At 42.0% G+C, this 71,542-nt stretch overlaps 3 protein-coding genes and 1 long non-coding RNA gene across 4 annotated transcripts in view; 1 reads left to right on the plus strand and 3 right to left on the minus strand.

Annotated features, from left to right (window-relative positions):
- MRPL16 (mitochondrial ribosomal protein L16) overlaps positions 1–3,180 on the minus strand; it is a 4,613-nt gene extending 1,433 nt beyond the window's left edge. The window contains exons 1-3 of the mRNA XM_039245011.1: positions 3,047–3,180; positions 2,677–2,742; positions 330–478 (exon numbers count right to left, since the gene is read on the minus strand). Of these exons, the coding sequence (XP_039100942.1) occupies positions 330–478; positions 2,677–2,742; positions 3,047–3,101 (270 nt within the window). The 5' untranslated portion in view covers positions 3,102–3,180. The remainder of the gene's footprint in view (positions 1–329; positions 479–2,676; positions 2,743–3,046) is intronic.
- An 11,732-nt stretch (positions 3,181–14,912) lies between these two features.
- CBLIF (cobalamin binding intrinsic factor) lies at positions 14,913–31,561 on the minus strand. The gene is made up of 9 exons (XM_039245080.1): positions 31,483–31,561; positions 30,386–30,562; positions 29,075–29,188; positions 28,501–28,641; positions 26,504–26,685; positions 22,589–22,766; positions 21,019–21,220; positions 17,647–17,765; positions 14,913–14,974 (listed from the first exon to the last, which is right to left on the minus strand). The coding sequence occupies exons 1-9, from the start codon at positions 31,559–31,561 to the stop codon at positions 14,913–14,915; spliced, it is 1,254 nt and encodes a 417-aa protein (XP_039101011.1).
- Positions 31,562–37,218: 5,657 nt separating this feature from the next.
- On the minus strand, positions 37,219–48,541 carry TCN1 (transcobalamin 1). The gene is made up of 9 exons (XM_039245079.1): positions 48,463–48,541; positions 46,354–46,533; positions 45,338–45,478; positions 44,304–44,459; positions 42,850–43,037; positions 40,339–40,522; positions 39,141–39,327; positions 37,576–37,694; positions 37,219–37,433 (listed from the first exon to the last, which is right to left on the minus strand). Exons 1-9 carry the CDS (start codon positions 48,539–48,541, stop codon positions 37,372–37,374), a joined length of 1,296 nt encoding a protein of 431 aa, XP_039101010.1. The 3' UTR covers positions 37,219–37,371.
- A 7,109-nt stretch (positions 48,542–55,650) lies between these two features.
- Positions 55,651–58,561, plus strand: LOC120240307. Its single transcript, XR_005530625.1, has 3 exons — positions 55,651–55,794; positions 57,510–57,649; positions 58,484–58,561. It is a non-coding gene; the product is annotated as an uncharacterized LOC120240307 (long non-coding RNA).
- The last annotated feature ends 12,981 nt before the right edge of the window (positions 58,562–71,542 follow it).

A 71,542-nucleotide genomic window follows, 5' to 3' on the forward strand; every position in this document is an offset into this window, starting at 1 on the left:
TGGGGGCTCAGTCAGTTACGTGTCCGTTCAACTTTGGCTCAGGTCATGATCTGATCTCACAGTTCGTGAGTTCAAGCCCCATGTCAGGCTATGTACTGACAGTTCAGAGCCTGGAGCCTGCAGATTCTGTCTCCCTCTCTCTGCCCCTCCCCTGCTTGTGCTCTGTCTCCCTCGCCCTCTCTCTCAAAAATAAACAAACATAAAACAAATAAAGAGCAAATGGTGACAGTTCTAATAAAACCTGTGGAGGAAGAGAATGAACTCCAAGAGCATTCCCTGGCTAATCCCTGGCTTCCATTCTGGAGCCACTTGACACTGAACTCACTTACCAAGATTGCAAAACTGCCTTCCGTGAACTCCGTGGCTTCGGTAGAAGGTCCCCGTATGTCACTCAAGTTCTTAGGTTCCCTTCTCACTTTTGGCACAAGTGGTACCCTTTCAACAAATCTAAGCTTGGGCCTTTCGGGAATGGAAACATCTAAAAGGAGAACAACAAGAATAATTAAAAACCACACATTTCCAAGGATCCATTTTCTTCCTAGAAAGATATCAATCAAGTGAAAGTCTTGAAGTTACCACTAAAAAGTAATTCCAAAACTGTATTAGGTTTTTCCTGTGATGCTTTTTTTTTCTCCAGTGTCAGCTGGAATCTTTTGGTTATGACAAGATGAATGGAGAGGTTTGCGAACTTTTGAAGGTAGTCAAGTTTTAACCTTCAAACGAAATGCACTCTGCTGAAACTAGAAAAGAGACCACTGGGTAGGTACAGAGATAAAGCTTCATGGAGTTAAGACTGACTACCCTTTACAAGTGCTAGACATGGACTGGCTTTATGTGCACTATCTCATTTAATCTTTAAAGCAATTTTATAGCTTAGGAATTTCTTTTATTTCTGAGAGAGGGAGAGAGAAAGAGCGTGAACAGGAGAGGGTCAGAGAGAGAGAGGGAGGCACACAATCTGAAACAGGTTCCAGGCTCTGAGTTAGCTGTCAGCACAGAGCCCGATGTCGGGCTCGAACCCACGAGCTGTGTGATCGTGACCTGAGCCGAAGTCGGATGCTTAACCGACTGAGCCACCCAGGCACCCCATAGTTCTATAGGAATTTCTTAGGACTTCCCTTTTTTAAAATTTTGAAAAGTTTAAAGTTTAGCACACATAATCAAAGGGCCAAATAAAAAATGTACAGTTCAGAGAATTATAAATGACTGCATAAACACACGCACATAAACACACCCATATCAAGGAACAGAACATTAGACGGGTACGATTTTAAATATCAATTTTATAAAAGGGGGACCAGAGGCCTAGACATATTTTATAATCTGGTCTAGGCCACCCAGTGAAAACAAGCAAAGTCAGACCATATGACTTTTTTTAAAAATATACTACATGGCCTCTCTGGATGTTAATGGGGGTGGTGGAAGGAACACTTACTATATCGTACATGAAAATATCTAAGTTCTCCTGCTCTGCCACATTCTTCTTCTTCTTTTTTTTAAAGTTTATTTATTTTGAGAGAGAGAGAGACAATGTGAGTGGGGATGGGGTAGAGTGAGAGAATCCCAAGCAGGCTCCATGCTGTCAGCATAGAGCCCAATGTGGGGCTTGAACTCACGAAATCATATCAAGACCTGAAAGGAAACCAAGAATCTGACACTTAACCGACTGAGCCACCCAGGCGCCCCTCTGACACGTTCTTGTTAAGAAACCTGCAACCCAGGAATCCTTGATCTGTGCTCTATTTCTACAGGGCTTTTTCTGCTGACACCTGTACGTTGCATACAATGGGCAACAGCTTGCGGCACTGAGGGCGGGTGGACGGCAACGCAGGCCAGACAGGCTACATCTTTCTTTCCTATCAAACATTCTGACAAGTTGGAAGGGAAAAAATTATAACTTTTAGGTCATTTAAAACAGGTCTGTAGTAAAGCAAGCATGGCTTTACCATGGAGTCAAATATAAAACAAATATAAATATACATGTAAAGCCTTTAAGGAAACACCAAATTATGAATGGGCTATTCAGACACTGCTCCTGCACTCCTTCAGTTTCTACAAGCAGCTACAGAGAAATTTAGTGGTGCTTTCTCTCAACTACAAGTCTGTACGTACTTCCAAAGCACAGAGTAGTTTAACAATTATGTGCGGGAGTTAAAGCCCTCAGAGGTCAAGGACGTTTTCACTTTTTTTTTTAGACTTCTAATATATTAACGACATGGTAAATTAGGGCCGCCTGGGTGGCTTGGTTGGTTAAGTGTTGACTGATTTCGGCTCAGGTCATGATATCTCGGTTGGTGAGCTGGAGCCCCTCATCGGACTCTGCGCCAACAGCGCCGAGACTGCTTGAGAACCTCTCTCTGGCCCTCCCTGGCGCGCGCGTTCTCCCTCAAAATAAACAAACTTTAAAAGAAAAAAAAATAATAAAAGATATGGTCAACTGCCATAGGGGAGACATCCCATTACATATTTGCTCCATAAAAGCAGGGACCTCGGTGGATCTCTCTTATTTTCTGATCTATCCCTAGTGTTCAGAACCCTTGGCGTGTAATAAGCCCTCGATACACGTTTACTGAGCGAGTGAATGGACACAGGAAACACAAGTACCTACTTCGTCACCTACCCTCTTCTGGGGTCCATCAGAGAAAAAACAAACACGAAAATGACACAAGCTCTCACCCTCAAAAGCTGGCACCGGGAGCAGCGTCTTCAGGCCAGCACTGGAGGGCGGGGCTACCCAGGAATCTATAAAGAAAAATCAAATGAAAAGACGAAAGCGACAAGACGCGGGCCCGGCACAACCTGGACGGGTCATTCCTAACGGAGCGCTCTGATGGAGGCCCGCGGGTTCCACTACATGGGCTCACAGGCCCCCCAAAGAAGCCCGCTAGCAGGGATCTCGGGGCACCGATGCCCCCCGCGCGGAGGAGCGCGCGCCCCTACGCAGCGCTTCGGCAAACCCGGCAGAACCTTCCGGGAGCTGGCGAGGTGCCGCACCGGCGCTGGGGAGGAAGGGGACGTCTTCTGAGTGACCGAGGGGCCTCCTGACCTGACAGCTGCGTTCGCAGAAGCGGCGCCCCCGCGCGAGCCAGCACCCGCCACATGGCCGTGCGCGCCCGGCCGCGCCGCGATCCCCACGGCAACCTCTGCGATTCCCAGGACACAACCGGCCCGGAAGTTGCGTTCGCATCGGTCCTCTCCGCAGAGAGTCCCGGCGGAAGCGGAAGAAACCGGGCCGCGGCGCTTGGGTTCCGCGCGGGCGTCCGCTAGCCACGCCCCGCGCCCCTGGCGCCTTCTGGGAATCTCCCTACAATTCCCGGGATGCGGGCGGCTGGGTCCGGCTTCCTGAGCCGGGTGTCGGGCGCAGAAAGCTAGGCTTCGCCCAGTGGGTGACGCCTCTCAGCTCAATGCATTGGGCCGCTCAAAGGCATTAGGAGAACACCACTGGGTATTCACCGTGGCCTGAGCTTTTAGGGGGCGCTTGCAGTGTGTCAGGCGTTCAGTACCCCATCACTGCGTGGAGTCCTCCAAACGAGTCCATGAGATGAGGAAGTCATGACACCCTTCTCTGGTCCCTCTGGAGCCCCAGACTCCATCCCGAGGGTCACGGGAATTAATTTACCCCGGTCACACAGCAGGAAAACTACAGTCAGAATTCGAGTCTGTGTGACTCAAGGGACCGCAGTGATGGGACAATATCAAAACTTGATTATCGAGTTAAAATCACGCGTAAGTATTCTGGGAGGATGTTGGGCAAACTCATTTTTATGGGTTTGAAGCTTTTTAATATTCAGAACGAGAGACGATCTTTCCCCCAGTTTAGGGCACAAATAGGATTAACAAATCGAGACTGATGTCAGTTGTATTTAAGTCATGCTAAATCTGCGTATGGTCTTTCCCCAAGGATAATTTCACAAATGGCAACAACTAAAACGTGTGATGTTTCCAAAGCTACTGTGAGAACTTCCTGCGTCCACAATTTTAGGCACTTCTTGATGATCTGCACGCTGAAACTGGCTCAGAAGAGTGAATAGAGTTTATTACAGACAACCATTTCTGTCCTTTCAGAAGGGGCTCTACAAGCGTTTGACTGACCCCCACTCGTCCAAGCCAGTGTCAGATTCTAGGCAGCTCTTCCCTCCTCCCCTCCACTCAAAGTGGGAGATCTGAATGTGCTCAGGCATTTAGAAATCTCCAGCTGAATATTGTGTAATTTTGTTTTGGATGGAAAACAAAGTGTCAGTACAATTCTTCTTTGGCTTTAAGTCTTTCGGTGGTCCCCGAACTTCCACCTCTTTATTGATTTTAAAAGAACTAAAAAGTAAACTCAAAGTTTTACCTTTAAATAGTAACTGTTATAAGTGATGTCTATTTTTCTATGCAAGTGTTGTGCCAGGTAGAATGGAGGATACAAAGATGAAAAACCAGGGATCCTATTCTTTAGGAATTTATATTTATGCAGGGATAATATGATGAGCATACAATAATGTTGACATATCACAAAAGAAGTATGAATAAAGCGTGGAAATGGAAGGAGGGATGTGAGGTCTTCCCTGGTCCCTAAAAATAATGCTACCTCCTTCCATTTCTCACAGCTCTTTATTTACACTCTTCTTCTGAGAGTTGTATGGTATCTATTTGTAGGAAACCGATGTTGTGGGATGAAATGATTTGCCACAGAGCTAGGATGATGCAAAGTAGAGGTAAAGCCATTAGTGTTCTTTCACTGGAATGGGGTTGCTAAAATCTCCCAAAACTTAGTCTTCCGATCGCCTGCATCAGATGTTCCTGAGACCTTTGTATACATGTAAATATCTGGTCCCTACTTAGTAAATCAGAAACTCTGAAGGTGGGGTTCAGGAATTCCTATTGTGAACTAAGCCCCACGGATGATTCTAATGCCTAAGCAAATTGAGAGTCAGTGCTCTGTGAGCACTTGGAAAATTTAAAAAGCAGAGAATAGCTATAAGGCACTGTTTTTGGATCACCCAGGTTTATATCCACTGGAATTTGTATTTTCTCCATCTGTATAAAAATTACCTAATGTCTAAGTTTTTAATCTTTCTAATTTTATTTTATTTATTTTACTTTTTTAAGATTCTATTTTTAAGTAATCTCTATACCTAACGGGGGCCTTGAACTTAAAACCCCAAGGTCAAAAGTCACATGTTCTATACACTGAGGCAGCCAGGCTCCCCTAATCTTTCTTATTTTAAAAATCAAGAGATAACAGAAGCCTGTAGCCTAGTCCCAGGTCTGGTTCTTAACGTAAATGGCACCCACATGCATATAATCTGTGTCTTTGCCTGTGTGTGTGCACTACCTCATTTTAATAAAAAGGTTAGGTTTTTGCTTATCAGATTGATTAATATCATAATGTAATAAATCACCATGGAACTTCTTCACCCCAGGAAGCCCACCGAACCTTCTCAAGGGGCTAATTAGTATTCACTTCTTCATCAGTTTAGCTTCCATATGGTGTAGAGCGTTTCTGAAAAAGCAATGGTATTGATGTTGTGTTCTGGGATCTGGGAGCGAATGGTCAAGAAAGAATTCCTGAGACATTTTTGGTGCAAAAAAAGGTGGTTTTTATTAAAGCACAGGGACAAGACTTGTGGGCAGAAAGAACTGCACTGGGATTATGGGGTGATTGATTGATTGCTTGATTGATTATGTACTTTTAAGCTGGGAGAGTGTTAGGATAGTGTGAGTCTCTAAGGAATTTGGAAGTGAGGTTTTCAGGACCTTAAGGGGCTAGCTGCTGTTAAGAAAAAGTTATTTACTACTATCCAGGAAAACATTAGTCATGAGACCTTTCAGATGTCTATCAGTGTGCCATATATTTGGAGGATGATTGCTAACATATATCTTGGGGAAGGGGTTAGAGAATAAGGAAGTTACCAAAGGGATTTTTAGATGTTAAAGAAGACTTACAGGATCCTGGAGATTGGGCCAATGTCAAGCTCAGGTTGCTTTTTGCTTCTAGCAAGGTAGTAACCTTGAGGCAGTTGAGTTCTTGGAGAAACGTCACTCTGCCTCAAGGACATGTCAATGGGCTGTTAAGTTGTAAGGGGATTTAAGTTTATTCTATGCTTCTTTTGCCTTCATTCTCCACATCAGTAGTCTAGATTTTTCTACAACAAAAAATAATATACTCAAATACAATATTAATAATTAATAATATTATTATTTTTAACATTTATGCATTTTTGAGAGAGAGAGAGATACAGAGTGTGGGCCGGGAGAGGCAGAGAGAGAGGGAGACACAGAATCCAAAGCAGGCTCTAGGCTCTGAGCTGTCAGCACAGAGCCTGACGTGGGGCTCCAACTCACAAACTGTGTAATTATGACCTGAGCCAAAGTTGGATGCTTAACCGACTGAGCCACCCAGGCATCCCAGTAATTTATATTATTGACTTCCTGTTTATAAGAGGTTTTTATTTGCACATAGATTATCTTATTAGAATCCTGTTTCAAAGATGATAGTGGTGGAAATGATGCATAGGAAAACATTCACTCAACAATTCTCCATTGAGTGTTTGCCTTACTGCCATGAGAAAAATGAATGAGTCGACACATATTCCAGGGCTTTAAAGCTGAATTGGATTGAATCCCAGCTTGGAAAGGTACTGAAGAGTTATTTCCGGCTTTTTTCATTGAGTAAATCAATAGGCACAAAGACAGTACCAACTCTTCAATTGTTTGACCAAGTAGAGGGGACTGTGGCAACTGTCATTCTTGTTTTTGTCCTGGCATTCACACACTATGACCGTGGCATTCCTATGAATGGTTTCGCCATAACGACTGATGTACTGTTGTCGTCCAGTCAAGTTACTTACAAATCTTTTTTTTTTTTTAATTTTTTAATGTTTTATTTCTGAGAGAGAGAGAGAGAGAATGAAGAGAGGAGGGTCAGAGAGAGAGAGGAAGGTACAGAATCCGAAACGGGCTCCAGGTTCTGAGCTGTCAGCACAGAGCCCGACACGGGGCTCGAACCCACGAACCGCGAGATCACGACCTAAGCGAAAGTCGGACGCTTAACTGACTAAGCCACCCAGGCGCCGCACTGTTTTGGTATTTCTTTTGGGCAAATTCCATAAAGAGAAATGATAAGATCAAAGGGAATGTTTGTTTAAAATCGTTTTGCTTCCTACAGTTATGCAACATTGACCTTTACCAACAATGTGCCAAAGTGCCTGCTTATCCACACCCTTGCTGAGCTTTCTTGTACACCTTTCTTTTAGAGCTTTGCCAATATGAAAGGTGAGAGATGACGTCTGATGGTCTGTGTTTATGATGGGCTGTTAGAACAGGACTGTGTCTGACTCAGCCTTGCCTGAGGCCCCTGGGCTGTGTGGTAATCCCCGCATTCCAGAGTGAGCTGCTGGGCCTCTTGGGCATGATTTATGATGGACGTGGTAGGAATTGGCTTCATTATTCTTAGCTCTACACTTTCTTCCAGCCTGTAACATGCACTGAAAAAAAAAAATCAAGAAAAGAAGTGGAGCCTGGAGATTAAAGTAAAGATTTCTTTGGACAGTGTTGTTGGTAATTTTGAGTTCTACTCGTGCTCTCCAATGGCGAGGTGTTGGGGTGCTCCGTCAAGCTTAACGAGAGACATTTCAAGACCACTGAGCTTGATGTGGGCCCTATGCTGTTTGAGTGGGAGTGGTATTGGACCCAGGTTTGAGAAAAGTCTATGTTTGGAGGTTTGATGGAAAGTAGAGGGCTGCCGTTGGGAAGTAGGTACATTTCCACTGATGCTGGGGTAAAGGTGTGCGTACCTTGTTCACCAGATGTGAACCCCAGTGCAGTGTGCTGGTTCAGGGTTTTCTTATATCCTGTCCAACAGGACCCCACTGAGGAGCAGAGAGAGAGAAGCTGGAAGAAGTGTAATGACGGATGTCCAGGGCCCGAGGGAAGCACCAGATGCATCCAGCCAATCATTCCACAGAGAGGACTTTGCATCCGAATGTCCTCAGCAATTAGGGTAGGGTGTATGTGTCTGTGTTTCTCCGAAGAATCCGTACAGCACCCATGAGTTAAAGAGTATACTTTACACTATACCTGGAGCCGAGTCAACCACTGTTGGTGCTGGATGAGTTTGCTGTAACAAAGTACCCCAAACCGGCGGGGGGGGGGGGGGCGTCTGAACTCCAGTCACATGAAGTTTATTGCCTCACAGATCTGGAAGCCAGAAGTCTGAAATCCAGCTGTCAGCAGGGTTGGTTCCTTCTGAGCTCTGTGAGGAAGGGTCTGTCCCAGGCTTGTGGACGGCCACCTTCTCCCTGTCTCTCTGCCCATTGTCTTCTCTTTCTGTTTGTCTTTGTGTCCAAATTTTCCCTTTTTATAAGACAGCAGNGGATGAGTTTGCTGTAACAAAGTACCCCAAACCGGGGGGGGGGGGCGGGGGGGGGGGGGGCAGTGCTTAAAACAACGGAAGTTTATTGCCTCACAGATCTGGAAGCCAGAAGTCTGAAATCCAGCTGTCAGCAGGGTTGGTTCCTTCTGAGCTCTGTGAGGAAGGGTCTGTCCCAGGCTTGTGGACGGCCACCTTCTCCCTGTCTCTCTGCCCATTGTCTTCTCTTTCTGTTTGTCTTTGTGTCCAAATTTTCCCTTTTTATAAGACAGCAGTCATATTGGATTAGGACCCCCCTTATTGACCTCATTTTAACTTGATTACCTCTGTAAAGAAAGACACTTTCTCCTAATAAGGTCACATTCTGAGGTGTTGGGGGGGGGTGGCGGTTAGGGCTCCAACACATCTTTTTGGTTGGGGAGGGAGGAGGACACCCTTCAACCTATAACAGGCGCTATGCCAGTTAGCCATGCCAGAGGGGTCAGACACAGAGGTGAAAGATGAGGGGCAGGAAAGATCCTATGTGATTGGTAGAAGTGCAAAGTGAGGAAATTGAGACCACCCCCTTCCCCAAGCCGCCATGTTGTTTCTACTACAATCACTGGATCTGGGGCAAGAGTGACTTGGGGAGAGGAGCAGCTTTGGTTTTGGATGAATTCAGGGTTGTGACTGATGAGGGAGCATAAGGCAAGCTGACACCCCACACCCCTCACCCTCCCAGGTGGGACATATGGGACATTTCTCAGGCGCTCCTGGCTGCCCAAAAGCTAAGAGAAGGAGAAAACCAATGGTTAGCTGATATAGATCACAGCCATGCAGGACGTGAGTCTCCATTAGTTTACAAATGTCTCAGTAAATTACAAGAAAAAGGCAATCTTATCCATAGCCTAAATCCAGCGACCCATAGACTCAGTTTCCTGGAGCCCCAACATCATCCTCCCCTCCATAGTGATGTGGGGAACAAAGGCAAGAAGGAAATGGTAGGTAAAATTAAGTTTCTTTACGACCTGCAGCACATTGACAAATATTTGAGGCAAATACAAAGTCTAACATTCTTCCAGGAACTCCCTCCTGTCTTAATGTTAATGCCTTACTAGAGGGAAAAGAACCTTCACTTGATAGTAGGTAGGCCTCCAGTGTCTTCTGTCCTCGTTAGCATATGAAATCCTGGAGGCCTCCCCTTTGCCTTTACCTCCCCAGAGTCCATCAGTCTCTCTTCACAAGCCCAGTTCAGCTCTTTATGCTCAGGGGTCCTGTCCCTGTGCTTTAATAATATCACCCTTTTGCACCAAAGACATCTCAAGAATTCTTTCTGGCTGTCAGCTCTGGACCCCCCACCACTCTGAAACCCCATCAGTGACTATTACACAGTATTGGACATTTTAGTTACTGAAATCAGAATTTTTTCTGTGACTAGAAGTGATAGCATACTTTTTTTTTTTAATTTAAATTAGAGAGTAATGAGAAAATGCAGAAAACCCCCAGCCTTACAGAGTTGGTTGGTTTAGTTTTGGATAAGCAGGAGCAAGTTGATTCCTTCCTTCCTTCCTTCCTTCCTTCCTTCCTTCCTTCCTTCCTTCCTTCCTTCCTTCTTTCCTTCCTTCCTTCCTTCCTTCCTTAGTTTATTTATTATTTTTAGTAATCTCTCCACCCAATGTGGGGCTCCAACTCATGACCCCAAGATCGAGTCACACGCTCTTCTGACTTAGCAGCCAGACACCCCATCTGTTTTTTTTTAAGACTTTACTATTATTTTTTATTTTTATTTTTCTATTTTAGAGAGAGCAAGCTGGAGAGAGGGAGAGAGAGAGAGAGAGAGAGAGAAAATCCTAAGCAGGTTCTATGCTTATGGGCGGGATCCCACCACCCGGGGATCATGGCCTGAGCCCTAATCAACAGTCAGCCACTCAGCTGACTAAGTCACCTAGTTGCTCCTAAGATTTTATTTTTAAGTAATCTTTGCACCCAATGTGGGGGTTCAACTCATAACCCTGAGAGCAAGGGCCGCATGCTCTTCTGACTGAGATAACCAGGTGCCCCTAAGGTTGACTTCTGATAGCATTCTCTGAGTCCTACTTCACATAGCTTACACCCTGGTTATACATTAGTTTGCATTTTTTCAGTGACTAGTGATGTTGAACTTGTCTCCTATCTTTGGGTCTTGTATATTTTTGTCTGCCGTTTTTCTGTGTGTGTGATTTGCTTGCTTCTGTACTTTGTTTATATTTCAATTGTACTATTTATCTCTTTATCAATTCAAAAATGCTTACTATATATTAAGTATATTAATTCCTGTGTATATATGATTCAATTTTTAAAAAATTTTCAATATATCTTAAAATTTTTTTTGTGGTAGGACCATTTATAATTTTTATGGAGTAAAATCTGCCAGTTACTTTCTGAAGAGTTTCTGACTTTGATAATATGCTTATAAGGGCCAGAAAAAGGGATATAATGTAATTCTTTGCCCAAGCTGAAAATCATTTAATATGCGATTTTATAATACACTAAATTCCCGTATAATTTTTTAAAACATTTTATCCCATTGTCATATTCTCCCTGATCTGAAACCAGTGCTACACTGTTTTAATTATTGTTCCTTTATTACATATTTTATATGTTTGGTCAAATTCGCTTTCCTTTGCAAAAAAACGTCATGGCTGTTTGGCATGTTTCCTTTCCAAGATAAAATTTGGAACCATTTTGTTCTATTCTGTCTCAATCTATTTTTATTTTCTTATCCAGTGTTCTTTTTCCTTTCTCATTGTTGTTCTTCTTATAAATCTCAGAGCCATTTGTACTTCCAAACAAGATTTGTACTTTACCATTTCAAAGTATTATAGGATCTCAGTAGGAGGGGGCTAGAGGATTTTCTATTTAGTTCCACATCCTTATCAGAGTGTGATCTTCAGTCATGTACTTGCTATAGGTCATTTGCATATCTAGTTAAAGGAAAATACAACTGCATTTGGTAGCAATCTTCCCTCCTCTCCCTTGCATCTTCACAAAAACAATCATGGTGAAAATTGACCACTTCTCTGAAGAAATTTTAGGCTTTACCAGCCATGGCCAGTAGAGGTCACGAAACTGCTTATTATAGTCACTGAAGCCATAACCAAACCCAGGCTTCGGCATTGCGCATTATGCAGTAATGACCCACAGACTACATTTTATCACAGCACTTTCTCAAAATGGAATTGCAGCTTGTCATAGCAGATCCACTGTCATCCTGCTAGCCTGTCCCCCACGCTTGCCAGTACAAATGAACACACATAGGTAATTGTACAAGTTGGGAGACAGTTCTCTCTCAGTCTCTCTGTCACTGTCTCTGTCTCTGTCTCTCTCTCTCTCACACACACATACACACACACACACACACACACACACACACACACCCCTTCCCTTTGTTGCCCAATTTATTGTTCAATAAAAAATCATCTTTGTTTAAAATAATTTTTCTCCATTTGCCAGTTGATCAATTATTACATATTGAATGGAGAAAACGTAGATCACAGAGAAGCAAACAAACAAAATCAATGACCATTAGTTTTGTCACACTTAATCACTAAAATATTCTGGCATGGGTGGCATTATAATGCATTGCGAACACCTCTCCATGTCTGCAAGTATTTATCTTCAACATGAATTTTACTGACTTTTATATGAAATTAAATTTAAAGGACGCCTTGGTGGCTCAGTCAGTTGACCATCCGACTTGGGCTCAGGTCATGATCTTGTGGTTCATGGGTTCAAGCCCTTGCATGGGGCTCACTGCTGTCAGCGCAGAGCATACTTCAGATCCTCTATCCCCCACCCTCTCTACCCCTCCCCTGCTTGTGTGTGTGTGCTCTCTCTCTCTCTCTCAAAAATAAAAATTAACATTAAAAATTAATTTTAGTAGTATATCATACTTCTTTTTAAAGAAATTAATTCACTTTTGAAATTCAAGTATAATTAACATGCAGTGTTATATTAGTTTCAGGTGTACAATATGGTGATTCAACACTTCCATACAATACCCAGTGCTCATTACAAGTGCTCTCCTTAATCTCCATCACCTATTTCACCCATCCCCCAACCTGCCTCCCCTCTAATAACCAACAGTTTGTTACCAACAGGTCTGTTCTTTTTGTTTGTCTCTTTTTTCTTTTTTCATTTGTTTTGTTTCTTAAATTCCACAAATGAGCCAGTAATTCCACTACTGAGTATTTACCCAAAGAAAGCGAAAACACTAATTCGAAACAACATATGCACCCCAGTATTCATTGCAGCAATATCAAGATATAGAAGCAACCCAAGTGTCCATTTACAGATGAATGGATAAAGAAGATATAGTCTATATGTATAATGGAATATTCTTTAACCATTAAAAAATTAAGATCATGGGGCACCTGGGTGGCTCAGTCGGTTGAGTGTCTGACTTCAGTTCCGGTCATGATCTCATGGTTCGTGGGTTCTAGTCCCATATCAGGCTCTGTGCTGACAGCTCAGAGCCTGGAGCCTGCTTGGATTCTATGTCTTCCTTTCTGTCTTTCTCTGCCCCTCCCCTGCTCACGCTGTCTCTCTCAAAAATAAATAAACATAAAAAAAAAGATCTTGTCATATGCAATAGCGTGGATGATCTAAAGGGTATAATGCTAAGTGAAACAGTCAGATAAAGATAGATACCGTATGACTTCACTCATACATGAAATTTAAGAATTTCAGTAACTTTTACATATCTCATCATATGGACCCACCAGTGTTTACCTGTCCATTACTCTGTTGTCGGACAGGGAGACTGTTTCCACGTTTTCCAGAGTACAAATATTATGGCAGGTTATGAGAGAGCACTTACTCCCACTCCCTGAGGGTGCCTTCCACCACAGTGCAGTCCTGGTCTTCTTCTTGGGCACAGGGATGTACCTAATAGTTATGTTTGGAATGAAGCCTCGGGCTGGTGGCTCCCACCTCCTTCTCCCAGAAACCACTATTTCCAGAGGGCAGGCTCTTCTTCTGAGAAGCTGGGAGGGGAGATCTGTGACTGGGCAGGTGAATCTGTCTGCCTCTGGGCTTCAGTATCAGGAAGTGTATTGAGTGTATTGAGCTGCACTTCTAATTATCTCAGTGGATGTTTTGATTCTTGTATATCTGTGCCCCATTATGATTCTCTCCTTTGTATAATTTTCAGAATTGGGATTTTGGGGAGGGGTCAAATTTAAGTACATTTTAGGTCTTTTGATACAATTTTCTTTCTTCTTCTTCTTCTTTTTTTTAGAAGAGAGAGCAGCAGAACACCAGTGGGGGGAGGAGTAGAGGAGAAGAGAGCAGAGGAGAGGAGAGGAGGAGAAGAGAGGAAAGGAGAGAAGAGAGGAGAGGAGGAGAAGAGAGGAGAGGAGAGAGAGAGAGAGAGAGACAGAGAGAGAGAATCTTAAGCAGCTTCTATGCTCAGCTCGGAGCCCAAAGTGGGACTCGATCTCACAACCCTGAGATAATGTCCTGAGCCAAAGTTGAGAGCTGGATGCTCAACCGGCTGAGCCACGCAGGTGCCCCTTTGGATACAGTTTTCATATCCTTCGCTAGAAAGTTGGTCCCTGTGTTGACTCCTGCCAGCAGAGATGAAAGTTATGATTGTCTCTGAAAGCCTAATTTTTCTTTTCAAATATGTATATAGGATGTGGTTATAGATCTGTATCTCTTTTTAATATATAAAATATATATATGGGGTGGGATTTTAGATGTATATTTATATTTAATATAAGAAACATGTTAAATTTTAATTACATACTAACTACAAATTATATTTATGTATTAAAGATGTATTTATATCTAAAATACACATTTTAAACTTAATTTTACTGAGAATCATTATTAGAAATGGAAGGGGAGAATTACATCATTTACCTAGTTCTGTGGGAGCCTCATATGAAATAATTTTGGCCATTTCACTAAGTGATCTGAAAAGTAGTCCTTGGTATAAGAAACAAAAATAGGAAGTTTAAAAAATATATCACTTCATTTGTAGAAATAAAGGATAGTATTGGTTAATTAATCAAGAAGATCAGAATGAACTCTAAAAATGTCAGGTGGGCTCTCTCTTCTCCCCTCATCCTAGGTTTAAATTATGACTGGCATTCAGGGGCGCCTGGGTGGCTTAGTTGGTTAAGTGTTCAACTTCGGCTCAGGTCAGACCTCGCAGTTCATGAGTTTGAGACCTGTGTCGGGCTCTGTGCTGACAGCTCAGAGCCTGGAGCCTGCTTTGGATTCTATGTTTCCCTCCCTCTCCGCCCCTCCCCTGCTCACACTCTGTCTCTGTCTCTCTCAAAAATAAATAAACATTAAAAAAAATTATGACTGGCAGTCATTGCCTTGAGAAGCTGGATGTTTTCTTATGGGTCACAGATGTTGAGACTCCAGGGAAGTTTGAATCATTTATTTTACACAGTGTTTTCTATGTTTTTACCAGGAATATGGAAGCATTGTCGATATCCACTTTTTGGCATAGATTTGAAATGAAATGAACAAAAATTCCATCATCCTTTGAAGGTGTTTGAGAGAACCTGAAGCCACCTCGTTGTTAGTACTGTGTGAAATTGGCCGTGATGTGCTCATGGTTGACGGGTATGTAGTCGGCAACACCTAGAAGCAATCAGAGAAGAACATGAAGTGATGACCATGGTACGTATAACCACCCCCACCTCCCAAGGGATTAGCCTATTGTTGGAGGAGTAAAGTCACCACAGTATGAAATGGAAAGCTTGATTGGTATGGAAGAGTATGGAATTGAGGTCCAGAGTCTGTGATTCCAGGCTCAGAGTTACCATGTGGAGCATGTGTTAGATGGATAAGCCCCTTAAATTGTGAGAGTCTTTTTTTCCTCATGTATTAAATTGCACTCATAATAGTTACTTTGAAGAAACACTTTCAGGATTAGGACTAATGACTGCCAGATGCCTAATACAGTACCTGACATGTAGCAGGTGTACAGTAAATGGTGGTTATTATTAAACTAGCTTATTTAAGCCAAATTTAGAGCATTCAAGGTAGGAGGAGCTCATGTTCACTTTTGAAGATTTTGCAGAAAATAGGAAGGACAGTGGGTTGAGAATTCTTGTGTTTCAGGGCAGGAAAGTTAGATGATGGAGGTATTGATGGTTTCCAAGTTGCCGGACATCAGAAAGAATGACAATTCCAGGCCTCCATCTTTTTGGATCTCAGAGGTCTTTCTGTTTACCATTCTTTCCTCAGAGAAGAAAAGTACTTGGCAGACATGAGAATAAGCCTGATTTAAGTTTTAATATTTATTTATTTTTGAGAGAGAGAGAGACAGAATGCAAGCAGGGGAGGGGCAGAGAGAGAGGGAGACACAGAATCCAAAGCAGGATCCAGGCTCTGAGCTGTCAGTGCAGAGCCCGACGTGGGGCTTGAACCCATGAACTGTGAGATCATGACCTGAGCCAAAGTTAAATGCTCAACCGATGAGGCACCCAGCCGCTCCAAGAATAAGCCTGATTTAGAGTAATTCTTGGGATGAAAGTGGTGGAAGAACTAATAATAATAATATTTAGCATTTTCGAACAATGTTATGTAAAAGACATTGTGTGTAATTCATTTTAAATGCATTATTTCTAATTTTTACCCTAAGCCAAAGAATGGCTATTACCGTTTCTATTTTATAGCTCTGGAGTCTGTGGCTCAGAGAAGGCTCATTCCTTGTTTGATACAGTTAGTCAGTAAGAGGAAGACCTTCTAACCAAGGTTATGTGATCTAATTATATGCTTTGCCACAATTCAACAAATTCTGGCTGCCCAGACTTTATTTTATTTAATTTTTTTTTAGAGAGAGAGAGAGCATGAGCAGGGGAGAGTGGGAGAGGGAGAGAAAGAGAAAGAGAGAGAATCTTAAGCAGGATCCATGCTCAGTGCAGAACCAAATGAGGGGCTTGATCCCACGATGCTGTGGTCATGACCTGAGTTGAAATTAAGAGTTGGATACTCAACTAACTGAGCCACCCAGGCGCCTGAGATTTTGTTAAATACCTGACAGATGCTAAAGAAACATCTCTCCCAGTGCTCTCTTGGATAGTGAGGATCTTCACAAAGCCACAGGCTCGGCTCTGCTGTGACCATTTGACTTCACCTCTCCCTGCACGGTGATGACTAACATCACCTTGACTAGGTGACATCATCCTTAGACCAAACCACACACCGGCGCTCTCTAGCTTGGAGGATATTTTAGTATTTGTGCACAATTTTAAAGAATGTTGAGGTTTTGCTGTCAAAGTTTGTTCCTGTCTCTTTCCCCACACAAACATGCATAAGCATTCTTCTCTTTGGAGATTTGTTTTATAGAAAGCATTAGGGGAAAAAGAATGAACGTTGGGTGAAGCTGTAGGAGAAAGCTCACTCGTGCTGCAGGCTGGAAGCCCGGGCTTGATTATCCCCCGAGCCCACGCTGGATGCAGGTCTTGCACAAGACTTTAACGTCTCAAAAACTTAGTTTTTTTTCCTCTGTAAAAAGAGAATCACCACTACCTGCAGAGCTGACGTGTGAAATAAGAGAACATCGCTGCACAAAGTGCTATGTTTCTCGTCCCTCATACTTGTGTCCCACCGACTAGGAAGTCACTGTGCTTTTGTTTTACACCATTAATGTTTAAGTTTTTAATCCTAAAGTGGCCATCTTCTTAGATCACAGGCTACTTTTCCCACCATTTCTTTTTCTCTCTTGCATTATCTGCTTTTTCCTTTTTCAGCTCTTACTGCTGTAAGTAGGTCAGTTGGTCACTGGATGTGTCCCCATTGGCTCAGAGTTAGGATTTTTTATTTAAAAAAAAGCTATTTAATTAATTAATTATATTTGAGAGAGGGAGAGAGAGAGAGCGCACATGTGAGAGCTGGAGAGAGGAGCAGAGAGGGACAGAGAGAATCTTAAGCAGGCTCCATGCTCAGCACAGAGCCCAGTGCGGAACTCAATTCCATGACCCTGGGATCATGACTTGAGCCCAAATCAAGAGTGGGGTGCTAACCTGACTGAGCCACTAGCTGCCCTACAAAAGCTGTTTTAGAAAGCCAGCCACCTGTTATATCTATCATCTATCTATCTACCCATTGTCTATCAATCATTCAATCAAATCACTGTATATATATTCATAATATGTGTGTATGTATGTATACGGGTAGTCACTGTATATGTACATACAATCTCACAATTATTTGTTGATTAAATGAATGAATGAATTAAAGAAGGGAATGAAAGAAAGTAACCTTCAGACTATGGAAGAGATTCCCAGATTCCTTTACTTTCTCACCTTCATTCAAAGGTGTTTTGCCACTAAGGAACTGCCAGAATGTCCTGTGATGAACATTTTCGGCAATATTATTGATGGAGGAGACGACAGGGCCCCAAGATGTCATTGTGGTTTCAAATCTGTAAGAGTAAAATCATATATGTGATTAACATCTCAGTTAGGTCAGGCAGTAAGAGGTTAAGGTGAAGGGACGGAGACATTCTTTTTCTTTTCTTTTTGAGAGAGAGAGAGGGAGACAGAGGGGCAGAGGGAATGAGAGAGAGAAAATCTTTTTTTTTGAGAGAGAGAAAATCTTAAGCAGGCTTCCTGCTCAGCATGGAGCCCAACACAGGGCTCAATCTCATGACCCTGGGATCATGACGTGAGCCAAAATCAAGAATTAGCCCTCAGGGGCGCCTGGGTAGCTCAGTTGGTTAGGTTCAGCTTTGGCTGTTCAGCTTTGGCTCAGGTCATGATCTCACGGTTCGTAGGTTCGAGCCCCGCGTCGGGCTCTGTGCTGACAGCCATCTCAGAGCCTGGAGCCTGTTTTAGATTCTGTGTCTCCCTCTCTCTCTGACCCTCCCCTGCCCCTGCTGTCTCTCTCTCTCTCTCTCTCAGAAATAAAAAAATTAAAAAAAAAAGAATCAGCCATTCAAACAGACTGAGCTACCCAGGCGTCCTGGGACAGAGACATTCTAAATGCCTTATAGATCAGATCATATCATGCTCAAAAGAGGAATTACAAATGATTAATGAATATGAAATTACTTCACTTAGAATGAAATGAAATTAACATGAATGGAGAGTATTTTAAAAACCTATCAATAAGCAAATTTAAGAAAATGTAAATGCCCAAATATGGCTGAATAACTACGTAATCATAGGATGAATATCCAAGATTGAATTTTTTTTGCAGTTGCACAATTGTATTTTTCAATAATTTTAAGTGACATTAAAAATGCTCCTCCAAAAAAACCCCAAAACAAAACAAAAAAGAATACTCCTCCAATAATGTTCCAATAATGTTAAGTGAAAATGTGGGACATAAATTGTACACTAAATAACTATCCCATCTGTGTGATGCATCACAACTATATCACAACTATTTATTTATTTATTTATTTAAATGTTTTATTTATTTCTAGGAGAGAGAGAGACAGCGTGAGCAGGGGAGGGTCAGAGAGAGAGGGAGTCACAGACTGAAACAGCCTCCAGGCTCTGAGCTGGCAGTCAGCACAGAGCCCGACGCGGGGCTTGAACCCATGAACCGTGAGATCATGACCTAAGCGAAAGTCAGATGCTTAACCGACTAAGCCACCCAGGCGCCCCATATCACAACTATTTATAATATGCATAGGACAAAACCACCTACAACATTATAAAAACATGTCCACAGTGATTATATAGTGGATGTACCATAGATGTTCTGTTTTCTTCTTTATGTATCACCCCTCCCCCACCGCCTACTTTATGTATTTATGACATTCACAGTCAGGAAAAGAAAAATCAGACAAATTTGAAGGTAAGCTCAGAGAAGCAGGAAGGTAGATTCAGAGGGTTGTTTGAAAACTGAGTGTTCTTGGAGTGCAACTTTGATCCCAACCTGGGTGTAGAAGTCAGGGAAATTATGGAGCTGGGCTGTGGACAGCAGGCACGATGCACTGAGCCCAATCCTGGGGGGTTGATTCCACATCGCACTCAGTTGTCACTTCCTCGGACTTGGTCAGTCGTTTTCTTTGGCATTTCTCTGTAGCACTGGGGTCGTGTCATCTTTCCTTGGAAAGGCTCTTCTCTTTTCCTTTCCAGGACCTGGCACATCCCCTCTGCTCCTTCTGTTACCTTAGTCTTCTCCATATTTCTCTGCTGCTTCCTCTTTTTGCAGACTATAAGCACATCCCAAGGTCTTAATTTTCTCCTCTGGAATTATTTCTGTATTCTTCCTTTACAACAGGGCAGTAGAAGGAATATGAGCTTCACGGTCAAGATCTCAACTCTAGATCTTGAGTCTATTAGTTACATGTCATGTGATCTTAGGAATGTTACTTCGCCTCTTTGGGCTTAAGTGGTGCTATATATAAAATGGACATATGGATCTGTTTCATGTTTTTGCATTTTTTTTTAAATAGGCTTTATGCTCAACATGGGGCTCCAATTCATGACCCTGAGATCAAATGTTGCATGCTCTACTGACTGAGCCTGCTACCTCTGCACGGTTGGGAGCTTATCTGCTACCTCTGCATGGTTCCTCGACTTCGATCATCACCTGTATCAGATGACCATCCAATCTCTTTCACCTGTCCTGACCTTTTTTCCTAGGCCTTTGTTTACACCTTCCAAAGCTCCCTAATTCTTCTGTTTTGATCACCTACTATTAGACATGTCTAATGAATTAAGTCTTTCTCTGAAAGATATTCCTTCTTCCTGACGCTCCTAGCAGAAGTTTGGGAGGTTCTCATTCTTGCCTCACTGCATCCACACCTGGGGAGTCCTCCTTGATGTGAGTGTGTTTATCCTAGATGCTATCTTCATTATTTCACAGATTCATGACCATAGGCAGACTCCAGCTTGCCTCCTTGTCTTCCATTTTCAAACCAATTAAGATTTTACAACTACTAAGTTTTTCTTACTTAATAAAAACTTGCAATGCTTCTCCATCATAAGGAGTCCAATCTCCTGAGCCTGGTTCTTCAGACTTTTTACATCACCCAGCCTATCCTTTTAGATGTACTTACTTAATTCAAGCCTGTACACTCTTCTCTAGTCAAGCTGGACCACTCGCTCCCTGAATTCCTTGCTTCTTCCTGCCTTCGATGGTTTTTTTTTTTTTTTTAAAGGTTCATTTATTTTGAGAGAGAGAGTGCAAGTGGGAGAAGAGCAGAGAGAGATGTAGAGAGAAAGAATCCCAAGCAAGTTCTGCACACTCACCATGGAGGCGATGTGGGGCTCGAACCCACAAACTGTGGGATCATAACCTGAGTCCAGATTGGATATTTAACTGAGGACATTTAACCAGCCAGGTACCCCTTGAATGGTTCTTTCTAGCCATTCCCTCTTCCTAGAATACCATCTTCCCATATCTTCCCTATAGTACTTCTTTGAACATGCCCCAAAGGCACAAGCCTTTCTGGACTATTCTAATCTACAACGGACTCTCCCCTTTGAATTCTTGTTTGCAAAACTCTGTTATACATTGGCTTGTGTGATTTAATGTTTCCTGAGAGCCTTGCCTAGTTGCTCATTTGCAGGCTTCTCAAGGGGTGATGGGATAAATATCTGTTAAATTATCAGAAGGAAAAACAAGTAAGAAAAGGCAGGGGGGAGAGAGAGAGAGAGAGAGAACAGGAATTCAGGCGAGGCCTGGGGGGAAAGGTGCGTGTTGCTTCCAGCACTCACTTGAACTTGGAGCTTCTGCGCTGTGCTTCCTCTAGGACAACGAGTAGCACTGAGCCAGCTTTCACCCTGACATTGATGGTGTAGTTGAATTGCAGCTCCACCCCCCTCAGCTGGTTATTGATGGTGTATGTGATGGTGATGTTGGGTGATGAGGTGGCAGGAGGGTTGGTTTGGCTGGGGGGGCTTGGTTGCACCTCATGATCTGTGAGGAGCAAAGAGGCCAGATTTGTTAAAGATTATGGGGTTCGCACTGTTAGGTGCAAAATCGCTGTTATTAACAACAACTCATCCTAAAAAAAAAAAAAAAGAACATATCAAGGAATGGCAATGATTTTGTGTCCTTTGTGGGTTGTTCTGAAGAACTGGGGTGGTCCATAAAGCTCTCATTTCCATTCTAGAGACTTGTTCTTGGCTGAAGAGCTGACGGCTAGTTTCACAAGGAACATCAGTTTTGTTGGAGGAGTTTCCACTGTGAATCTGGAGGCAAAGGTAGTTAAGCTTCAGACCATTTAACAAACGACCTGGGCAACTATAGTGTAGCATCCTTGGGAAGATTCCATAGCTATCTTGTTAAGGTTGGGAAATCACTGGGAAGAAGTCTCAGGAGTCAGGTGAATGTGGCTGTGTTTGGTGTGGTTGGGGGGAGCCGGTTGGTTGATCGCTGTCTCTATAGGTTCTGTTCTGAGATAGACAAGGAGCTTAGTCATCCTTGCTTGTCTCGGGAAGTTTATGCAACGTAAGATGAATAATGCGTTATACTAGTATTTGGTTACAAAGAAGAGATGGAGGTATCTCTACCAAAGACTAGTTATCACTGGAGTGATACAATTTTTATGCAGATCTCCCACTTTCTTTGTGCACATTTATGGAATGTTTGAATTTTAAGTATCCTTGCATTATATTTTTAATTGCATAAAAATACAGATATTTCAAATCAAAGGGTAACGTGCCAGGTTTCCACACCATTCCTTTGGTGTGCCCAGAGTACCCAAGCTTCACATTGAGATCTCCAAGTCTGGGCTGAAATGCCAACTCTGTTCTTCTCATGAGTCTCTCAGACTAGATCAGTGATTGGCCACATTTGCTTTGCTTTTATGCTGTATGTGGCTTCTATTTCTATTTAATACTTATTTCATTCTTCCATATGTTGTGGGTTTTGTCTATGTATCTGTCTCCTGACCTTGTAAAGAGCAGATATCTGAAGATACTGCATAATATTTGGGGCATTTGTCACATGAATGAATGAAGTTATATATCATCTGATTGTTAAGACCATGGACCTTCCCTCTTCACCATCATCTCACTTCACTATCATCTTCAGCAGCATCTTTACCATCTACTATAGTAGGTGCTCATTTAATGTGTACTGAGTGAAGTAGACATGGGAGCTGAATGCTGAGGGCAGGCTGGCGTGGCTGTGTGTTAACACACAGCATTTGGGCATTGGAAATCAGATGCGTCTCTGCCTACATCACAAGCCTAGATGCCACTTGAAATTGATCCACAAGTTATTTTGGGCATAAGTTGCCACTTTATACCATAAGGAAAGGCAGATGTTAAGAGTTCTTACCAGGGATGCAGGACACGTAAGGCACATCTAGGTATGTCTTGCCTTTCAGGGAAGGGAGGATTTGGGCAATGGACATGGGATTGTGGAATTTCCCCTGCTCAATCTCCTCGAGTATTGTGTCCATGGTCTTCTGGCAGTTCCACTCCTTGTGAGAGTGCTCAGGTGTCACGGAGAGTGCCTGGGACAGGAGAGAGAGCGAGAGAGAGGAGAGAGAGAGAGAGAGAAGGAGGGAGAGAGATTAGGCATAGCTGAGAGTTGGCCTTTATAAGCTTTATAAGGGATACACTTGATCACTAATCTTGGGGATCATCCAAAGTCTAAAACTGAGCTCCCCAAGGTTTAGGACAATGTCTCTCTTTTTCACTGCCATGTCCCCACCTCTTAGCTGACAGTGTCTGTCACATAGCAGTCACACAACAAATATCTGTGCAACAAACAGATTTAGGGAACATTAATAGGGCTGTTGCATTTATGGTATGTATTATATAAAACAGTTCTTGGACGTAGAATGAGGTGAGAGCTGGGCAGAGCAAGCTCCAGGGGCAGCGTGAGTCTGGAACAGCCTGGCCATCAAAACACAGGAGAGCTCTTTTGTTTTGTGTTGTCCTGCATACCCTTTGGTGGACTCCTCTCATACTTTGTGTTCATGTCAGGACTGTCAGCCAGAGGCTCCACAACCCTGGCCACAGTGGTGGATTCATGGCCTGGGCTGGCTAATCATAGAGTGCCATCCTTCTGGGGACAGTGATTGGTGGGACCACATGCTAGCCAGGGCCCTTCCCTGATATATAGACACTCAGAGAGAGAATTTCTTTCTTTCCCACCAGGAGTATTCAGCTGGGACCATGTAAGTAAGCAGTGGTCTTCTAGTGACCATCTTTCTCAGCCACTTTGACGACACCGTGCTCTAGGAGACAATTAGGAAAACCATAGCTGAGCGATGAATAGTGGTCCCTGAAACCATGATTTGAGTCCTTTCTTCTAGCTACTTCTGAAAGGACTCCAGGTCCAGACTCTCTAGTCTACATGAAATAGTAGATCCCCATTTTTTTTTTCTTAAGTTATTTCAGTTTCTGTTATTGGCAAAAATGATTCCTGGTAAATACACCAAGCAATCCATTCTACTTTGCTGAGTTTTATATCTCATGGGTCCAATAGAAATCATAATTTCTTCCTACCCTTTGGGGGTTTGTTTGAGGTTCAGATGGGATGAGAAGCAAAAGCATTTTGTGATGTGTGTTATACAGGCTATCATTACCACCTCCCTCACTTTAGGGTGGTGCTGACCATGACCATCAGAGTACATCAACGGTCTGAGAGTGCTGGTTGACTGATCCACCTGAATCTTGACATGGGAAATGAGCGAAGGGAGAGGAGGGTCCGAACTGGCTTTGTGAGCCAAAGGCAGTTGATGAACAGTCAGAAAGTTTGGATAGGCATGACTGTCCCTGTTAACTCTGGCAACCATGAATTGTGGCTCCTGCCAGAGGCTACTTTACAGGGCAGTTTGGTTTAGGGGGCGTCGAGTAGGTACTCCTCAGCAGCCATATCTTATTCACTTGCTATATTCACCTCTCAAATCCCAAAGGTAAGATGTAGCTCATTTGATAAAACATAGCCAATGCCACCACTCTAGAGAGGAATAACACATTGCATTGTGAGAAGTCATTAATAACTTTGCATGATGTTTATCAGGCCCCTTTCCAAGTTAGATCCCCATCAGAGGAATTTTGAAGCCTTTGGAGTATTGATGGAAGCAAGAGAAGAAATTCTGGGATAGAGAAAGTGCCTCATGAATGCCTAGGGAAGCCATGTGGGTGGCCCAGGCTACTTGAAGGGCACTGGCATCCTGGAAGGTGATGAATGAAGGCTGAAAAAGGAGAGACTGTGAACAATTATTGAGCACCACATTGTGCTTGTGATTAAAAAAATGTATATATATCTTTGCAATCTTGTTATGGTCGGGAAAGTGAAATTCAGGGAAATTCAATATTTTCCCAAAAGGGTGGCAGATCTGGGATTCAAACTCAAGTTGTTACATCTCCAGAGCCCTTTGCTTTTTGACACCAGAACATTTTTAATTAGAAAAAAAGTTATGCATTAGGCATCTGGCAATTCTAGACTGCAGGCTGTGTGAGTAAACTCTAAGTGTGTGCCTTAACTCGAGTAGGAAGAGGATGTGTATCCTAACTGATTAGAAATCCATGTGGCCTGTGATATCTGGATAAGAGCAAGGTAGCAAGGTCTTGCCTTTTTTTTTTTTTAATGTTTTATTTATTTCTGAGAGAGAGAGAGAGAGAGAGAGAGGCAGCGTGAACAAGGGAGGGTCAGAGAGAGAGGGAGACAAAGAATCCAAAGGAGGCTCCAGACTCTGAGCTGTCAGCACAGAGCCCGATGTGGGGCTCGAACCTACAAACCGTGAGATCATGACCTGAGCCGAAGTTGGATGTTTTACCGACTGAGCCACCCAGGCATCCCAAGGTCTTGCCTTTTATAGGAAAAGCATTATTTCTCAGGCACAGCTTATCAGAGTGTACCCTGTGGGTGATAAAATCCCAAATGGAATTCACAAGCCAAACTAACAAAGGCAAACATTTCTGTCGGGCACTAAGGTGAAGCAAGTTGATTTTAAGTGAGTCGTAGATAAAACCCATCTTATATCCCCTTCCAGACTGCCTGTGATACTCCACACAGCTGTCTAGACCTGAGCCCAGGGATTGGTCTTGTATGATTCAGCCATGGTAACAGTCTTTCATTCCATGGCAAAATTTCATTCACCGTGACACAACACGGAAGGTGACCATGTTCTCATTAATTGCTCCTATACATGGCGCATGGGAGTGAGGATTTGGTGTTTACTCTTATGTTTAACATAAACTAATTTCTAGTCTGTTCATGCCCTTTGCTAATTTCTAATGTGTGGAACCAGGGCCAGTCTCCACTCCTCCCCATGAACGATTTCTTCCTACCACTAGCTTGTATCAGGTTCAGGGCTGGCATTGTAATTCCATAGTCTCTGTTTCCTCGGCTTCCTGAGTGGAGAAGGTCATGATGTAGTTTTCCAATTAATTGCATTGGGCATTTTGAGACTTTGGAGCATAAACTTCTCAGTTGGGGTTAGAGGATTTGGCCACAGGTGACCCTTTAATTTCTGATTCTAGTTGGTTATCTCCCCCCGTATCTTTAGTATGTCTTCCATGGGAGAATGCTGCTCTAGTCAACCCTCATCAGTTGAGGGGGTAGCATTTGGAGATATATCAAGGAGCATCATAGAGAATCCAAGCCTGGGAATCTGAGTTCCCAGGGAAGCATAGGATTGGGTATGGTTGGGTACCAGACAGACTTGGTTCTGCCACTTAGAGCACTATGTGAGGTTGAAATGAGATTGAGACTATAAAAGAGTTGACAAAGATTAGACATTCAGTCAGCTTTAGGTTATTTTCATTAATCACTTTGACTATAAGCCCACATTTTTGGGATCACAGTAAAGGGCTAAAAAAAGAACACTTGACTGGCAAGTTGGAATCAGAAAATTCTATTTTTTATGAGGACCCGTTTTAATATCCTTATTTTTTTATACATCACATTTTCATCAGTGTGTAAATATTATGAACAAACCAATCATTATCAGTAATAAACTGATATGTTTCTTGGATTGATTTGTATTTTCCAAGGATGAGAAAAGAATTCATGTAGTTTTATTTTCACACTTTGCCTATGAAGTAGGGAAGAATCAACAGTCAACCTGCATTTTACCAGTGGTGAGACTAAGACATAAGCACCACAAGGAATCTACCTCAAGTCACACTAGTTGGTCTTTCTCAGAGATTTCCAAGATGTCTGGCCTCTTGATCCTACAGTCCCGCCTTACCGTATTGGCATGGGCCCAGTTGAGAGCATTGGCAATGTGTTTACCTGCATGGCGAGGCCAGTACTGTAGATGTTTCCAATGATGCCATTGTCTTTGATCCTCATGCTAATATTCTCCACGACATCCTTCAGTACCTGACTGAACAGACTTCTGTAACCTTCCTCTGAACCTACTGGGATCTTGTTGTACATACAGGTCAGAGCCAAGGTCACCATTGCTCCCGTGTCTGTGAATCACAGGGAGGATAAGGCAACCATCACCACAACAGTATGAACAAGCGACATTTATTGTCTTCCAGCTACATTATCTCCTTTATTCTTCAGGACAGCCTGTGAAGTAGGCCCTATAATCATCTCCATTCAAGAGATGAAGAAATGGAGGCTCAGAGAGGCCAAGCAATGGCCCAAGGCCACACAGGGCCAGGATCTGAATCCAGATCTATATGACTTCACAGCTCATGCTTTTAATTACTGTAGACTGGCACTCTATTCAATCGCATTTCTCTTGTCCTAGTGTTTTTACTTTAAAAATGTCACCAATCCTTGAAGGCCAAGCCATCACCACCTCTCACTGAAGCCTTCCCTGGTCAGCCCAGTGCCACAGGTGCAGTCTCTTTCCTGACCTTTTTTAGCATGTATTGTTTGGACCTGTTTTGCAACGTCAGAACTCTGCTTTGTTTTGTTGTTACCGTGCTCTGTGAGCTCCTGGGTGGCAGGAACGTTGCATGCCCCATGGCATGCAGCACAGGGGCATTTTCATGATTGGCATGGGAAAGTGTACGTGGACTGAATGAGCAAGCTCTGGCAGAACAAGACCAGAACAAATGCAAGACTTGTCTGATGACATCTTTTCTTTCACTGGTTTTCCCCTTCCTACTGGGATCTCCACCTGAAATTTGCATAACCTCATCAAGGAGGACCGTGTTGTTGAAACCAGTGTTGGCAAAGAAGTCCAAATTTCCCTAACTGACAGAGACACCCCAACAATGCCTTAGGTCCCACTCTGCTCTTGACCCCCAGGGAGAGAACTAGAGCCTTTGCTTATTGGTCTAAAAGCCTGAAATGAGAGAGTTTGCTTGAGACAAAAGAGGTTGTTGAGGCAGTATGGGTAACAGAGTGAAAATCTGAGATACGCTATTGCTTGGAGAGTGGCAGAGGAGAAAAATGTGACCATGAATGAGGGGCATACAGCAATGTCCTCACAGAGGGCATTATTCACAGAAGGCGCCGTCATCTGCAGAAGAGTGGACAGGGAAGGACATGGTGCTATAGGGGAAAAGCTTCCATTCACAAACAGCTATAAGGTTACAGAAAAAAGGAATAAGATGGTTCCAGTATATCCTTGAAGGGGAGGAGCGTCAATATCTGTTTATTTATTTAAAATTTGTTTTGTTTACTTATTTATTTTGAGAGAGAAAAGAGAAAGAGACGCAGAGAGAGAGAGAGCAAGAGAGACGGAGAGGGAGAGATTCCCAAGCAGGCTCCCAGCTGTCAGCGCAGAACCCAGTGTAGGGCTCAAACTCACAAACTGAGATGATGACCTGAGCTGAAAGCAAGAGTCGAGTGCTTAACTGACTGAGTCACCCAGGTGCCCCCAGGCAGTATCTGTTCAATAGAAAGAGATTATCAGGATGTTATAAGGAGAAACATCAAGAAGAACAGAGTGTGGAATCATTAGTAGTGATACAGAGAGGGTTCGGTGTAGGGCTGAGTCTAGACACTGATTTCATAACTTAAGAATTTAGCTGGAAATAACTCCTGACTTGGGTGATGTGCCTATTGTTTCCAGTGGAGAGTCGGTCATTGTCAAGGCACTTCAAGTATCATCCTGGTTTCTTTGTTTTACTATCTCCCTTTCATTTATTCCTTAATTCACATGTCCAACAAATACCTGTTAAGTACCTCCCATCTGCAGACATTTTCATGATCCTGGGATCTTCCTTCGTGGAAAACTCCCCCTCCCACTTTCCCCTCTGGCCCCCCATTCAGTGCCCTTGATGTTCCGGGCTCAGGGCAGCGTTTGGGAGTGGTGACCAACTCACCCATGTTGAAGGGGGAGGAATTGGCCAGCAGGATCTTGGCAAAGCGGGCTGCGATGGGTAAGGTTGTCTCTGAGTTCTTCTGGCACAGTGCCAGGACCGCCAGACTGGGCCCATAGAAGGTGGAAGCCTGAGCATTGGGGCCTGGGAAGGGGACAGAGGGCCTCTGTAAGATTAACATCCACTAGAATTAGGATGTTCATGAAACAGGGAAAAGCCAAACCTTTTAAATAGAAATTTTTAGAAAACCTGTCCAAAAAGAAAGACTCCATATTAGCAAAAGGTAACTTGAACATTTCTCAGAATAAGAATACCACTCGGTATAAGAAGAGAATAAAAGGGATGAGGCTGTCTTTGGGTGATGGGTTAAGTCTGTGTCCCTGGGGACAGTGGTCTTATCTGGTTCACTTGGAATTGAAGTGAATATCTCACTGTGGGATGATCTCAGGGATCCTAAGCAAAGGCACTTTGTGTTTCTTCCTTCACTTTCCATCTGCCCATCTTTTCCTTTCTAGGCTTAAAATTCTCAGGAAGGATCATTTGCCTCACTCTCCCCTCCCTTCTGATGAGATCTTACTTGAAGGAGCCCAGTTTTCCATTTGTCTTTGTAGAACTGAAACTTTATTCCCAGGGTCTCGGCAGGAGGAGGTAAGAGCCATGATGGTGAGGGCGAGCTGGCCAATGGTCAGGTCTGTGGAGGAGAGAACAAAACAGTGACAATGGTATTCTCAGGGGAGAGTGTGCCAGGGGCCAGGACTGAGCTCTCTGCTTCTTGTACAGATCATTTTGAATTTTTAATAATGTGATTAGATAGGGTTTTTAAAGAAGATTTTATTTTTAAGTAATCTCTATATCCAACACGGGATGCACACTCACAGCCCTGAGATCTAAGAGTACTTTTCTGACTGAGCCAGCCAGGCATCCCTAGCTAATTTTTTTTATCTCTCCTGATTAAGGAAATAAGTGTGAAAAAATTCTCAAGGAGTGTTTAATGTGGTGACTACTCCATGACTTGACAACTTCATCGAGAATCTCTGGTATCTGTTGAGAAAAGCAGTAAGAACACCCATACGAATTCATACCTGCAACTAACTTTAACTTTGCTGTCTCACTTGCTCATCAGGGCTACTCCTGTGAGGTAGGCAGAGCAGAGATTTGATTATTATCATCATTCTTATTGTTACTGTTAGCGTTCTTCTTAGAATGGTCTACATTTCCGGGGTGCCTGGGTGGCTCAGTCGGTTGGGCATCCGACTTGGGCTCAGGTCACGATCTCACAGCTCATGGGTTCGAGCCCTGCATTGGGCTCTGTGCTGACAGCTAGCTCAGAGCCTGGAGCTTGCTTCAGATTCTGTGTCTCCCTCTCTCTCTGACCTTCTCCTATTTACTCTGTCTCTCAGAAATAAATAAAACATTAAAAAAAAAAAAAGAATGGTCTACATTTTGCAGATGAAGAAGTGAGGTTGGTCAGGATTCGTGGCTTTGTCCAGGTCACAGAGTTATTTTTGTTTTTTAAAGTAGGCTCCATGCTCAGCATGGAGCCTAAGGTGGGGCTTGAACTCAGGATCCTGAGATCAAGACCCAAGCTGAGCTCGAGTTGGACGCCCAACTGACTCAGCCACCCAGGTGTCCCAAGGTCATGGAGTTTAGATGTGGTAGAGCCAGAACTGGAAGCCTGCTCTTTTTACATCTGATCTAGAACCATTTCCGGTTTACTGCCCTCTTCTATGAATGCTCTGACGTCACACGCATTTCTTTCCTGGTTTGTAGGGAAAGGTATTTGGGTGATTCAGGCACAGCTGCAGGTTGCATGGGAGTAGGGGTTGTGTGGAGTTAGGACCTGGGACTGGAGAGTCAGGAAGCGTTCAGAAGGGCTCTGACTTCTCACCGGCTGTGTCACTGGCCATGAGCTTGTAAGTCAGGAGCTTCTGGGCCTCCACGTTGTAGGCTCCGGCCAGATTCATGGCGATGAGGATGCTGGGGTTTGGGAAGGCTGAGCTGGTCACGGAGCTCTCCATGAGCACTTGTATGCCATTAACCAAGGGCTGCTGTGCTGGGGGGACAGCTGAGAAGAGAAAGGCATTTACTAACCCCCAACCTCTCTCTCATCTCAGAAACATGTTTCCTGCGAGTCTATCAGAAGATCGGATCAGCACTGGTACCTTCCAGCACACCCCCATGTAGGGATGATTATCAATGAAAAGTGGAGAAAACCTTTACCTCTGAGGCCAATTAAACCCAACATCTTCTCAAATAACCCTTATCTTTAAGAAAGTGATTTCTCACTTAGTAACTTCAAGCAATATCGTTCATGGGCATTTCATATTATTTCCAGCATATTCCTCAAAGTCACTGTCTTCCTTGCATTTTTTTTTCTGTCTGACGTAAAAAATATGGGAGACTTGGGGTGTGACCAGTCCTTGGTGGGTACCCACATCCCTGGTAGCAGTGGTACGTGGTGGGAACAGCTCTGAATGCCTCTCTCTCTGCCACCAGCCATCATTCCTGCACCAGGATTTCAATCTCTCTTAATGTAAAATGCACAGACTTCGGGGCACCTGGATTGCTCGGTCGGTTAAGCATCTGACTCTTGATTTCAGCTCAGGTCATGATCTGAGGGTTCATGAGATCCAGCCCCGCATCAGGCTCCATGCTGAGGGTGCAGCCTGCTTGGGATTCTCTCTCCTGCTCTTTATGCCCCTCCCCCACATGTTCTCTCTTTCTCTCTCAATCTCTCTCAAAAATAAATCAATAAACTTAAAAAATAAAAAATAAATAAAATGCATAGACTTCCTTCTGGAAGAACTTACACTATTCAGGTGGGAAAGCTGAACCCTGCAGTCTCCCTGACTCACCCATTCAAAACTCCTACAGTGGTTGCTGTTTCCAATCACTTTCTCCTCAGCCCACCTCAGCGTGTGAGGTTTGCCCCTGTCCCCAGGGTCACAGCTTCCCTGACCTCTCTGGAGGAAACACTGTACTCACAGCATGAGCGCTGGGTCTGGGTGCTGGTCCCAGCCACAGCCCAGAGAAGGTTCAGGAGGTAGAGGGTGAACCAGGCCATCCCACTCTTTTCTTGTCCTGTCTATGGGTCCTGTGCCCAAATCCCAGTGTTTGAAAGTGGAGCGTTTCTCTCCTTTCTCTTATATATGCTTCTCTTTGTAGAACAGTCTGCCCTCCTCTCTCTCTCAGCCACTCTTAACCACTTACGCTGACCTCTCTCTCCCTGAGGGAACTAGTTTCCATTCGCTTATCTAAGTACTCTATACCCTGCACAGTGTGTGAAGGTGACTTCTAGCTGGCACCGTCAACATGAGACTCTTGAGGTTGAGTATGTAGTGAAGGCAGTGATGACAAGGTGCCCTTTACCATGACCCTGGGGCAGTAGGTCAGGAGCTTGGCTGGTGAGGGAGTGAGTATAGGCGGGCTTTCCTCCTGGGCCTTTTAGACACCTGCTCAGATCACCTCCTGGCTGGTTTTTTTTTTTTTTTTTTTTTTTTTTTNTGATGCACCTTGTTTTGTATAATAAAATGTGTTTCACAGATGTCCCTGTGGCTGTGAGTGGGGTGAAGAGGGGGCCTCCTTGGGATCAGGTGACTTTTTTTTTTTTTTTTTTTTTTTTTTTAATGTTTATTTTTGAGAAAGAAAGAAAAAGAGCGAGCAAGGGAGGGGCAGAGGGAGAGGGGGACAGAGGATCTGAAGCAGGCTCCACACTGAAGCAGGGAGCCCGATATGGGGTTTGAACTCATGAGCTGTGAGATCATGATCTGAGCCAAAGTCAGATGCTCAACCGACTGAGCCACCCAGGAGCCCCTGTGGCTGTTTATCAGCAACCACTTCCCTGAGGGTCAGGCAATTCCTAAGGCACTGCCTTACTTGTGGGCAAGGCACATGCTTTACAATATGCCCTTTAATGCAGTCAGTGAGGACCTGCCAGGTGAAGTCAGCCTTTATGGTTAATAAGTCACTGTGACCTAGATCTCTTGGAGGCTGTTTGACTTCAGGCAAGCAATGGACTCAAGTTTCCCAGAAATTGTTTTATTTGATTTCTCTTTCCTTTTCTGGGGACAAAGCAGTTTCAAACACCCAGCACTTTCAGGTATTATCTTTAAAGTAATAATTAGAAAATGTGGGCAGGTAGGGCGCCTGGGGTGGTTCAGTCGGTTAAGCATCTGACTTTTGATTTCAGCTCAAGTCATATTATTGTTCGTGAGTTTGAGCCCTACTTCAGGCTCAGTGCTGACATTACAGGGCCTGCTTGGGATTCTCTCTCTCTCCCTTTCTCTCTGCTCCTCCCATGCTCATGCTCTCAGTCTTTCAAAAATAAAAAAATTAACTTAAAAAATACTTAGACAATGAGGGATCAATGAAGTATAAGAATGAAGTATTACTGTACTATAAGTATTATTAATACCATAAGTATTAAGTTTATATATATATATATCTCAGAAATAGAGCTATATTAAAGCAATACCTCCCTATAACATACAACAGAACTAATATCTTGAGATTACGAAGGAGGGTTCTAATTTTTTTGGTAACTATTAGATTTTAAGGGGCTTCTTTTAAGGGGACATTTTTCAGTGGCTCCCATCTTGGAATAAAATTCGAAATCCTCTTAATGGCCTACAAGGCTCTGTAAGATCTGGCTCCTGGGGCTTTTGGGCCTCACCTCCAACTGCTTTCTTCCCCTGCTCCCTCTGCCCCAGCTGCATTGAACTTCTTGTTCCCTGAACCCATTACCCGCCTTTGCACTTGCCGTCCCCATTGCCCCATTGCCCTCCTCCAAATGTTCTCATGGTGGCTCCCACACTTCCTTCATATCTTTGCTCAAAGGCCAGCTTTCACCCAGACCTTCTGTCTCATGTAGGAGATAGCCTTATCCCCAAGGACACCACTGTGCCCCTTACCTGCCCTGACTCCTCAACCTCTGTCACACTGTGCACGCGGTTTGTTTCCTGTCTCCTTTTCCACTAGAATGTTTACTCTCAGGGGAAAGGGTCTTTGTCACCTTTTCACTATTCTATCTCCAGCCTTTGAGCCACTACCTAGTTCACAGTAGGAATAGAATAAAGACTATCTGGATGAGCAAATTAATGAACAAATATAAGACCTGGGTTACAAAGCATTAGTTTTCTTTCTTGGCTAATGTTGGCGGTTTTGTGATGAGAGTGTGGGACACATACTGGGGTGCATTAGACGGCTTCTAACACGGCTCCATGTTCCCACCTTCTGGTTCACACCCTTGTGATAATGCCCTTCTCCAGAGTTTGGGATGGCCTCAATTCTAATGAATATACTATGGCAAAAGTTATAAGATGAGGTGGCAAAAGACCATGTTCCCTCTTGCTTGCCGTCTCTCTCTGGCTCTTGCTGGTTGCTCAGAGAAAGCTGGCTGCCATGTTATGAGCTGCCTGATTGGGAATCCTATATGGCGAAGGACTGGGAGCAGCCTCCAATCAACAGCCAGGGTGGGAGAAATCCTGTCAACAACCATATGAATGAACTTGAAAGCAGATCCTTCCCCAGTTGAGCTTGAAGATGATGCCTCAGCCAACATCTTGACTGTGGCCTTGTTGAGAGACCTTGACCCATGGAAACCATGAGAAAATAAATCTGGTTTTAGGCCATTAGGTTTTAGGGTGACTTGTATTATTAACTAATACATGGTGTGTGGTGGGAGATGGGGTCAGAAAGACAGCGTGAGTCTGCACAGTGGAAGGCTTTGCATACCATGTGAAGGAGTGGTAGGCACAATAATGCCCGCCACCCCCTAACATGTCCCCATCCTAATTCCTGGGACCTGTGAGTCTGCTAGGTCACATGGAAAGGGGGAATTTAGGTTGCTAATGTGCTGACTTTAACATAGAAGATTATTTTGGATTATTGAGATGGCCCTACTGTAATCAGAGGTCCTTACAAGCAGAAGGGCATGGTGGGAGCACACAAGTCAGAGAAGGGAATGTGGTGATGGAAACAAATGTCAGAGTGATACAGTTGCAGGCTTTGAAGGTGGAGGAATGCCATGCCCTCCAGAAGCTAGAAAAGGTGAGGAAATGGATTCTCCCCTAGAACCTCTAAGAGGAACTCAGTCCTTTCAACACCTTAATTTTATCCCAGTGAGATTCATTTTTGACTTTTGACCTCCAGAGCTGTATTTGTCATCAGCTAAATTAGTGGTCGTTTTGTTAGCAACAGCAAGAAGGGTTGGGAACCCTCAGGATTATGAACCCAGAATAGCACTGACCTTGGGTTCCAGAGGCTGCTCATGACCATCCTGGGATGAGCCACACCCTGTGGTATGCGTCTTTAAACATATCCTTCCTTACAAATTGCCACTTACAGCCATGGTTGCTGCAAGACTGATTATGATACAATTATCTCACTTAGCAAATAACTTACAGAACAGGAACCACACAGGCCATACATTTCTTAATTCATATATTTTGACAGCTCTTGGGTAACCATTGACTGAATTTGTTTATTCATTTATTTGCCTGTTTTATCCTGTGTCTAGTTTTCTGGTATCCAAGTACCCAGACTCTCTCTGGACATCTGAAAGGGTTATTTGTGTTGATTATTCTGTGGCAGCGGATGGAAGTCTTTTCCCTCAGACTCAGTCTCAGTTCTGTCATAGTCCCAAGCCTTGGGAGCTTCTCATAAAGCATGTGTGGCCAGAGCTAGGATTCTCCGGGCAATGTCAGTAGAATGCTAAGGGAATGTTACTCCATTAACTTCCGTGTCTGTTTCTGAAACTAAAGCATCCCTATCAGATAGCAATGTTACTGTATTCTACTACGGGACCACTGATTAGCAGAAGCTCAGCTGCGTCTGTTAATAATGGAGGTCGCAATGCTACAGGGTAGTTTAGAAATACAGTGGCATAAAATGGAATTTTGTATTTGACCCAATGAGAGGACTTAACTGAGAATTGCAAAAGAAATGACTTTTTCATGCTGTGATTGGATATTATTTGATTTCATGTCAGCATGCCAATGAGACTATCCTTATAGTCCATTTGGGCGAAGGAGTCTAATACAAATTGTGCTTTACTGGTGTTGACTGGTTATTATTAAGATGAGCTAGAATCATCGAGACATGGTCCAGAATCTCAAAGGGACCTATTCCAACTTTGTTCTACTGAGATTCAGTCTCATTGGTCCATCGCAGAGTCAATACTTGATGTTATTTTTTTGCTTGAACTTCCTTATATAACAAAAGCTTCCTGTGGACAAAACTGACCACATATAGTGTTAATTCCCCCACATACTCCCAGTTTTCAATCTGTCTTTTTGAGTGTAATTATTAACAGTGTTCATTTTCACTCTTTACCGCATTATGGTTGGGTGATAAGTTGGATGGTCGCACTATGTATGACCATATGTGTGACATAGGACAGGAATGGCAGTTATAATGTTTTGCATATTTGTCACTGGAAGCCATTATCCCTTAATTGCACATGGCTTATAGAGTCTACAAACAGGTCTGACAGCTGCCGCTCCATGCAAACAGCATCACAGAGGTCCTCTGTCTCCAACTTAGCTTCCAAGATGAGACGCAGATCCAAGAGTAAAGAATTCATTGCTGTCTAATGATGAGGGCATCTCTCACATCCAGTTAATGAAGAACAGTGTGGAGTTGACCCTGGGGATTGAGGAACAGCACCAGAAAGCAATGGTCAAACCCTAACTATAAAGGAGGCTTGCTGGTGGAGGAGAGAAAGCTAAGGGTATGATGAAGAAAACATTCAATTCATTTGAGGGAGACATTGATAAAATTTAAGTAACTCTACCTGAAGGCACCTTCCTTTTGGGGGTTGCTTTAAGTTTTTAAAAAATTTTTTTAAAAGTTTTAATTTATTTTTTGAGAGAGAAAGAGAGTACAAGCAGGGGAGGGGCAGAGTGGGAGAGAGAGAGAATCCCAATCAGGCTCCATACTCAGCACAGAGCTGGACCTGGGACTCGATCTAACGACCATGAGATCATGACCTGAGCCAAAATCAAGAGTCTGATGTTCAATCAGCTGAGCCCCCCAGGCACCCTTGTGGTTGCTTTAAATGGGTTATTTTATGCTTTATCTGAAGGACTGTTTGCCCTTTGGCATCTTAAAGGCATTTCTTGCTCCTGTCTGTATGTGTGTGTAGCTCAAGCACTCAGTCTAAAGTACAACCCGGTTCATGCTGCTGAGATGTGATTAATTAAAAAATTAATAGATTTTTAAAAAATGTGAATTCTGCTGAAATGAACACCAAAGGTGATTTTTTTTTGCATGTGTGTTTTGATGATATGAATATCAGAGTGTTTATGGGGGAAGTAAAAGATAAATAAATGCGGGAGAAGAACAAATGGGATCCAAGGAAGACAGCTGGGTGAGGGGATGATATTATTCTTCAGGCTTTATGGACTAACCTTTTATCTATAAGACTCACACTTCCTTCTTTCTCCAGAGCAGTATTTTTCTTCCTACCCACTGTCATTATGAGGTCAGTGTCCACTTGGTTCATCCCTTAAATCTGGGCCTACTTGATCTCATCTGGTGCTGCTTCAGCATTGGATCTAGAACCTTATCTCCATTCCTGCCTGTTGCCCAGAACCTTGAGTAGAGCTCAGCTTAGACACTAGTCTAATCTCTTTTCACTTTCCTCTTCCTGCAGTGGTCTTCCCTCAATCAATAATCCCCTTTTAAAATGAAATGGTTAGAACACTCTTTTTGTATAGCTGTTAACCTTTTATTGAACACTGAAAGAGAGAAGGGGGGTTGGTTATTGACTCTCCTATTGAATTTGAGATGAAGGAGAAGGAAGGCATGAAGCCACTTTCCACCTGAAATTCCACTGCAAAAGGATGAGATCCAGCTGAGGAAGGTTTGAATTTATTAGTATGTGCTCCAACGAACCTCCAAATTCTCTCCCTTGTGTACAACGTAACTACCAACTCCTGAAAAGAAAGAATGAGAAGTGGGTCAAATGATTTAACCACCAAATCACTTTCCCAGTGCCTCAGCACACCCACCACAAAAGCTCGCACCCTCACATGTAGATGCTTTGGGCATGGTCACTCCCATCTGTCACTCCCTTACCTTGCTCCAGTGGTATGCCGTTACTCAGGAGCTCCCAGAAGGTTCTCTTGTTATTGTTAGCTTCTAAGCCCTGAACAGAGGTGACGTAGGGGCCCCATGAACTCTCCTCCACTGTGAAACTGTGGGGACAATATATGGGTTATAGGAGCTTAGAATTTTCAAAGGTAACCTTCCATGGGCATTTCTCAAACTTCAGTGTACCCAGAGTCACTTGAAGCTATTATCGAAAAAGGCAGATTTCCTGGTCCTGTCCTCAGATACTTTGATTCTGTAGGTCTGGGTGGGACTAGGAACCTGCATGTTTCATAAACACTCCAGGTGATTCTGCTGCAGGGACTCCATAATCTATGTTAAACTATAAGAATGATGCCCTGTTTCTGTCCCTGCATCCTTTCATAGGAGACACTGCAGTCAACAACTACGAATCTTCTGCCCCAAGATAGCAACTGTTGAAGATACTGAAGTGCAGAAGAAAATGTTCACCTCACATCCTAGAGGCACCATTAGCTAGTGGGCTTTCTCTTAGGAAAGAGGAACAGGAAAGAATAATCTAATATTTCAGATTGTGTTTATTATAAAGTAACATGGCCAGTATCTGTTTCACATTCCCTGGTCACATTTCTCTGCCTTCCTGTGAGCCCTTGAAAGCAACCTTTATACTATTTACTTACATTAGATATGTGCATATATATATGATTTTCTTTTACATTTTGGCATCTTATATCTTGTTACTAGGTGCAGTAAATACTTGTAAATTAAATTTAAGGAGTCAAAGGAACCATATCTTTCAGAGGCAAAGTCAATATTTTAATTTAAATATTTGACTTCTGTGGGCCATAGAATCTTAATCTAGGGGTCCATGAATCTGAAAGTGGGGGAGCAAGGAGAGGCTTCAGGGCATTTGTGAAACCTCTGATTTAAAGGACACGTTTCATGTGTGTGTTCACCTATCTGGGATGACCATCCATTGGCAATCATCTGCTTTTCTTTTCTTTTGTTTTTTAAGTTTATTTATTTACTTATTTTGAGAGAGAGAGAGAGTGTGTGAGAGAGAGTGCACGTGCACACACACATGGGTAGGAGAGGGGCAGAGAGAGAGGGTTTGAGAGAATCCAAAGAAGGCTCTGGCTGTCAGCGCAGAGCCAGTTGCAGCACTCAACCTCCTGAACCATGTGCCAAAATCGAGGGTTGAACCTTAACCGACTGAGCCACCCAAGTGCCCCTCATCGGATTTTCAAAGAGGTCAGTGATTCAAAAATAATGAACCACTGTTCTAAACACAAAATGACTGACCTAAGAGGTCCTATTTATTGAAAGAATTTTTCTGACAGAAGAGAGATCCCTGGGACTTATTCACCCATTAGGTGAACATTAATTTAATACCTACTGGGTGCTAGAAGATGAAAAGTCATACCTTTTTTTAAATCCCTGCCATGAGATCTAGATGGACAGCACTTACTGATAAAGAAGAGTTTCAAATGTACTTTGGATTCAGGTGCTTGTGTATTCTTACTGAGTCTTTAAAATCATCATACACCATCACCTTAGGTTACCTAGAGACATACCGAAATAGAGTCTCGTTTTTTTTCTGAGCTGCCTCCATCACATTTAGGAAGACAGAACCATTTGCCACAGAGACCACGGTGGAATACGTGTCATTGTTTATCACCACAGAGTAATTCACTTGGATTTGTGAGGGTGTGAGAGGGGGTGTCGCTGTTGTAGGCTCCACAGTGGAGATGTGGAAGTCACCTGGCAGAGACAGAAAAGCAGAGAAGAATTAATATTCAGAATAATAGAAATGATATTAGGGTTTACATACCCATCCAACATCAATCCCAGGCCTTCTCTCTTTTATGGAGAGTAGTTTGCTACAGGGAGCATGAATCAGCAGTCAAGGGGCAGATCTTTCGTGTGACTAAAGCAGATAGTCATCAGCTTGTAAATACGTGTGTTTAGCTCTACTCCTAGCGCTTTGAGCAATTCGCTTGCCCTATCTCCTGTTTCGCACAGAGGCTCCTGATTTTGTTTTTGCTTTGGTACAGCACAATAAAGCTTCCTTTTTGGGGGTGCCTTTTTATTTTTTTAACATTTATTGAAAATGTATTAAGTGTCAGGCACTGTACTAACCATTTTACACGGATTATCATATTCAGTCCTTACAAAAACCCATGCTATTATCATTTGTATTTTTTTTATGTTAGTACACTGAAGTTTAGAGATTAACTATTTTGTCTAAGGTCACTAAACCTATAAGTGGCTGAACCAGGAATGAACAGAGATAAAAGAAAAGATACAGAGATAACAGACAAAAGCAAAGTCTTTCATACCTTGTTGAAAAATCAGTTGTTTGAATAAATGACTATAATTTCTTATAGGATTGCCATATTCCTCCCACAGAGATGTAGGAGTTCCCTGAGGTATCACTCCTTGTGCATAATGGAGAGTCAGACACTCCATACTTGGTTTAGAATGGGAATAATGCTCAGAACATCTCTCTATCCAGCCATCAGAAATCATCCCTTTGGAGACAGACCTCACTTAATCAAGTCTGTCTTGTTGATCAATGTTTGAACCAAAAACAACACCTGCTACCCCATTAAGAACAAGTCCTCAGGTGGTTATAGTCACTGGTGACATGTGGAGAACTGAGTTCTATTTTGGAACTGTTAGGCTGTAGAGATTTATCTGGTCACACTTGGTTCCTAAGGATACCTTGGACTCACATGCTCTGGGTGTTATGCTACTTAGTGCTCTACCTACCATAGACACAAGGAGAGTCTTTGCTAACATTCAAGTAGGTCTTTCCCAACAGGGCGGGTAAGATTTGAGCTGCAGCAGTTGGCATACGGAATGCTCCTTTATGAATTTCCATGACTGCTGTCCTCAGAGTTTGTTGGCAATTCCATTTACTTTTACTGTAATAGTCTGATGAGACAAAGAGAGCCTAATGCATAAGAGAGGATGAGAGGGAATAAGAATGAATGAGAGAAACATCAAATAAGCGGAAAGCTTACATCTTACCAATGCAGTAAATGTTTACTGGACATTGACCACAGGGGAAGCACCTTGGACAACTAGGATACCTTTCCTGCCACCAAAACATACATTTATTTATTTATTTATTTATTTATTTATTTATTTATAAATTTAGTTTTGAGAGAGAGAGAGGAGAGGTGGGGAAAATCTTAAGCAGGATCCATGCCAAGTGTGGACCCTGATGCGGGACTCCATCTCATGACCATGAGATCGTGACCTGAGCTGAAGTCAAGAGTTGGATGCTTAAGTGACTGAGCCACCCAGATGCCCCATCCACCAAAAAGTTTATAAAGAGTTTAGGGGTGGGTGGGAGGTGGGGACTTGCTTAATAATACAACTAATAATAGCATCCATGAGGACAGACTTTCTCTACCCTATTCACTCTTGTAGCCCCAGCACTGGAACAATGCTTGCCACATAGGAGGTACTTGATAAACAGACAGATAATCATAAAGGAGCCCCTGAGATGAATGTATTAGGAGAAGCATCCAATGCCATGGTTTTTCAGAAGAGGAAGAGCACATAAACATTTAGTGACACTTTGGAAAGGCTTGGTGGAGAAGGTGGTCCTTAAGATAGCTCCTGAAAGTTTGACAGAATTTCAGTAGGTGCCATGAGCAGGGGAGGACTATCCCCAGAGGGGACAGCATTATCGAGGATGCTAAAGTAGGTGCGGCCAGGACATGGCCTGCCTGTGATGAGACTGTCTGCATTTTGGCAAAAGAGGATTCCTCCTGGCCTGGGAGGGCACCGGGGAGACTCAGGGTGATAGTGGAAGAACAGGCTGGAGAAGGAGGTTGGGCCAGATTGGTAGACCTTTGAGTTTTAGGGGGAGGTGTCTGACATTCTTTGCTTGACAGTGGGGAGTCTGATAGGTTCTTGAATAGAAGCTATCCAAGTGGCAGATGTGAAGTGGGTTGAAGGGACAGAATGTCCCTGGGTAGGAAAATTTAGGAGGGTATCAGAATGAGTAAGACAAGAACTAAAATGGGCTGGACCTACCAACATTGCTCTGTAGTTTCTTAGGGAATCTTTAAATTAACCAAGAAGTCAACAAGCCTTTGTGGGATATTTTTTAAAAAGGATCATATTTCACTTCCTTTTAAAAACGGTCTTGTAGGCAAGTGGCTCTCAATTCTGCTGCGAATGAACATCACCTGAAGGGTTTAAAAACATGACCAAGGCCCATGCTCCACCTCTAAGTTTCTATATTAACTGGCTGGTGTGGAGCCTAAACGTTAATGTTTTCCAAAACCTCCTCCAGGTGATTCAGATGTGCAGCCAGAATGGGAAACCACTGTTTTATTTAGTCCAAACTCAGCAATGCAAACAATAGCATCAACAGCAACAATAGTAAAAACAACCTCTGTGACTGGAGCCCTGTTACATCCCTAGCTTCATCTGTTAATTTTTCCCAAGGACCTTGCACTGGTCACGTTGAACACCTTGATCTTCCTAAAATATGTTATGTTCTTTCATGCCTTGGGTCTTTGCTCTTGTTGCACTCTCTCCTTTTGAAAGCCCTTCTTGGAGTGGCCTGGCAGACCCCTATTCATACTAAAGACTCAGTGAAAATTTTTTCTGTAAATCTTTATTCCTCTCTTCTTGTAACTACCCCTTAAAGTTGAGTAAATCAGTGAGTTGATGCAGGAATAAAGCCCCAGACTTCAAGGAACATATGTGGGACAGTGTAGGTGCTGAGTGTGAATTTTGAAACAAACAGTTCCATCCCTGTCTGAATCACTTTTTGGCTTTGTAATGTTAGGCAAGTTACTGATACTCCATGACTCATGCTCATATGCTGGGAAATGGAGGTAATAATTCTTTCCTCATTGGATTGTTGTGTTTGTTAATGACTAAGTCCACAAATACTAGCTACTGTTACTACCACTGCCACTTAGTACTTGGAAAACAATGATCTAATTTGGGAGGTAAGATGCAAACGCCAAACAGTGGTATATGGTAAAGTGTGAAACTGCATTTGGTAGAACAACATAACAGGCTGTAGTACACTCAAAATTTCTTTTAAAAAATTGCGGTCAGGGAAAGCTTCATGGAAACATTGGACACAGAAAGGTAAGGATTGAAGGTGAGGAGAATACATTTCCGTCAGGGGAGAGGAATCACATAAGATCAGTTAGTATAGGAATCAGAATGGGTAATATCTTAGGAGGCCGGTAAGAAAGTATACAGCTATTCTTTCTTTCATGTCTCCTGTTTTATCCTCTGACTTACCTGCATAGCTTCTCCTGTACTATATATGTTTCCGAGGAGACCATTTTCTTTTTTCTGAGAAAGAATCATCTCTATCAGTAACTTTATATGATTACTGATAGTATTTAAATCATCTGTATCTGTTTTTTCCTGTCCATTTGTTGTATTCTTCACACAGGTCAGAGCCAGGACTGCCATTGCACCAGTATCTGCCAGGAAACAATACATTGGTGATAGGGTGACCAACCATCCCAATTTGCCTTGGACTGAGGGGTCTCCTGATATGTAGGATTTTCACTGCTAAAAGAGGGATAGATCTGTGCAAACTGGGAAAATGGGTTATACTAGTCGATGATGGGAGAGAAGGATTTCAAGATATAGGAATCATCTCTTCAGCACTAACCACTCAAATACTTGAAGATCCCTTCCATATGTTGAGTAACCATGTACCTTGTACTCAATAGCTCATTTGTTGGTCAGAGAAACACATGGATTTGCAGATGCATACACATGAAGTCTTCCACTTCTACATCTTACTGGTCTCATTTTTTCATCTCTCAGCCATATTGGCAAAGGAATAGAGAGAATTCAGGATGATACACCAAACAGAATATGTATTTGAAATTTTCAAGTGTTTCCATTAGGTTAATTAGGAAATAGCACTTAAGAGAATTGTTTGCAATAAACCTTCTTAAGGAAGAGGATGAGGGAAGAGATTGGAAGAATGGAGGATAAGGTCTTTTTCTGTCTTATTACTTAGTTCCCCTTGAATTCTCTAGGTGTGGTACCTTCTCTCTCCCATATAAATAGCATGAGAAATCTCATATCCTCCTCATTATCCAGAGATACTGAATTGTGGTTTTCTTCACACCCATGGGAGAAAGATGAGCTTGTGTACCTGGATGCATGGGGGCTGGGCAACAACACTAGCGTTCTAGAGGGGGCTTCCTTTTGGATGTGTAAGCTGACCCAGGAGAAGATTTATGGTCCCTATCCTTTGAGGATACAGACTTCATTGATCAAAATATTGGGCCTTGTCACTGGAGAGTAGTGTTGTCCAAGTAAGCCCACACATCCAAATGGTCCCAATAAATTAGAGAAAGAGGCAAAGTTAAGAAAAAGACTTGCACTATTTTCCTTTCTCTAATACTTCTACTTCTTAAAATGTCTTATATCAGGATTCTCACAATCTGTCCTTACACACATGGGAAAATTCAAGTCAAGAGTTAACATCCATTGGTCATATAACTCAAAGAAGAGGTAGGGTAGGAACCAGATCTTTCTACTATGCAACACATCTAGAATGTTGCTTAAATGCTCCCTGATAACCATTCTTCTCAAAAAGAAAATTATTTTCCCTGGACAGTAGCATAAAGAGGACTTTTTTAAAATTCCAAGTACTTACTGGTACAAAAATCAAAGGAAAAGACTTACCGGTGTCCTATATGCCAAAGGAATTGGGTTTAATGACTCACCTACTGAGAACCTGTTCATAAGATAGAAATTTTTATTTTTAGGATCGAAGATTTCAGCAACTTCTTTGATTGAATATTCCCCTCTGAACAGACATAAGGCCAAAACGTCCAGGCTGAGCTGATAGTAGTTAGTCAGTGGATTACCATTGTGTTCTTCTGTCAGAGAGGAAAGAAATACCTTGTTAATGAAATAATACTGGAGTAATAAATTTTCAAGCTATTCCTACTTTATTAGAATTTCTTTGCATTTCAGGAGAGGTGAGTAATAGAAGGAGAAGATCGCTCATAGAATCAGCAAACCTGAGAAATGTAAAGGCTGCTAAGAGCAAACAAATTCAACTCAACTCTTTCATTTCATAACTGAGGAGACTCAGTGCTAAAGTGATGAAAATGCCATCCTGACTTTCAGGTGGTTACAGAGCTAGGATTAGAACACAAATTTCCCACCACTAAGCCTCTTGCACTTTTAATGGTAATGTGTTCAACCTATAAGTAGAAGTAGAAGCCATCTTGAAAAAAGATGGGATCAGAGAGGCTTAATGAAAAATAGGATAAATATTGGGTAGGTGTTGAAATAAAAATAATGTACCTCACTAGCAGCTGTCATGGTCAGCCTCCGTTTCCTGGTGATAAAGTCCTTGTCACCATCGTTAGCTCTTATACTACTTTTGTATCCTTTGGTACTTAAGACATAGTATCTTGTGTTGCTCAGCGATTTCTGGTGTATTTCATTATTTGTCCAAAGACAAGCTTCTAGAGAACAAGAGAATAGTGTCCTATAATTTGTGTGTGTGTGTGTGTGTGTGTGTGTTCATCATCATATGTAGGATTGATGTAGAGTCAATGCTCAGTTGAATCTGTTTGAAAAAAATTCAAGATGCCTATTGGAGGAGGGAAGAAGAGAAAGCAATCTGCAAAGATATATGGATGAATGGAACGAAGAGAAGGAAAGACTGAAGGGAAACTTCCTTCAGTTCTGAATCAGTAGAAGAGAAGACAAGGTTGTCCAGAGCCTCTGAACATTTGTTTCTCACCCATATTTTTAATTTCTGCTTGGAATTTATTTCTTAGTTCTCTGACCAGGCAAGGAAAATTTGGAGGAATTGCATCAGGGTTTTTGCATGCTCCCAAAGCCAGTATAGCCAAGGCAAGCTGTCCTGAGGTTAAATTTGAGGCTGAAAAGAGAAGTATTCAAATTGGACAAGTTACATACTTGTGATTTTTTTTTTTTCTGGGCTCCTGTCTTATGATTTACATTGCCTGTCCACTTCTTTTTTCCTCACTCTACACCAATATTTTACCGTTCACTTCCTTATGCCCAAAGCAGAGCTTTTTCCAGCAGTGCTGTGTAAATGCAAGCTAGATACTGGTCTTTCCCATGAAATCATGGGAGGTTTTGGGAATCATATAATCCTTACAAAAATTTAAAAAGAAGAAAAATAGATCATAAAACCTTGGGTTTTTCTCTCTTTGTGGGTGCCATCTTTCCAGGATAGTAATAATTGACTTGGTTGTTCTGCCTTATACAACATCAAAATTCTCAGTCTTCTCGTAGTTATTACAATAATATTGTGAGATAGGTAGGAAGTGACTTCATTTCCCCCTTACCTCAGTTAGAAAGCTAAGGCTCAGTATTGATATGAAGGACAGGGTGGAGGTTGTACTCAAACCCAGTCCACATCTCTATTTCCCTGTGGTTCCCTTGCTATTGTCAGTTTTCTTACTTGTGGGCCACATCCCTGTCTGATTGTAAACACAACTAGCTTATATAACAGTATTAGCAGATAAGAGCCTATAATTTATTTTGCTTTTCCTTGTGACCTTTTGAAAAAATGTTTTTCAGAATCCAGCGAAGTAAGGTAAGTAGCAGTAGAGTAAGTGGCAGAGGACTAATGTTTTGAGGACTTTTCTGTCCCCTCAAATTTTCTACAGCTAGGATAGATGTGGCAGGTATACTTTGGACACACAATATTTTCTGAAGGTCTCTTGCTAGAGATAACCTTATGGATAGGTAAGTCTTCTAAATCTTCCGGAGGCTGTAGGCACTCACATTTGCAATCCACATTGCGTTTGACTTGTTGAATCAGCTGTTGTTCTTGGCTTTGGTTCAGGATCCCAGCAAGTCTGAGGGACAACAGGACATTGGTGGCTTGGATTCCTTTGGTATATTTTGAATTGATCATCGTGTTTATCAGAGGGTCTAGATCAGCATAGTCGTTTTTGCTTATCTCTATGGCGGGGGAGGGAGGAAATAGGAGATACATATTAGGAAAATATTAAGAAACAAGAACCCTAGGAACAGGGTCGACATTAACGGATATGGCACAGATGGAGCTGTCCAGCGATCACTAGCTATGTGGCTGGAACAGGTACAAAGGTGGGTATGAAGCCACTGCAACATCAGGTATTTCTCCTTTACCAACCAGTATGGAAGTGTTTCAATGTTTTCACAACTGTTTCAGCCTTTCTCCTGTGTACTGGCAGTATATCAGTCCTTCCTGGGAGATCTAGTATCATTCCCTGATTTTGAAGATGAGGCCTAGCCAAGGTGTCCTTAAAGAAACCTTGGTAATTGAAGGCTTAATGGAGCTAGAAGATGCATCTCCTGACTCCCAGTCTATAGTCCTTTCTACTTGCTGGATTCAGTTCTTTTCCTTTTCCATCTTTCTAAGTGACTTGTGTAATTTTCCCAACCTTCAGTTTGCTGTTTTAAAACTGTGGATATTAACATCTGTTTTATAGATATCGGACAAGAAATCACTTAATAAATTGCAAATACCATACATATTATCACTTTTAGCTCAACGGGAGTTGCTATCACTATACTTAGAGAATCAAGGAAATGTGAGTTTTCTATGCTGAATCTCTAGGCTCGGAATCATGACCTTGAGATCAAGAGTCCCATGCTCTTCTGACTGAGCCATCCGGGCTCCCCTCCACCCCTTTTCTCTTTAAAAGAGAGTTGGGGAGATCTGCATCAGTGGTTATAGAAAGGTCATGGTTTGTTAAAAGAACAATCAGACAATTGTTGAGTCATGGTTGAGATATTGTGGAAGCATCCAGTTCAGCAGATTTTCTGGCACTGAAATGAATGTTTCAGTTCCTGGTAAACAGCTCATCAATTTCCTTGGCCACTAAACACAAAGTTAAACATTTTGTATAATGAATTGAACTTCAAAGCCTCCACAGAGACTCCTGATTCTTAGGATAGTACAGGCCAGGAAAAAAAAATTAGAGATTACAGATTTTGTGCTTTTGCTTGTGTGAACACAAGTCTCTGCTGTGGTGATGTCCTCTTCTTGTAGGCTATAGAATACCAGGAAGATGTAGCCACAGGTAGCACCATGTAGTCATCTTTGGACTGGTTTAAGCTCAGTTCCAGGGTAAAGACTTACAGAAAAGAAATCGTGTACCTGAGAGCTATACCAGATTTCATGACATCACTTCCTTCAACACCTTTCCTTAATTATGCTCAATTTATGGGGACCATTCAGCTAGTAAGGGGTCGGACTACACCTGAACCAGTTCTTCTTTCTCTTACTTAGTATTTTTCAATAGAATCACACAATCTCTGGATTCTATACCAAGAGGAGAGATGACGGGCTTCTACCCATTTCCTGAGGGGGGGGGGGAGAGTTGGAGGGGAAGAGATGTGTAGCCTGGAAAATCTAAACTCAATAGTGACAAGAGAGAAGTCTTCATTATTTGAAGGGGATTATTAACATTATTTTTTTTCCTGTGTAGTTACAAGGGATTAGCCCAAAACCCATGGATTTAACTTGAAAAATCTAGATATTTTTATAGATACCTCAAATTCAAAAGGTAGCTTTATATGACCTTAAAAAGTTTCTGGGATCATGAATATTATATCATTGAAAATGAAGAAGAATAGACAGTTACTTCGTAGAGTTGCTATGGTAGAGAAAATCTGAATCTAGGAAGAACAGTTAGGCAAGTTAGCACTGAATCTACAACCCCTCTTAAAACAACATACATTGTAGAACTTTCCTACTTTCCTCACCATGTCCTGCCACATTTTACATTACTCATAAAGTCCAACCCCATATAGCACTGGAATATGTCACTCTACACAAGTCCCCTGCCAGTAGTCTTTAGAAACTGTTACACTAGGAGTAATTTTAGCTCAAAGCATACTCACCACACTTCTCACATAGTTGACTTGGAATAAGAGAAAACAATAGGAGCCCCACTAGGGGCAGCTGGTGGGATTGTCTCATCTTTCCAACAGTGTTCTGGAATGGCAAGGGCCTGTTTGACTATTTATTGGGTGATGGGGAGAGGGTAATGAGTGCTCCTCCTTTAGCTTGCCTCAGCCTCTTTCGCTTAAGCAAACATTGAGCAATGTCAGGGGGTGTGGTCAAGTGTATTTGTCCAAGAATTGTGATAAACCAGGAAGAGATCTTGAAAGGTATGGTCAGGAAGAATGAGGAAATAATTTTTCTTTGCTTCTTATCCCAAACTTTGGGGTTCACATTCCTTACTTGCCTTCAGCTCAATGAGAATAAATTAAGTGAGCATTTCCCTCTTTTCCATTCCAATTTGGTAGTGTTTTGTTTATATCTCTTGAGACATTATATTTGATGGGGCAAGGCCATGAAATGTATAAAAATGAGAGTAGAGGTTGTAACTCTGAAATTGGACCAGGCAAGATGGGGGAGCCTTGTACCTGAGGATCTTCGGGATAGTGGTGTTTGGTGTATGATTTTCTTCTAAGATAGGTGCCCTGAGAGTTTCATAGCCCAGGAGGAAAACCACATAGATATATATCAAATATGGATTTTTGCTATGCCAGGAAAGATGCTACAAGTTATGTGTGAGAAGTGTTGTCTATCATAATTCTTCTAAGAACTATCAGAGAATACTATCAGTTTGTCCTTAAAATGTTTGCTCTGGGTCAGCAAGTTGGCAGAATAAGAGGTCCCCTGCTCATATCCCCTCACAGTAGCAATTTTAATTGCCATCCATGGACAAAAGTGGGGTTTTTTTGTTTATTTTTTTTGTTTGTTTGTTTTTGATGTTTTTTCTTTTAATGTGGGAGCTTTGGGTTCCAAGCAAGAGGCTGCAAAACCTCAGTGGAGCCACCAAGGAGAGCTGTACTGAAAGGGCACTTGTACTGTACTTTCTTCAGTACAAAGAAGAAAGACTTGTATTCACACAGGCTAAAGCACAGACTTTGCCAATTCTCATTTTTTCTTCCTGGCCTGTCTTTTTCCCTGTTGCACCCTGAGAAGCCGTGCTCACTGATGATGGTCCTGGATACAGACCAGAAAACAGCCTCATCCCCTTGTGGACTTGGCTATAGCCCTGTTTGGCATTGATCCTGTGAATAGTACCATCAGCCAAGGGACCCAGGAGGAGTCATGCTCATCTGAGCCTTCAGTGATAGGCCTGCTGGCCTTGGTTAGCTCTATGGACCCTGAAGCAGCTGTGACCTAGCTCCAACATCAGCTATGGTCTGGGAGCAGTCTTGCCCACTCAGGGACCTAGCAGGAGACCCACCTATCAGTGCCTCGGAGACAGGCTGGCTGACCTTGATCCAACTATGGATCCTAAGTGGCCCTGTGATTTGGCTCCATTTCCTCTCAGCTGTGGTTCAGGGACAGTCCTGCCCATGCAGGGACCTATACCATGACCCAGCAGGAGCAAGGACCATCCTGCACCTGATAACAGGCTTGCTGTTTGCAGACCCAACTGGGGACCCAGCAGCAGTCAGATGATCCAGTTCCAACCCTACATGGCTGTGATCCTAGAAACAATCCCATCAGGCCTGGGGCCTGACAGGAGAAAGTCTTTACCTGTCAAAAACATTTTATAAAGATGAAGAGGTGTTTACTCCTTCAAACATGCAAACACAAATGTAAGGCCATACAGATCACAAAGAAGCAGGCAAATATGACATCACCAAAGAAAACTAATAAATAGACCTAACAGACATATGGAAGGAAAACATAGCAAAGAACCTCCTTGACATTGGTCTTGGCACTGATTTTTTGGGGTAGGACACCAAAAGCACAAACAACAAAACCAAATATAAACAAGTGGGACTACTTCAAACTGGAAACTTTTACATAGCAAAGAAACGATAAACACAATGCAGAAGCAAACTATAAAATGGAAGAAAAATATTTATCAGATGCCACATATCTAATAAGGTATTCATATCTAAAATATATAAGGAAATCCTACAACTCAATAGCAAAAACCCAAACAATCCCATTGGAAAATAGGCAGAGGATGTGAATAGACTTTTTTCCTTGGAAGACACACCAACAGCCAACAGGCACATGAAAAGGTGCTTAACACCACCAGGAAAATGCATATCAAAACCACAGTGAGATATCACCTCCCACCTGTTAGAATGGTTGTTATTAAAAAGTGATAACGAGTGTTGGCACTGTTGTGGAGAAAACGGGAACTATTACACAATGTTGATGGGAATGTGAATTGGTGCAGACATTATGGAACACAGGGTGGAAGTTCCTGAAAAATTAAAAATGGAACTACCATATGATCCAGTAATCTCACCCTTGGGTATTTATCCAAAGGAAATGAAATCAGTGTCTCAAATAGATAGCTACACTCTCATGTCCTTTGCAACGTTATTCACAATAGCCAAGATATGGAATCAACCTAAGTGTTTGACTACAGATGAATGGATGGAGAAAATGTGGTATGTATGTACAGTGCGAGATTGATAGACTATCTAGCTAAGTCTAGCCCAGATTGCTGACCCATAGATTGGTGAGAAACTGTGTTAAGTTGCTAGGTTTTGGAGTGGTTAGTTTTGCAGCAATGGATAACTGATATGTGATATTTAGAATTTTTTTCCAGTTATGTAGTATAAGCAATACTTCAGTAAGCTGATCACCTATTTCATGCCTCGGTACCTCATGATTCACTTAGCTGATGTCAGAGATCTCTATGGGTTAAAATATTCCTATTGTTACTCCAGTTCTGTTGTCAATTACACTCATCGCTCCAAGCTTGTCTTGGATGATTAAGTACTGTCATCTAATCTGGCTAATTTAGGATGACATTATACTGATGGAGATCATTGTAATGGCCAAACCTCTCACTATTATTCCCAACCATTTCCTCTCACTAATTCATTTCCTAATGTCATGGTGGAGAAAGTATTCTCTGGACCTTCCCAAGGAACAAAGAGTCCAGGTGAATGTGTTGCCCATAATAAAATCCTCTTCAGTATTGCCATTTCCTTAAGCCTTTGTTGGTGCATTTGGGCATCACATTCTTACTCATGTAGGTCACTTTTGAGTCCAGCTTTCATATGATCAATGAAGAAAAATGTTGGAGCCACTTGCTCTTGTTCAAGTTAGCACATTTCATAGTCTCTGGTACCTGCGTCTATATTGACAAGTTTGGCATCATCCAACATTATATTCTGATTTCTTTGGTCTAATGTACCAAGAATCCAATCCCACACATGTTTTTTAAGTTTATGCAAATGTAAATTAGGAAGGTCTTGTAATTATTTTTGTGTTTAAGCTATCTTCTGTTGGCTCTAACTTTGCCCTTGTCTTCTTGGGTTGCACTGGGATCTGATAATAGTGATGGTTCTTGAGGCAATGAATGATCACAGGCCCAGGATTTAAGGAGAACAGGGAGGTCCTTGCAAGAAAACTGCATCAAATTAGATTAATACAGGATCTCCAAGCAAAGGAAGGCTAGTCCTTTCAGTCAGGATAGGAAGAGCTAATTCTACTTAATAAAAAAGCTTCAGAGATTGACTCAGGGTTCTCAGATTCTTTGAAGTATATTCAAAACACTCATCTTGATTCTCAGAATCCCACTCCTTGCTAGTCAATAACCAAATCTTTACAACAGGGATTTTGGTGGGTGATATGCTAAATTTCCATTATGATTCTACAAGCTGTACAATTAAATTTTAGCTTTAGTTTTCCAATTCCCCTGGCCTGTGGGCATAAGAAATAATTACATCTAGTCAGGCTTGTCTAGAATCTGTCTGATTTTCTGACCATAAGTTGAACAGAGAGGTGGAGAGATTGAATTTATAATTTTATTCCTGTATGCTGACCCATGATGTCAGAAACAGCCATGTTACCACATATTCTCTTTAATCATAATGACTGCAGTAACCAACCATCTACAGAAGCTGACTGATCTCCAAAAATCTTGCCTTCAATGGGCCCATCATCCTAAGAAACAAGAGATGACAGATAAATCAATATGATGCCACCATATGCTACAGATTATTGTGTCATTTTCTACTAACAATGAGGTGATACTGCATTCCTACCCAAATAAATGAGAATTCAATTCCAAAATTCTGACTTAAGGCTCTGTTTTGTAAGACTGCTCCTGCTTTGAGTTGTGTCAGCCAGGGTCCAATTGGGAAAGCAGAAAACATACCTGGTAGTTCAATAGACTGATTTAATTCAGGAGTTTAGGTTCTAAGGTTTGTGGGAGCTGAAAGAAGAAGTAGGAGAAGATGGGGACAACTCAGAGTTTAGCAACTGCAGAGAGATACCATTCCAGCCATGGAGGGGTCAATAGAGGTGATGGAACCACAGAATGTCGGCTGCCTGGCAGGAGGTAGACCCACTGGAGATGTCTTAGGAGAAGAGATTCAGGGGGAGAAGCACCCCAGAAACTCCTCCTCTCCCAACCTCCAGTCTTCTGGCAGTGCCTCAGTAATGTCAGCTCTTCCAGCAACAGAGAGGTTGAATGTAAATTTACAGTCATACTCATGAGGCACAACAGGCTTCACCCAGGATCAAGTTTACTTAGCCATTAGAAAGGATTCAGGGCATCAAACTCCTCAGCATGCACAGTATCAACACGGAGGAGATGTTACGACTCCCAGGCATAGCTTCTGATGTTCCAGTCTTTGTGCACTTGAGTGCTGGGTCTCCTCACCGTTTACACCTACCTAGTTAGTTACACACCCTCAGGTATATGTGAAAAACCCTTCTCCTCTGGGACAGCAGCAATAAAACAATGCCTAGTCTTTCTCTAGATTGTCATTTATTTTGCATCTGTTGTAGGTAAATTCATAACAATCCCTGAGTTAATGTTAGGAGGGTTGACCAAGGGTCAAGTCCCCAGGAATCCCTGAAAATTAGATAACAAGCCATGGAACCAGCTGTAAATCCCTACAACCTCCTTTCGCTTCCTCCTCCATAGGAGCCAGTTAGTAGAGGGGTTTGGGGACAAAGTTTGCAGGGATCAGTCCTCTGATTCAGAGCTGAGCAGAGAAAGGGCAGGGAATAGCTCCTACACTAGTCAAATGTCTGGCAGACTCTTCTAAACTTCTGTAGTTGTCTTCTGCCTCCACCATTGTATCAAACTCATCTGACATTGCCAACAAGCTGTTTCCAAATGTAATGGACAGCTTCTGGTTTTCAACCTTCACTTTCAAAGAACCAGCTTTTGTGAGATAGGATTCACATCCTATATGATTCAGCTGTATAACGTTGTTTCAACGGGCTTTGGTTCAGTGGACTTTTGTGTGTCCACAGATAAGAGCATTCACAGATACACGCAACCATTGCTGCAGTTAGTTAGGGCACATTTTCATCACCCAAAAAGATCTTTGCCTATCTTTAAGTTGGGTCATTTCTCTTTTATTTCTCATCTATTATCTATTATTTATTTCTCTTTTATTATTGAGTTATAAGAGTTCTTTATATATTCTAGACACAAGTCTCTCATTAGATAAGTGCTTGGCAAATATCTTCTCTCACTCTGTGGGTTGTCTTTTTTTTTTTTTTTTAAATTCTTTAAAATGTTTTATTTATTTCTGAGAGAGAGAGAGAGAGACAGCATGAGCAGAGGAAGGTCAGAGAGATAGGGAGATACAGAATTTGAAGCAGGCTCCAGGCTCTGAACTAGCTGTCAGCACAGGGCCAGATGCAGGGCTCGAATCCACGAACCGCAAGATCATGACTTGAGCCGAAGTCAGACGCCCAACCAACTGAGCCACCCAGGCACCCCTGTGGGTTGTCTTTTCTAGCAGAACTCTTAAGAGCACTCAGCGTAGTTGATTTTCCAATTTGAGACACACTTTCCGCTTTTGTGACAGTACCATCAACCTTCACCTCTTGATTATTTTCCCTGCTTTTTTGATTGCTCCTTTGACCTCACTACCAATATATATATTTTTAACTTTAAATGTTATATGCTTCATGACTTTGTATTAAACTATTGTTGTTTCTCATCCTACACTCTCTAAGTGCTCTCCCATCCAGTTTGAAGCCTACAAATATACTAACATTTCCCACATTTTTATTGGTAGCATAGGTTTCCTTCTGAGTTCCAGTTTATAGCCAACAGCTTCCTCTACATTCCTACTTGGATGTCTCATGGGAATCTCAAAACTAGCGTATTCCAAATTCAAAGCTTGTCTTTTGTTGCTAACTTGCTTCTTCATTGGTGATTCTTTGCTATTTAATAGCTGTGTGACCTTAGGAAGTCACGTAACCTCTCTGAGTCTTAGTTTATCAGTAAAATGTAGATACGAATAATTCTTAATTCCTAAGTTTCTGTGAGAGTTTGGTGAGTTACCACAGGTTGTTTAGAATAGTATTCAGTCCATAATAGGCAGTACAGAATTGTTAACTTGTAGTATCTCACTAAGAACCATCAGTTCAGTTGTATCCACCTGAAGTCTGGTTGTCAGCCATGATACTTCTGTCTCCCTGCATCACTGATCTAAGCAGTCACCAGTGTCAAACATTCCACCTTCTGGAGCCAGTATGCTTTTTTCCCCCCGCCTTTACTGCTACTACTCTGGTCTAGATTATCTACTTTCTTGGCACTCTGTACTTTCCTTTGTAACACCTGTGAGAATTGCAATTAAACTACTTGCAGAATTACTTTTTAACTATGTTTGCTTAACTTGTTTGTCCCTGCCAGATTGCAGGTTCCTCAAAGGTAATGATAAGTCTTTCTTGTCAGCTGTTATATTTCCCGACATATCATGAAGTTGTCAAATATTTGCTGAAAGGAACCACCTAAGATTCTTAAGGCAAATGATAAATTGGTAACACGTTTTGGTAGATAATCTCAGAATAAATATTAAAAGTTTATACAGGAGAAAACCAGAAAATAAAAGTAAATAGCATAACTCCCATCAGTTTTGAGAGTGAATTCAAGATTTAAGCAACTAGGTTTGGAGTCAAGGTCACCCAAGTATTAATTCTGCTAGAATTGTCTATTTCTTTATCTAATCAAGCAGATCCATTTTGAGATAATCTCCGTTTCTTTTGTTTCACCTCTTTCTGAGCCGGTAAGCAAGAGTTATGTAATTCTGGTTATTTGCTCAACTTACTGAAGGTGAACGTTGAAGAATGAGCCAAGAACCATGATGTCTATTAAGCCCAGTTCCTTCAAGGTGTATCAGCAGAACAAGACAAGGCTCTAAGTGCTCCCAGGGAGATCGGAAGATATCCAGCACAAGCCACTCTGAGCTGGGCACCAAGGGCTACAGGTCTGTTTCTACCTAGCATGTGTGGGGACGGTAACAACAGGAGGCATATATACCATATCTGTAAAAGTTATTAATAAGTTGAAGTTTAATCAAGGTAAGTTCTGCTCTCCTGTTTTGACAAACCAACTTTCATAATGAGATAGAAAGACGTTTAATTTAACATCCTTAGCCCTTAGAGTTCCATGTTGGAACACTGCAGTATGGCACAAGATACCATCTCTTACCACTCTACTTCATTCCGCATGGCCCATGGCCCCATTTCTCCTCTCTTTCCAGCTCCACTTTGACCTGCATTATAAAGAGCCTCCAATTCATGGAGTACATGTGTGTGGATACTACAGATGACTTGTCCGAACTCTGTCCATGTTTACAGTAGACAACTTGCCCTTGGCCACCCGCTGGGCCCAGTTGTATATACACCTGGTAAGGTAGACTCTAAAAGGGGCTTATGAAGGCCTTGGTGTGAGCTTAGGGCCATTTGGGCACATAATTCTGGGGGCGTGGGTTCTCGGAGGCTTGTCCCCTTGGTCTCATACATCTTTAGCCCCAAGGGAGAGGCAACGGAGAGGGCCAGAGAGAGGTTCTTCCCTGAGCAGAAATCCTTCCTGGCAGATCTGGGGGTGATACAAAATGCCATTTAGCAAATGAATTTATCTCATCTCTTTTCCCTTGATAATGTGATGTCTAGAAGGAGCTAAAGCTGAAAGGGAGGTGTGAGATGCTACATCGGGTGAAGGTTTCTCCCCACCCACTTTTGGGAGGGCTTTGTTCAGACTGCTGACTCTAGAACTTGGCCCAACACTATGCTTGTTGGACTTGGCCTCCCTGTTTTCTTTTATGATATTCCTGAGTTTCAAAAGACCACAAAGACCAGCACAAATAGCATCAATTTTTTAATTAAAAATTTTAAAATGTTTTTTAAAATTTATTTCTGAGAGAGAGAGAGAGACAGCGCGAGCAGGGGAGGGTCAGAGAGAGAGGGAGACACAGAATCTGGAACAGGCTCCAGGCTCTGAGCTAGCTGTCAGCACAGAGCCCGACGCGGGGCTCAGACCCTCGAACCGTGAGATCATGACCTGAGCCAAAGTCGGACACTTAACTGACTAAGCCACCCAGTCGCCCCAAATAGCATCAATGTTTTAAAATGTTTATATTACATAGATGCTAGAGAGACAAGGAGACTATGTGAAGAGAAGTAGTTTGGATTCATTTTTGTATTCCTCACTGCTTTGGCAAGGATGATGTTTACTGAGTAGCTCTTAGACACATATGATTTCTTATTTATTTTTAATATTTATTGATTTGAGATAGAGAGAGAGAGAGAGAGATTTGAGAGAGGCAGAGAGAGAGAGAGGGAAACACAGAATTTGAAACAGGCTCCAGGCTCTGAGCTGTCAGCACAGAGCCTGACGTGGAGCTCAAACTCATGAACTGTGAGATCATGACCTGAGCCAAAGTCAGATGCTTAACAGACTGAGCCACCCAGGCACTCATGACTTCATGATCTTACAGGGGTGCCTGGGTGGCTTAGTCAGTTGAACATTTGACTCTTGTTCTCAGCTCAAGTCTTGATCTCAGGGTCATCAATTTGAGCCTTGTGTTGGGCTCCATGCTGGGTGAAGAGCCTACTTAAAAAAAATTAAAAAAGAATCATGATCTTACACTTGAAACCAAAGGACGCAGAGGATTTATGATATTGTTTTTTTTCCAAAAAGGCTCTAACTGTAAAATAGATGAAAGTGAAGAGAAGCCCACTGAAGGAGAATCAGAGGCCTACTTCATTCCCTCCTCCCCAGTGGTCCTAAGAACCTGTTCAAGGTTTTCCAAAGTGTGGGTTTCCATGAATCACCTGAGGGTGAGTGTTAAAAATGGGCCCTGGGTTGGACTCTGGGAATTGCCATTTCTGGCAAGAACCTGACGTGATCTGTATGAACCCTAAAGCCTCCAGCTACAACTGACCCCACTGGGCTAGAGGGGAGGGGCAGAGAGAGACAGAGGAGACACAGAATGGGAAGCAGTGTCCAGGCTCCACACTGTCAGCACAGAGTCTGATGCAGAGCTCAAACCCACAAACCGTGAGATCCTGACCTGAGCCGAAGTTGGATGCTCAATTGACCGAGCCACCCAGGGCGCCCCGATTTCAGATGATTTTGATAAAGTTTGGGAGCCATTGAACAGACTGCTCTCTAAAGTGATATTAACCGAGTTCCTCCAAATGTAGTCCTGGGACTAGCAGAATCAACATCACCCTGGAACTTTCAGAAATGCAAAATCTTTAAAAAAAATTTTTTTTAATGTTTTTATTTACTTATAGAAAAGAGAGAGAGACAGTGTGAGCAGGGGAGGGTCAGAGAGAGAGGGAGTCACAGACTGAAACAGGCTCCAGGCTCTGAGCTGGCAGTCAGCACAGAGCCTGACGCGGGGCTCGAACCCACGAACCGCGAGATCATGACCTAAGTGAAATTTGGACACTTAACCGACTAAGCCACCCAGGCGCCCCCAGAAATGCAAATTCTTGGGCTCCATAAGAATCTAAAGAAGAATCTGGAGCACAAGCCCAGCAATCTGTAGTTACACAATCCCTGGGGGTGATCCTGATGCCGCTCAAGTTTGCAAAACACCCTAAATGCCATCCCCTGACAATTCGGCCAGCACCCATCGACACCCCCTGAACATTTTGTTTTCCCAGGAACTTCAGAGGGCCAGGAGAAGTCACAGTTCTCAAAGAGACTTGCTGCGGGCACTTTATCTGAACCCCCGATTTCAGTACTGGAGTGACCAGGAGGATGTCAGGGTCCAGGAGGCAGAATGAAGGTTTTCTTTGAATATAAAACATGGGGGCTTGTATAAAGATTTTTTCTTTTGTTCTTTGTGCTTTCCATACTTTTCCAAGTATGAGGCAATTTGGATCAGCAAAAACACAATATATACATTCCTGAAAAGTAAAAGCAATCAGCAGCGTGATTTGTAAGTGCATCATGTTGGGTGCTGACCGTGGCTGTAAAATTACCTGCAGCAGGTCAGGTACTTCTGGGATCCCGTGTTCAGAGCTGACATCATGAAGGATTTTGTGAGGTCGCAATCATTTTTACTTTTGTGCACAATGATTTTCGCTTCTTCTGAACAAGATCCAGGTTCAAGAGTGACCTCATGCTTTGTCGTTTGGAGGTTGAAGGTGTAGTTTCTTACAGGTTGCTGACCCTTTTATTGTTTGCTATTTCGAGCAGAAGTGACTTGTCATTCTATTTTTCTGACTTCTGTAGTGATACTGCTTTCTCTCTTTTGCCCTCTCCCTCCCCCCAAAGCAAGTGATTTATCTGGTTTATCCTGATGCTTGGGAAAGAGTTAGTTTTTATTCTTTCTTCCAGGTGTAGGTATTTCCCCCCAGCATCCCCCCTCACCCTACCTGGGGGAGAAGACTCCCCTACTTAAAGTTTCAGCTTGCTCATTCATGTCTTGCCCTGACCTGCAGATCTACTCCTAACCCAGCCACCTGCCTCCGGTCATCTCCTGTCTCCTCCCTAAGTGACTGTGTGTCATTTTTTCCCGTCTTCTCACTTATTTTCCTGAGTCCTAAAGCTAACATTTGACACCTGTTGTCTTATTTGCTTTGTCCATCTGTCTGTCCTGTGGCTTATTTTGCAGCAATCTTTTCTCACCCAAATGACATATATTTTTCCTTATTAAAAAAGTCACCAGGTACTAGTGAAAGTAAAGAACACTTCGTTATTTCTAGTATTTCCTTATCATGAACATCTAGTGATGGATAGCTTTATCTGCAAGACCTATCTTTGCAGGTTCTGCATATCTATCTAAAAATGCCCTTAGGATCTAACCCTGGGAATCACGTGAATGAGGTACCACAACCATGGATAACACACTCCCCAGACACAAACAGGCTTTAATCTGAGATCTCTTCCTTTTACCTTCTAAGAGGACACAGGGCAGGAGCCACAGTAGGTACAGATCTTTATGGCTTTATAAGATCCAGCAGCTGCTCAAATATATGGCTTCCTTTGTCCCTTCACCCACAAAAAGGTGTGTTAGGCTGCTGTGGAGCAGGGACAGAAGCTATAGAGAACCTGCAGCTTAGGTATTCCACTGATGATTTACATTGGTCTGGTCATGCCAACCCAAGGCCACACCCCCGCTTGAGGCTCCACCAATCCAGGAGAAGGTCTACACAGCAAGCATTTAGCTTAATTCTGTAGTTTTTTTTTTTTAAGTTTGTTTATTTTTGAGAGAGAAGGAGAGTGAGTGCAAACAGGGCAGAGGTAGAGAGAGAGAGAGAAAGAGAGAGAGAGAGAGAGAGAGAATTCCAAGTAGGCTCCATGCTATCTGAGCAGAGCCCCACGCAGGGGCCTCAATCTTGTAAACCATGAGATCATGACATGAGCCGAAATCAAGAGTCAGATGCTTAACCAACTGAGGTATCCAGGAGACCCTTAACTATGTAGTTTTTAAGGAAGTGCCTCTGGGAGGAGGAGATGATGGAGATTGTCCGCAGATAGGCCTGTACAAGCCTGACCTGATATTAATTTTCACTCACAACTGTTATGACTTCATGTGAATGATCATATTGCATTTCTCAAGGATGTTCTGGTGTGTGTGTATTCATTAATTAGTTAACTAATTAATTTATAACATGCTCTGCTCAAATTTTCTTTGAGTGTCCTCTGGGACAAAAATTTTTTTTTTTTTAATTTTAAATGTGTTCTTTATTTTTGAGAGAGAGAGACAGAGTACGAGTGGGAGAGGTTCAGAGAGAGAGGGAGACACAGCATCTGAGAAGCAGGCTCCAGGCTCTGAGCTCTCAGCACAGAGCCCATGTGGGACTTGAACTCGTGCACTATGAGATCATGACCTGAGTCGAAGTCAGATGCTTAACCAACTGAGCCACCCAGGCTCCCCTGGGACAAAAATTTCTATCTGAATCTCTTTCTGTTGGGTTCCTTCAACAGTATTAGTAGGATGTACTTTTACTTTCTGGGCTGTGGTGCAACCGAGTCTACTTGGTCAAGGTCACTTTTTGCATTTTGATGAAGCGTCCCTAGGGTTTGGCTGTCCTGTAACCAACATAACTGAGAAGGGGCATGGGATTAATTACCTTGTCACTGAGTGTGTGGAATCCAGAAAGAGGTAAGAGCTGTGGACATGTCAAATCATAAACTAACCCCCAGATCTTAACCTGCACTGGCACAGTGCAAGATAGGTATAGTCAACAATGAAGATGAGGAGCTTGTTCATTTTAATGACATTTGAGTTTGGTACTTTTAGGATAGAAAGACCAATGGGACTCAGAAATTGGCTTTGAAGAAGTCATGGCCTTTCAGGGGGTAATATATTGATGTGTATGTTATTTGGACCTTCCAAGTACTCTTAAGTCTTCTTTAGTCCTTGTATCTTCTAGAATCTATAAACCTTGTAAAGAAGACGTTGTTTCCAGTTTTCATATTAAGTAACTGAAGCTGAAAAGGCTAACAATTTGGGATGCTTGGGTGGCTCAGTTGGTTGAGCATCTGACTCTTGATTTTGGCACAGGTCATGATCCTAAGGTTGTGAGATTGAGCCCGATGTGAGATCCAGCTCCATACTGAGCATGGAGCCTGTTTAGGATTCTCTTTCTCTCTCTCTCTCTCTCTCAAAACAAATAAATAAACATTTTAAAAATTTAAGTGTACAATATAGTGGTTTTAGTATTATCAAAAAGTTGTGGGGTGTCTGGCTCTGTTGGTAGAACATGTGACTCTTGATCTCAGAGTCATAAGTTCAAGCCCCATCTTGGGGATAGAATTTACTTAAAAAAAAGTTGTCTAACCATCTCCATTATGTAATTTCAGGATATTTTAATCATCCCAAAAGGCATCTTATACATATTAGCTAGCAGTCTCTTCCTAGTCTCCCCCTCACCTGTGGCAGCCACTAATTTAATTTCTCTTTCTATAGATTCTCATATTCTGGACATGTCATAAAATGGCATCATGTAATACATGGCCTTTTGTGACTGACTTCTTTCACTTAGCATGTTTTAAAAGTTTATCCATGTTGTAGCATGTATAAACACTTAATTCCTTTTTATAGGCTGACTGATATTTTATTGTATGGGTATACCACATTTGGGCTTTTTCCACTTTATGACTATTATGAATAATGCTGCTAGGAACAACTGTGTGCAAGATTTATGTTTTCAGTTGTCCTGGGGAAATACATAGGAGTAAAACTATGGAGTCATACAGTAACTCTATATTTAAAGCTTTTGAGAATCTGCCAGAGTGTTTCCCAAAGAGACTGTCTCATGTTGCATGCAATGTAGGAGGGTCCAATTTCTCCACAACCTTGACAATGCCTGTAATTTTCTTTCTCTGATGCTAGTAATCATAGTGGGTGTGAAATGGTATTTAATGGAGTTGCAACTTGCATTTCCCTAATGACTGTTGAGCATCTTTCCTTGTACCTGCTGTTCATTTGTATATCTCTTTGGGAAAAGGCCATTCAGATATTTTATCTATTATTTAGTTGGGCTATTTGTCTTCTTCTTATTGACTTGTAAGAGTTCTTGATATGTATGGATATAGTCCCTTATCAGATAAATATTCTATCCCATTATATGGGTGGTCTTTTCACTTTATTGACAGTGTTTTCAGAAGCACAGAACTTTAAAATTTTGAAGTGCAATTCATCTTTTTTTTCTTTTCTTTTCTTCTTTTTGCTGTGTCTGCTTTTGGTGCCCTGACTAGGAAACCATCATCTAATGAATGATCAAGAAGATTTATGACTTTCCTGTCTTCTTTTTTTTTAATTTCTTTTTTTTTTTTTTTTTGGTGAGAGAGAGCGAGAGCAAGTGCACAAGCAGGGGGAGAGGGGCAGAGGGAGAGGGAGGGAGGGAGGATGGGAGAGAGACAGAGACACAGAGAGAGACAGAGAGAGAGAATCTTCAGCAGACTCCATGCTCAGTGTGGAGCCTGATGCAAGGCTCGATCTCACAACCCTGAGATCATGACCTGAGTCAAAATCAAGAGTCAGATACTCAACCAAATTAGCCACCCAGGCCTCCCATGATGATGCTATCTTCTAAGAGTCTTATGGTTGTAGGTCTTTGCATTAGCAATTTGAGAAAATTTTTTGTTAATTTCTTTATTGAGATATAATTGACATATAACATTCAATTATATTTAAGCATAAAATCTAATGATTTTAAATTTGTCTCTGTTGTGAAATGCTCACCACAAGCCTAGTTAATATCCATCACCATATCGAGTTACAATGTGTGTTTTACTTGTGATTCGATTTTTTAAGATATATGCTTAGCATCTTCCAAATATAAAATCCATTATCATTAACTATAGCCATCATGTTGTGTATTATATCCCTATGGCCCATTTATTTTATAACTAGTAGTTTTTAGCTTTTGACCACTTCTACCTATTTCACTCTCCTCACCCCTGCTTCTGACAACCACCAATCTGTTCTCTGCATTTGAATTCACTGTTGTATTTTTAGGTCTTGTATGCATGTGAGATTATATGGGATTTGTCTTTCTTTGTCTGACTTATCTTCTATAGTATTATACTAAGTCCTCAAAGTCCATCCATATTGTGAATGGCAAGATTTCCTTTTTTATGGCTTAATAATATCCTCTGTGTGTGTGTGTGTGTGTGTGTGTGTGTGTGTGTGTATACCACATCTTCTTTATCCATTCATCCCTTGATGGATACCTGGGTTGGTTCTAAATCTTGGCTATTGTAAATAACGCTGCAGTAAACATAAGTGCAGCTATCTCTTCTAGATATTGATTTCATTTCCTTTGGATAAATACACAAAAGTGGGATTGCTGGATCATATTGTAGTTTTATTTTTAAAATTTTTTGAGGAATCTCCATACTGTTTCCCATAGTTAGTGTACCAGTTTGCATTCCTATCAAGAAGGCACAAGCTAATGGCCATCCTAACAGGTGCGAGATGATATCTCATTGTGGTTTTGATATGCATTTCCCTGATGATTAGTGATGTTGAGCACCTTTTCATATGCTTGTTGGCCATCTGTATGTCTTCTGAGAAATGTCTTATCAGGTCCTCTACCCATTTTTAATCAGGTTATTTGTTTTCTTGCTATTGAATTGAGTTCCTTACATAGTTTGAATATTAACTTTCATCAGATACATGGTCTGCAAATATTTTCTCTCATTCTGTTAGGTTTTCTCTGCACTCTGTTGGTGGCAGTTTCCTTTAATATGCAGAAGCTTTTTAGTTTGATGTAGTTCTGCTTACTTATTTTTACTTTTGTTGCTTTGTGCTTTGGGGGTCTTATCCAAAAGATCATTGATCAGACCAATGTCAAGGAGTTTTCCCCTATGATATTATTGTTTCAAGTCTTATATTTAAGTCTTTTTTCCCCTTACATTTAAGTCTTGATTCTTAATATATTTTGAGTTGATTTTTATATGTGGAGTGAAATAAGGGTCTAACTTCATACTTTATGCTGAAAACTAGTTTTCCCTACACTATTGGAGACTGTCCTTTCTCAATTGTATGTTCTTGGCAACTTAATGGAAAATCGACTGACCATAAGTGGGTGGATTTATTTCTGGGTCCTCTATCCTGTTCCTTTGGTCTATATGTGCCTGTTTTTATTCTGGTACCATGCTGTTTTGATTACTGTAGCTTTGTAGTATATTTTGAAATCAGATCGTTTGACTTCCAGCTTTGTTGTCCTTGTTGCTTTGGCTATGTGTGGTATTTGTGATCCCATATGAATTTTTAGTTCTTTTCTTTTCTTTCAGAATGAGAGAGAGAGAGAGAGAGAGAGCGAGTGCAGGGGAAAGGGAGAGAGAGAACGAGAAAGAGAGAGAGAAAGACAGACAGAGAGAGAGAGAATCTCAAGCAAGCTTCACACTCAGCGCAGAGCCCACAATCCTGGGACCATGACCTGAGCTGAAATGAAAAGACACTTAACCGACTGAGGCACCCAGGCACCCCAGAATTATTTTCTTAATTTCTCTTTCAGATAATTTGTTGTTAGTGTATAGAAACACAACTGGCTTTCGCATGTTGAATTTGTATTCTGCAACTTTACTTAATTCATTTATTCTAACAGGTTTTTTTCATGGAGTCTTTAGGGTTTTCCATATAAAAAATCATGTGCAAACAGAGACAATTTTACTTCTTCTTTTCTTCCTTCTGTATGCCTTTATTTCTATTCATATGCTATTTCCTGCAGGGGTGAGCTTGAGCCCGAGTCTCAGGAGGTTGGTATGCATATTGGGGTGGGCTGGGAGCCTGGGTTCTCTGAGCCATCTTGGAGGCTGGGTCTAAAGGGGCTGTCCTGGTGGTGGTGTAGATGAGGTGCTGGGGTCCATGGTGAAGTCTGGTTCTCACTTCACTCTCTCTTCCCCAAAGGGTGGGTGCCTCTGTGCTGGCTGCCTGGGCTGTAGGAGATGGGTAATGGGGTAACGTGATGCTGTCTTATCTTCTCTTAAATGCATCTTCTTATTTCTGTGTTCCACACAGGTGCTGTAATCCCTATCTGTAATCTTTTTGTGATGCCATTTTTGCTATTATAAATGGAGCTGTTTTCTTACTTTCTGTCCCAGACTGTTCAGTTAAGCAAAAATCAATTACATCTCTATATACTATCTTATCTTGCAGTATCTGTGAAGGTGTTTATTAGTTCTAATGGATTTTTTGGTACATTTCTTACAGTTTTTCATATACAAGATATGCAAGGCTTTTGCATTTACTAGGGCTAAAGGTGGTTATAGTTTGTATATTCTCTCCCTCATATCTAGCATTCATTTGAGATGAACCCATTACCTTCATACAAAAAAAATATTTCTACTTACTATTTCCATCATCCTTTAAAAGTCAAAAAGCCCAGTACCTCCTGAATGGGAACTAGAGGCAGACAGTGGTGACCCTGAAATGAAAATGAAAAGAAAAGCATTTCCATGGATTTTTTTCCCTCCCCAAATGGTCTGCTTTGTTGGAAAGTTGTCTAAGTCTTACACATTTCCTTACATATTTTTGAGTTTTGGGGAAATAGTGTTGTAAAAGAACACAACTTTTATAAATAAGTAGGGTCTAGATAGGTAACATAAATAACTAAGTAAGGAATGATGGAAATTGAGTCATTCTGGATAGCCTAAACCAGTTTTGAGGGTATATTCCCTACTTAACCCAAGCCCAAATGTTGTAGATCTTTTGATTTTCAAGAGAATGCGGAAGTTTTCAAGTTTAACATGAAGTTTCCTACTTTTTAATGTTGGTTATTGATTAATACATTAAAAAAAAAAAAAAAAAGGAGCAGTATCCAGAGCAAGCCAAGTTAATCTCAGTGGGTCATCAACATTTGATCTTTGACCGGAACCACTTTGCCTGACACTCAGCCCCACTCTGGGAGTGTTGGCTTCACTGGGCATCTTGAAGATTCCATTTCCCTAAGGAGCTCTAGGAGTCTAGGACCTTTCTTAAAAGAACATGTAACACACAACATCACATCCTTTGCCCAGTCATTCACATTGTACCTTCCCATTTCTGATGCTTTATTCTTTTAAGAGATTCGTCACGTATGGAAACAGAATTCGGTTTGCTTATGTTTCCTGAACTTATTACCCCAAATATACTTTTGAGGAGCTCTACACACTCCAGATAGGGCCAACTTTTGGAATCTTCCAGGAGATTGGAAGCCCCCATGCCATTCTGGCTTGCAGCTTGCTCATGAAGAGCAGTGCATTACTTAGGGGAAAGTGTAGTCAGGCACACTTTAGAAACATCTGATTTAGGTATAATCCCTCCAGACACTGGTTGACAGAGTTTAGTGACAGGAAGCCATCAGCTAATATTTGAGATAATGTCTCTCTTAAATTTAAAAAGATGGGGCAAAATAATTTTTTCTGGTGATAGGCTTATATCTGAACCCTTCAAAGGAATTGGCTTTGAATAAGTAAGAGACATTTAACTTAAAAATAGTGAGAGAAATCAACAAGTTGTCCTATTAAAAGTAATAAAACTCATTAAAATTAACATATTTAACATACATCCATATGGTCAGTCCAATCAGGGTGCCATAACAAAATGCCGTAGAGCAAGTGGCTTGTAAATAACAGAAATTGATTTCTTATAGTCCCAAGGCTGGCAAGACCAGGGACAAGGTGCAGGCAGAGTTGGTCTTTGATGACAGTCCAATTCTTGGTTCATAGATGGCCCAGATGTGTTTTCATGGTGTCTTCACATGCCAGAGGGGGAAGGGATGTCTCTGAATCTTTTTATAAGGGCAGTAGCCCCATTTATGTGAGCTCCACCCTCATTTACCTAATCACCTCCCAAAGACCCCGCCTCCAAATATCGTATTGGGCCATGCGTGAATACAACATACGACTTCCTGGGGGACACAAAAATTCATTTATGATACATATTAGACAAAATACATAATATGCATGATATTTACTATATATAGTATGCTAATTCATAAAATGATCAGAGACATAATAGATACATATCATGTTATGAAGAATTATAAATAGCAGAAGTTCTGGTCACAATAGCAAACAAATATACAGTGGAAAATATTAGAAATATACTGTGCTATTAATCAGGAAATCCTGAAAATCTGTAGAATATAACATAAGGCTTGACTGAAGAGAGAATGCATTGCTACTGGATAACAAACTGTAAACATACCAATTTTCCTTTAACAGATCTGAAAATTTTATGCAAATCCAATCAAAATACTGGCAGAAATCTAATAAAATGATTATAAAGTTGATCCAAAAAAATAAACATGGTAGAAGTGCCAGGAAGCCGCCATTAAGGATATGAATGGGTGTGACTATGTTTTGATAAAATTTTACTTACAGGCTATAGTTTGCCAACCCCTGATTTCTTTTATTTTTTAAGTCTTTTAATGTTTGTTTATTTTTGAGAGAGAGAAAGAATGCGAGCAGGAGAGGGGCAGAGGGAGAGGGAGACACAGAATCTGAAGCAGGCTCCGGGTTCTGAGCTGTCAGCAAAGAGCCCAATATAGGGCCTGAACTTACAAACCATGAGATCATGACCTAAGCCAAAGTTTGCCAGTCAACTGACTGAGCCACCCAGGTACCCCTGCCAACCTCTGACTTCTATCTTTCCTTATTTATGCATATTTCTGTTAAGGATGAAGCTTGACATCACAGACCGAGAAATTAGACCAAGAAATAATGCTCTGAATTCAGAAGTCAAAGAAGTATTGGTTCCTAGTGCTGATTATTTTTATTTACTGTTTAAATTGCAAAATGTTAAAAAATGTTTTAGAGAATTAAATTCTCAAGACACATTTTTTTTTTGTTTTTGTTTTTTAATTTGTTTGTATTTGTTACAACCTTTTAAAGCAGAATGTGACTTGAGCACTACATTTCCACTCACGAAACTTGCGGAGTTACTTCTCCAACAGCTTTACCACACGCCCAAGCGGGCTTCGCACGTCACTACTCTAAAGGCGCTTCTCTTTGGCAAACAAGCCCTAGGGTTACTCCCGTCAAGTTGGTTCGGTTTATTTAACACACTAGTTTCTAGAGGCCCGGGACATGCAGCTGTGACTACAAGGGATGGGAAATTTAAAAAGTAGATCCTAGAAAGTGAAAGTTGTCTTAACTTTTTCTTTTAAACATCAAGGTACAGCTCAGAACACTTCAGGGACGCACAAGTTTGGTCTAAGGAATCCACTTGACCGCTAACACCTCAGACCACGCAGTTCACATGAGGTCACGTACACCTTACGACAAACGTTACCTTGTTGTGAAGAGCGTCAAGACACATTTTTTTTAAGTAAAATCCAATGATAAATGTTGGATAAGATTTTATTTTTGATTGGTGTGCTAATAGTTAAAACCTATTTTATCAAACCATATTATGAATAATTCAATTTGTTGTCAATCCTTATTTTGTCTTATAAAATGTTTAACATTTTGCCAGAGATTGCTCCAATATTTATTAATCTCATTTGTTCTTGTTGGGCATACAAGAAAACTGCATTTTCCAGTCTTGGGATCACATGACAAATCTAGGTATGTGCTATGGGCTGAATTGAACTATTTCCAAATTCATATATTCAAGGCCTAACCTCCAGTATCTCAGAATGTGATTGTATTTGGAGATAGGGTCTTTAAAGAGGTAATTAATGTAAAATGAGGTCATGTGGATGGGCCCTAATCCAATATGACTGGCATCTGAAAAGAAAATGAGATTAGGACACAGACACACACACACACACACACACACACACGCACACACACACACAGGGCCATGTGTGAATACACAGAAGATTGCAAGCCAAGGAGAGAGGCCTCCAAAAAACCCAGTCCTGCTGATACTTTGTTTTCAGAATTCTGGGATTCATTTTTTTTAATGTTTATTTTTGAGAGAGAGAGAGAGTGCATGTGTCAGTGGGAGAGGGGCAGAGAGAGGGAAACAGAGGATCCGAAGCAGGAGCGCAGCAAGCCCGATGTGGGGCTTGAACTCATGAACCATGAAATCATGACCTGAGCTGAAGTTGGACACCCAACCGACTGAGCCACCCAGGAGCCCCCAGAATCCTGGGATTCTACAGGATAGGCCAATAGAGCTATTCGTGGTGAACATGTGTTATTCCTTCAAGAAAAGGGAAAAATGACCCTGAAAGTAGTTTGGAGTTTGGCAGGGCTGCTGCCGCTGCCACAGGGCCCAGGGCCAATGTCCTGGTATGCCCTGAGTACAGAGCACAGAGCCAAAGAGGATTATTCCTGGGCTTTAAGATTCTAAAGGGATTTTTTTTCCTGCTAGGATTTGGACTTGCTTGGGACCTGTGATCCCTTTCTTGTTTTCAATTTCTCCTTTTTGGAATAAGAATGTAAATTTGGTATCTGGGGCCAATGTGTGTGTGTGTCTGTGTGTGTCTGTGTGTGTCTGTGTAGGCTTCTCCATGCCAAGAAGTGATTCTTGGACACCACCAGGATGTCTGAGAATTCAGCTCAACTCTGACATTATCTTCTGGAGATAAAATCAGATTCCATGGGTAAAGAAAGGGCTCAGTTTCACAGGCCTGCCCTCCATTTCAGATGCCAATTGCAAGCCCAGGGCTACCTGTGTTTCTGACCAATTGGCTACAAATTGGAGACTCCAACGACCCCTTCCTGTGTTCAGGTAATTTGCTAGAATGGCTTACAAAACTCAGGGAACCTGTTTACTCACTAGGTCACTGATTTATTACAGAAATATTAAAGGATACAAATCAATAGTCAGATGGAGAGGCACATAGGGCTAAGTCCTGATCAAAGGAACTCTGTTCTCAAGGAGCCTGGCTCAGTAAGGTGGCACACGGAAGCACTTTAGTTCTTCAACCTGGTAGCTCTCTAAACCCTCTCCTTTTAGTTTTTTATGGAGGCTTCATTACATAGAGATGATTGATTAACTCCCTGGCCATTGGTGATCAGTTCAACCTCCAGACACTCTCCCTTCCCCAGAACTCAGGGGGTGGGACTAAAAGCCCCAATCCTATAATCATGATTGTTTCCCCTGGCAACCCACCTCCATTCCTTTGTGCTTTGCAAGTCACTTCTTTAACAGGAACCCGGGTGTGGTGGTTAGGGGGTTTTTATGAATAACAAGACACTTATTCCATTTTTCCAGCTCTGAAGGGATTTCAGGAACCAAGGACAAGAGACCGAATATTATAACAAAAGATGCTCCCATTGCCCTTATCGTTCAGGAAATTCTAAAGGTTTAGGGGGCTGTGAGTGGGTAAATGCGGATGAAGTTCAAATATATATAAGAAGTATATTTTGATCATCTGAAAGGCCAAGTATATATAATTCTTATAATCACATTATTGCAGAGTGTCTATCCTATGTGTGCCCTACTATTGTATTTTGGAAGCAGATAACTGGTTTCACAGGTTTGAAGCTGGAGAGGAATTTTGCTTCAGGATCAATGGATCTCATGTCTCATCCACACCTGATTTAGATGATGATTACCTAAGATTTTGTACTTAGAGTTGCTATTGGAATGGGTTAAAATTTAGGGGGCTGTTGGGATGGGGTGAATGTATTCTGCATGTGAAAAGAACATACACCTTAGGGGGGGTCAAACAGTGAAGTGTTACAGCCCGAACTGTGTCCCCCACTCCAATCATATATTTGACTGTATTTGGAGATAGAGTTTTAAAGAGGTGATTAAGGTTAAGTGAGGTTGTTAGGATGGCCCCTAATGCTCTATGGCTGGTGTCCTTATAAGAAGAGATTAGGACACACACACACAGACACACACAGACACACACAGACACACACACACATACACACACACACACACAGAAGGGCATGTGTGAAGATTCAGGGAGAAGATAACCATCTACAGGACCAGGAAAGGGGCTTCAGGAGAAAGCAGCCCTGCCCACACCTTGATCTCAGACATTTAATCTCTAGAATTGTGAGAAAATAAATTTCTGTTGGTTAAGCCACCCAGTCTATGGTACTTTGTCATGGCAGTCCTAGCAAATTAATACAGTATGAGACTAATATTTGCTCTGCCCTGGGATATTTGGCTCTATGACTATGTCCATGGCTCAAAACATCTTTTCCCTCCCCTTTCTATTCTAATCCACAGTAAGTAAGTATGTATGTATGTATGTATGTATGTATTTGAAGTTTATCTATTTTGAGAGAGACAGAGACAGAGAGAGTGGGGGAAAGGCAGAGAGAGAGGGAGAGAGAGAATCCCAAGCAGGCTCCATGCTGTCAGTGCA

Source organism: Hyaena hyaena, unplaced genomic scaffold (assembly GCF_003009895.1).
Source record: "Hyaena hyaena isolate Hyena2069 unplaced genomic scaffold, ASM300989v1 scaffold_252, whole genome shotgun sequence".
Classification (NCBI taxonomy): domain Eukaryota; kingdom Metazoa; phylum Chordata; class Mammalia; order Carnivora; family Hyaenidae; genus Hyaena; species Hyaena hyaena.

Excerpts from the sequence above, each read along its gene's own strand:
- TCN1 (XM_039245079.1), bottom strand. The coding sequence starts at position 48,541 with ATGAGACAATCCCACCAGCTGCCCCTAGTGGGGCTCCTATTGTTTTCT. Across the intron at positions 43,038-44,303 it reads TATGAACAGGTTCTCAGTAG|ATACTGGTGCAATGGCAGTC; the intron begins GTGAGTCATTAA and ends GTTTCCTGGCAG. Across the intron at positions 39,328-40,338 it reads AGACTCTCCTTGTGTCTATG|GTGACTTCCACATCTCCACT; the intron begins GTAGGTAGAGCA and ends TGTCTCTGCCAG.
- CBLIF (XM_039245080.1), bottom strand. The coding sequence starts at position 31,561 with ATGGCCTGGTTCACCCTCTACCTCCTGAACCTTCTCTGGGCTGTGGCT. Across the intron at positions 26,686-28,500 it reads TTCCTCCCCCTTCAACATGG|ACACGGGAGCAATGGTGACC; the intron begins GTGAGTTGGTCA and ends TGTGATTCACAG. Across the intron at positions 22,767-26,503 it reads GTACTGGCCTCGCCATGCAG|GCACTCTCCGTGACACCTGA; the intron begins GTAAACACATTG and ends CTCCTGTCCCAG.